General features: G+C 34.9%; 1 protein-coding gene across 1 annotated transcript; it reads left to right on the forward strand.

Moving 5' to 3' along the window:
- Positions 1 to 494: 494 nt before the first annotated feature.
- LOC145686429 (phenazine biosynthesis-like domain-containing protein) lies at positions 495 to 51,283 on the forward strand. The gene is made up of 7 exons (XM_081759726.1): positions 495 to 773; positions 29,943 to 30,030; positions 36,103 to 36,301; positions 37,436 to 37,673; positions 40,126 to 40,292; positions 44,087 to 44,149; positions 51,139 to 51,283. Exons 2-7 carry the CDS (start codon positions 29,947 to 29,949, stop codon positions 51,252 to 51,254), a joined length of 867 nt encoding a protein of 288 aa, XP_081615852.1. The 5' UTR covers positions 495 to 773; positions 29,943 to 29,946; the 3' UTR covers positions 51,255 to 51,283.
- Positions 51,284 to 66,516: the final 15,233 nt, after the last annotated feature.

Consider the following 66,516-nt stretch of genomic DNA (forward strand, 5'->3'; position numbering starts at 1 on the left):
TGCATTTGTCACATAAACTTAGAAATACTAGAAATCAAAATAATGTCTCCGTAAACACAGTGTGACAGATATTTGTGTTCTATATAAATAACTGAACTGTCTGCACAATAATTATAATACCGGGAACAATTTTCGTTTCTACTCCGAAAATATTGTAGAATTCAGTAGTTTGCTGATAGTAGCGTACGTAAAAAGATTCCCCTTGGCGATTTTTTAAAAATGATAAATTATTTTTTTTTAATGCCTGGAAAAGAGTTAATGTCCGACCAAATCCAGACATCCGCTTTAATCATTCTAGTCTTGGTCAAGGTTTTCCACCAGTGATACTTTTTTGGGAGGGGAGAAAGAGTGTAGAATCTTTAGTCATAGTGCCATCAAAAACACTTGTCAATTAAATAAATCTGATAACAATATTAGCATATTTACAAGCAACATGACAGCTATGTATGTAACCTTTAATCTTCTCAAGGTCATATATATATATATAACGTGACTTGTATTATCGTCTATAAAGAAGACGCTCGACTGTTCAACTCAGTGAAGTGCTTTAGCTGTTCTCAAGTATCTTTGACCGACCTTCATTTATTGCCAAGAATTCCATCAGATGAATGCTGTATGACGAATATCTCACTAATTCAAATCCTATAAATATTTAACGCCGCTAAACATTATTTGTATAGTGTGTAAACAGTGCTTTGCGTGTGAAGATACATTTGTTTTTAATTATTGTATGTGTTGTTGAAGTCTTAAGTCGATTCTTAGTTTGGCATACTGTAAGTACATATATTTATTGAAATACTATAAACATACACATATATTTAACATTTATTTTGTCACTTTAAAATAAGCTTTCTTGCGATCCCGGCAATTCAAATTATTGTGCATATATATATACATACATATACATACATACATATACATACATACATATATATATATATATATATATATATATATATATATATATATATATATATATATATATATATATCGGGTGCAGTGGCGTGTGGTGCTGTTGCCGATCAGGGAAACGGTCATGAATAGTTTTCGACATTGTCACACACAAGGTAATATCACCATGCGTTTAACATTGAAAATACCAAAATACCATGTTCATAGGTTTTATCGAGGTTTTCTCCTTTCCTCCCATATTATCATTCCACGTACGTTTTCACAATCATCCATTTTCATTGGTTTAAATGACATAATCGTGGAACATTAAAGACCTCATTTTATTTTTACACACACTCAACTAATACTGTGGCTGATCGATTTCCAGAAACATCTGTGAATCACGGAAATCATATTTCCACCCGTGACAGTGTTCAAAGTTGCTACCTATGTTATTTTGTGAGGTAATATTGCAACAAAGGGAGAGCTGAAAATTTCATGCCTCATTTTGTTAAACATATTTCTTGCTACAGAACTGCTTAGGTAAATTTGAATTCTATTCGAAATTCTAGCAGAGATAATTGCACTAAACAAATAGTTTTCATATCTTACAATTGAGGAGCGGTTTTTAATACTCGTTACAGCACAAATTTTGAGAAACGGAGGTATATATGGGATAGGTATGATTTTTATGTTACCAATCGAGCTGTGAAATCGAATTGGCAAATTTCGATATGTGATGTGTGTATAGCATACTAAATCATAAGCGTTTTCTCGTAACTCGATAGAGGTTATGTACAATAATAACAAAAATGCAATTCCTGTAAAAAGAATGCTTTTTGCTCTATCGAGTTTTGAAAAAACGCTTCTCAATTAAGTTCAGCAGTTCGATGTAGTTCTTTTTCTCTTTGATTTGCTACCTTTCCTATACCTTTTATAGTCCAATCCCTGCTTTGCTAAAGAAAAAACCTCTGGCATTAATCGGACACACTCTTTATCTGTTTGTTTTTACACTTTTATTAGTTTTAATTATCTCATAGCGAATTGATAATCTGCTTGACCGTCAATCTTTGCCTAAACAAATGTCTTTACGCAGTACTTAGTTGGAGATGGTTTTGGGACTGTTCACGACATCTATGTCCAGAGTTGGCGTGGGTCAATGAAAACTTGACCCACGACCCACTGACCCACCACCCACCGTGACCCACGACCCACTGACTCACGACCCACCGTGACCCACGACCCACTGACTCACGACCCACCGTGACCCACCACCCACGATGACCCACTGTGACCCACCATGACCCACCACCACGGTGACCCACTCTGACCCACCACCCACCGTGACCCACTCTGACCCACCACCCACCGTGACCCACCACCCACGGTGACCCACTCTGACCCACCACCCACCATGAACCACTCTTATCCACTTTGACCTACTCTCACCAAAATCCATCGTCATCAACTCTGAACACGATCCACGGCCTCTTCTGAACTGACTAAAGAGTTTACACTTGTAATAAAACAAGACTGTGAAATTGTCACTAATCGGAGTTTGAATTTCTAGTCAATCTCTCAAGCATCACTCTGTTAGAATAACGGTGGATCTGACCTTTACGATATAAAATGGTAAAGTATTTATCAGTGAGGAAATTGAAACAGTTCGAGGTGGGGGGAGGGGAAATTAGTGTGTGCCTAAAATATACTTGTACTAAGAGAGTATTCTTGCAAGTGTTAATTTCTGAACGCATTCCACTAGAAACTTTTATTCGCAGGAAAATACCCCTGTACAATATGGAAAAGGTTATGGTTTCTCAGTTCACAGTATTTTTCTCACAAAAGACTTGAAAAATCAGTTGTTCATAGGGTATAAAGGTGCTCGGATACCCAATGTGAAAGCATCTCCATAAAGCATGCTTATAATTGTAATTTGTGTAATCACTAAAACACCACGTTAAATTTAAGTTACAAATATGCATAATTGCAATTATTATGAATATTTATTCAAAAGTAGTTTACCTAAAGCAAAGAAGAGACTTACTAAAAAGTAGGTACAAAGTTGAATAACACAAATAAGCCATTAGTACTACAAGTGTACATTTTCCGTAACTCGTAATTTTCCACCTTAAAACAAATCTGAAATCGGATTTATTTCCTGTTGGTAACTTTTTGGCGGTAAATCATCCGCAGTGGAATGATGTCCATCCTTCAGCCAAAAAATAACTAGCTCGTCTACTTTGAGCTTGTCTAGCGGTGGGCCATTAACATTGATGAACAACAAGTTAGACAATGTTTGAGCACTTAATCTATTTCTAATATCAGTCATCTGTAAATTCATAAGGGGAAATCCCCGTTCGTACTCTGTCGTGGAAATTGATAATACTTCTACCCGATTTCTGCAACTTCTCATCGACAATCTACTTGTTAGACTTAAGATTGATAACGATTTTTCTCGGTCAGTTTTGAAATACTCAGCAAGAAGTATCATATCTCTATCACCATACAACATCTTTTCCATATCTACCATGTCAGTTGGCAATGTTGACCCATGTAGAACAGAAACTTCATCTACCACGCCTTTGATAGGGAATCTTTTGAATAAATTATCAATTAAAGCCTGATAAACTGATGATTTTTTATTTGTTTATAAATTTAATTTTTGCAATTATACATGAAGGTTTGATACCATTACCAAGTTCCCTCCCCCGTCTAGAAAGCGAAAGAGAACGAGGTTTCTGGAAAGTATTCAGAGGTGAATGGGAATTTCCCTCCTTCTTCAACTTCAATTACCACACTGCTGTTTGCCATGTGCCAAATTACGATGAATTTCAATTAAATTATCATAGTATAATTATTTCCTTGTTGAATTATCAATACTTTTCAGTGGAAAAAAGGATGAAGTTTCAAAGTTCCAAATAGTGATGAGCGCAAGAGTCTTGGTCTTGCAGTTTTTACAAGAGTCTTGCATGCAAGACCAAGACCAAGACCAAGACCAAGACCAGGAATCTCGATGCAAGACCAAGACCAAGACCAAGGGGTGCAAGACCAAGACCATACCTGCAAGACCAAGACCAAGACCAAGACTCTTGCGCAAGAGTCTTGCACAAGTACCGGCTCGGTGGTAGAGCAGTCACGTGTGGTTATACGGGTCCCTGGTTGGATTCTAGCTTGCACCATGGAAACTTTTTGGTGGGCAAGTACCGTGTGCATGTTTTTTTTTAGGGTTTTGATGTTTCCTCCTACTTTCTTCATTCCACCATTTCATTCATTTCTCATCATTACCGTCTCCCTTAGCCTCGATGCATAAACGTAGGACGTTAAACTAGATATTTCGTTTCGTTTCAAAACATATTAGTGGTGTTTTTCTTCCAAAACTAAAGAGAAATGTAGTATTGAACATTGATAATACCGTACACCATGGGTGTCGACTACATCGGTATGGCATTGGCTCCGAGACTCCAGCATCCGTTGGAAATTTTTAATGTGTACTCATAAAATTAATATCGAAATAACATTTTCATGACAAAAATGTTATGAAAACTTAATACATGTGACCTCAAGTTTTTGATTTCATGGGCGGATGATTATACGTTGAATAATTGTTTATCAATATAACTTTTAGCCTCCTTAGGTATACGACACATCGAGGATTGAGCGATATAACATTATACTACAAGGAGGAGGGATAGATGTACAAAAATCAATATGAATAAAAATAAAAGTAACTAAGTTTGTGACTCAATAACTCTTGAACCGATCTCAATCAAATTTTTAACATGTATGAGGTTCTTTCCTGGAAAGTTTTTTTTAGAGTTTGTTTCACTTTGATGGTAGAACCTAGGGGAGGAGGAGGGGAAAGGGTTTCATATATATATACTGTATATATATATATATATATATATATATATATATATATATATATATATATATATATATATATATAAAACTTAATAACTCTTGAACCACTCGACCGAACTCGATCTCATTTTCAACATAGATGAGGATCTGACCTGAGATGATTTCTGTCATATCACTTTGACGTGAAGGAAGGGGGAGGGGAAATATATTTAAACATGATAGAAAATGACCGATATTAAAATGGAATATATAGTTTTGGGGGGTCGCTGAGATATACAGTGACGCTTCCGATGCTGATTAAATCAAAATTCAGTCCCGTAGCTTGGCGGAGGGGAGGGGAGATATATAAAAATGATTGAAAATGATGAATATTAGTGTCGAATCCATAGTTTTCGAGGTCGCTAAGTTCAATACTGAGACTTCCTATACCGTTTACGACCAAATTCAGCCTCGTAACTTGGGGGAGAGGGAGATACATAATAATGATCAAAAGTGATCAAATATTAGTGCCGAATCCATAGTTTTCGGGGTCTCTGACACGAACAGTGACACTTGTGATGCCGTTTAAATCCAAATTCAGCCCCTCAATTTGGAAAGGAGGAGGAGAGAGAAACACAAAAATAATCGAAAATGACCGATATTAGAGAGCGCTTTACTAATAGTAAAAAAGTGATTGACTAACGAAATATATTATTATTATTATTATTATTATTATTATTTTAGTTTAACCCAACGAAGTGGGTACTTAATGCTAGTAATCCATATTCACAAGTGAGACTTCAAATAACTTGGAGTTTGATGCCGTTATTTTGTATTTCTAATACAGGTCAACAATATTTATATAAATTGAGTTTACACAAAAGACATAGACAGTTGAGTCGTTCTCAGTGTTCACTCAAATTATTCTAAAATATTAAGAGGTTTGATTATAATAATAATTATTGTAATTTTCTCTCCCTCTTTTTTTTTGGTCAATATTGCTAAACATATCATCATCATCATAATAGCTATTCTGTCATTATTGGCAGGTTATTCGCTTCAACAGACAAGGTTCGACGTTCGGTGGTCCTCAGATAGTCTCTTTGTCTTGACGTAGCAATTTTCTGTTTTAATACCTTCCTTCAACTAGTCTGCTTCGCTCCCATCTTCTCTTTCCTTCCACAATACTCTCTAGCACGTCCCTCATAATACAGTTCCTTCTAAGCCAATATCCTAACCAGTTCCTCTTCCTCCTCTTAACAATATCTAAAATTCTTCTTTTTTGCTCGTACTGCTAATATTTCTAACACCTTCTCATTCGTTTTCGTTCAACACAGCTAATTCTCTCCTTTTTCTCCATGCCCATGTTTCGAAAGTCTGCAATTTTTTTAATCGCTTTTGCGTAATGGGCCCCATAGAGTACATATTGGAATCAGTAAAACAAAGTTTCAATATTTAATTGGAAGTTTGTTTAATACAAGGACTAGCTAATCGTGGTTCAAAAGAAAAATCTGACGCCTTTAGAGTGTAAAAATTAATTTGCAATTTATGGTATTTCAATAATCTGTGCCATCTGATTTTCTTTCATGAGCCTCAGGGGTAGCCTCCCCAGTTTGGGAACCAGTGGAGTGTTGAATCTGTTAAAAAATATAAACAGATTACTAAACGTTGTGATTTAGGCATATCTTATAAGTAGTGAAGCGTGGGCACCCACAAAAAAATAAAGGCAATCAGCTATGTTGTACACTATCATCATACTTACACGACGTTAAATTATATTACATTTAGAAACATACATTGTATTTCCGTTACTACTGGTGCATTGTAGTTTATTATCCCTTATATCAATAGTAAAATTTACCTATGAAAAGCTTGAGATTTCTTAAATGCAAGACTTGCAAGACTCTTGCATGCAAGACCAAGACCAAGACCAAGACTGGGTATGCAAGACCAAGACCAAGACCAAGACCAAGTGTTCCAGTGCAAGACCAAGACCAAGACTGGATGTGCAAGACCAAGACCAAGACCAAGACCACCCCGGTCTTGGTCTTGGTCTTGCATTTGCTCATCACTAGTTCCAAATCAAAGTAAGTAGACCAACGTAAAGGGAAAAAAGTGTAAAATTTTCCATACAATTATGCGTACAATCCAAACTTCAAATTTCCGTGTAATTAAGCTTACAGTACAAATTTTATACCTATTTTTCTCACAACTTTATGGGTTGATTGCCCTGTGCTGTGAGCCCTCCATATAATAAACATAAGCTTCAGCAATTATTATAGCAGAAAGCAATGGATATATGAAACCAGGCACTGTATTCTTTGTTTCTGATTTTTTTTCTGAAATAACATCGATCGTTTTCGATCATTTTTACAAACCAACTCACTTCCAATTTTCCATATATAGAAAGTGCCCCCTCCCCCACATAAAGGAGAATTTTTAAAAAAATGCTAGAACACATTCTGTTTATTTTCAATAAAGAGTTAATACACTGAATTTCAGCTCCTTAAGTTTAACGGCTTGCGAGATACTAATTTTTTTTCGCAAAAATTTGGATCCTCACTACCTCCTTAGGATATTATGCATTATAATAAAAGCAATATAACATCCCAATTTGACTTTGCAATTTGACCGTGATGATCAGGCATACATAGTTACATTCAATTTTTTATAAATTTATTTATATATTACAGTGATTCAAACATGTATTTTTTCCAGTAGTTAGCTCTAAAAGCCCACAGGTCTCGAAAGCCAAGTTGTAGTGTAAGTCCTATTGTTATTATTACTATTAAAAGTACCAATATCCAAAAGTGCCCGAAGTTCTTTTTTCACTTGGTTAGATATACTCACCTCAGGTAAGTAGACAGAAACAAGTGGAAAAGAAAGGGAAATGAAGGTCTTGGAAGTAAAACGGAGACAAATTTACCAGTCTTCAGAAGATACTGTCTACAATGCAGTGAGCAGAGAGGGTCGGTAGATCACACTGAGTCGGTGGGTAGCAGTGGGTTACGGTGGGTCGCAGTGGATCATGGTGGGTGGTGGGTCACAGTGGGTCACGGTGGGTGGTGGGTCATAGTGGGTCACACGCTGTTGACCCACGACCCACTGACCCACTCAGAAAACTTGACCCACAGACCCACTCCATCTCTGCCTATGTCTACTATTTACACACACACACACACACACACACACACACACACACACACACACACACACACACACACACACACACCAATAGTCACTGAATTCTGAAATGTTCCAAACTCCTTTTTAGTATCGAAATAAACATGATTGATATAGCAAGTTATCATTTGATAAACACCCAGTTAACCGTTTCGTAGAATTACAATGACTACTTAGAAAGTGCTTAGTATAAGATTTTATTTTCATTTTACATTCCGTAAAGTGAGGAGTGGAACTACCGTTTAAAATAGGCCCCCCCAAATGACCAACTTTTAAAACATCATAGTAAAATTATCTCGCATCATTCATTTAAAAGTAACAAAGTTTACTGACAATTAATAATTTACCGTAAAATAGTATGGAAAAATATTGTTTTTCCATACCGATCGAAAAATAGGATACTTTTTTGTGACAGCAGATTACACAATTTACTGCGATTTATATTTGACAGTGTGAAGACAAACTTTTTAACAAGGTACTATAAATACAGCCATAAAACAAAGGTACTAAACTGATTTGTAAGTACAGTATATTTTTATATACTTTAACAAGTATTTTAAAAGACATAGAGGATGGAAAATTTGGTGAGAAACAATGTTTTTATTCAGTTTGGATTTCATTCGCTCTCTCTTTTTTTCTACTCAGTGTAATAAAATAATTGTTTTTTTCTTTTTTTTAGTCACGAATAATAAATAAAAATTTTTGTCAGGAAACCGTAAATATATTAAATTAAGTGAAATTTCAAAGAAAATCAATTCTACCTCAATCTTGTGTAGATAGGTTCTGTATACAAGGTCTTAAATTTAAATACAAAGGTAACCAAGAAAAATTTTGTTGCTTTTTCACCCACCACCTTCGAACATTGATATGTCACCTTTGAAGGTCGAAAATAGTCCCCATCAGCATCGACGACCTCCCAACATTCTGAAAGGCCATGGATTCCATCGCGGTAGAACATGTTGGGCCGTGAAACGAAGAAGGTATTAGGTGCATTTTGCACTAGTACCGTCAAATGGGGTGAATAGAAACACATTTTTGGCTATATGAGTATATAAGTCTGGTGATATTAAAGATTTCGCGTATCAGATTATTCCAAACAAAAGGTCTTAATATGATAATGAAGTTCAGTAAACGTCACATTAATTTATCAATTCCACTTTTCTTCACCTTGATTTTTCTTAATGTTTCTATTCACCCCAGGGGTAGGGGTGAATAGAAACAATGGCTTTATTTTCATTGTTGTTTCTTTTATACTATTGGAAAGGTAAAAAGAAACAGTGTATTTGTTGAAACAAACTATTTATTTAATACCTGCAAGATATAAGTTTAATAAGACCAGTATTACATAAGTTACAAACTTATAAAACAATACAATGCACAATATAGGTACAAACGACCATACAGTTTTGATGATGTTTGAATAAGATTTAAACCACTGAAATTACCAGGGAAACTTATCATGAGTTGAGTTGATTTTGAGGTTATCGTCCCGTTCAGCAGCGAGGCTATATGAGACGTGGACCTTCTGATTAACGTGGAATCAGAACCACATGAGCTCCCGCCGGGAATCGAACCCGGGTCTCCCACGCCAAAGGCGCGTGCGCTAACCGCTTAGCCACGAAGAAGCCCGAAACTAATCATATACTTAAAGCGTGTTGACGAACTCCTAATAAAACCCAACAGTTTCGTAACAATATCCTCATGTAGTAAAAACGATTCTTCAGAAGTTTCTGAAAATTTCATTGTTTATGTGCTTTCTTATAAAACACTCCTACATATCCATCATCAGGGCCGCCCACAGGGGGGATGTATGGCGCAAGTTGCGCCATTGAGAAAAATTTTGGGGGGGATTTTACTCTACTTTCGAACTAGCAATTTTACTAGCATTAAAACACAATTTTGAGAAGCTAATTTTCAAAAATTTTCCGGGGTGAATCCCCGTACCCCTGCTTCGATACTCGATGAATGAAGTACCGCGCGAAAGTATAGATGGTACTCTAAGCCCGGTTCTTCTCAGTGATTTGTGTGAGTATGACATAGAGTGTGAAGAACTTTGTGAAGAAGTTAATGTGTTTAGTAAATTGTACAAAGTAAGCTACCTGAACATTGATTTAGCCGATGTACTTTGCTCGAGTGACGGGAGTCAGAGTGAAAATAATGAAGACGACTCCCAAGATTCTTGTGAGGACAAATCTGATGGTGTAAGTAATGACGATAAAATGGCCAAACAAAGATAACTGAATCAATGGTGGAGAAAGGATTCATTAGGCCTTACAGGTGTTTGTTGAATATGTCTGGTTTTCCATACCTAACAATATTATACCAGATACTTCTGTCATTACCAGCAACGAGTTGCTCAGCAGAGAGGATTATGTGTAAAGTAAAGATTGTAAAAAATAGACTAAGAAGCAGCATGGGAGATGTATGGCTCTCCGACATGCTTGTCCTTTCTTCCGAAAAAGACATTTTAGAATGCATTTCCAACAGCGATATTATAGACAAATTTGCTTTGTCGAGTGAGCAAAGAAAAAAATTATTACTCTATAAAGGACATCAAGGGTAGGTTAATGTCACCACCACGACCAGTAATAATTTAATCCAACAAAATCATTCCTGTAAAAAAAGTATGAGCGGCCTTAAAAAGAAGTGAAATCACAAAAATGAGCGCCAAGTTCTGGTGAACAACAGTTACAAACACTCAAGGAATCGCTTTCAAATTTAGATTTGAAATTTGCCTATGTTGTCTGTTGAAAATTATAAAGTAGTTTGACATAATTGTGAGCTAGTGGCAACCATACAGACAACGGCCAAATTTCAAATCTAAATTTGAAGTGAGCCAGTGAGTGTTTGTGACTGTTGTCCACCAGAACTTGGCGCCTATTTTTGTGATTTCATTTCTTTTTAAGGCCACTCGTACTTGGCTCTTTTACAGGAATGTTTTTTGTTGGATATCACTTCTTTTTGTAGGCTAATTTCGAGGATAACATTTTCTTTTGGTATCAAACTCAATAACTTGTAACTTGCGTCTTACTTTTCATGTACAAGGGAATTATATCAATATTTTGTAAAGAAAAAATAATACTACTAATTGTAAAAAAAGAATGCCTGTGCCATACACAGTGTGTAGAAGTTTTTATACCCTTCAATATCCTTATAGAACATATTTAGTATTGTACACTACCAAGACTACTAATAAAAGTAATGCCATTTTTATAATTACTACTGGCTCTACTACTACTACTACAAGCATTCAATAATAATACTACAGGAAATAAAAACAACAAAAATAACAATTACTAGTACTATAAAAAAACTACTGCTACACTGGGCAATTGTTTTTAGAGGACTTGAGTTTTGAGGAGGGAAGAGATTATTAGTTTTGGGGGGGAGTGCGCCATCAGCTTTGGGGGGGATGGGCACCCCTGTCCATCATGTTCACATTTTCGCACTTGGGTAGTGAATAGTCTCATCGAGTTTTAGCTTCTCATAAACCTTACCACAGCAAAATCACCAGCTTAAAAAACCATCATCTAGTTCGTGATCGTCTGGAATGTTGTCTTCTGGAGTATTGTCTTTCTCCTCTTCCGACAATACAAGGAGGTTGAGTTTCGTTGTGATTTGATGAAAATGTATCATTTTCAGAAAACAAACCAAAACTCTTACCAGAAACATCTATTCGTACTCTCTTCTTCCCTTGTTTAATTTTTTCATCTTCTCTCATGCTCTTGAGAAGATCCATAAGGGAACGGTTTACAGTCTGAGATGTCTTTTGCTGTTCTGTTTCTTCTCTTTCATTGTTTCTTTTTGGCAGCATCCTCAATATTTGGTCTCAACAAAGGGGAAAAATTCCACACTTTTCAAATCCAGCCCTGATATTTTCCTCCTTCAATTTGTCACACTTTTTTTTTTTTCTTCAGAAGGCTTGGAAATTTGTTCTTAGAGATGGTTGATTCATTCCTATCAGGTCCTTTTTTCCGCTTCTGAAGAATTTTCCACTCCTCAAGAAGTGTTTCTATTCACCCCTCTAATTAAAAATCATAACAATAACCCAGTAAGTTAAGTTTTGATTAGAAATAATTTACAAAAGGAAAACTTTTACTATGAACGTCAGTAAATGAAACAACAAACTACAAAATAGGCATATGAAAATGCCATACTTACCAACAAAGTTTGAGTAACGCTAAAATATCGTGTAAGATTTCAGTAACACATTAATGCTACTGTCGTCTACCTCAGTGTTCCCAACTCAGGAAAACATTTTGTCTCTGCCCTGAACACTTTAGCCGTATAAGACTATGTTTAAAAAATTCAGTTTTCTTGATTAATTTATCGTCCGGATGAATCCAAAACTAATCTGGGAGTTTTGTTTCTATTCACCTCCATGTTTCTATTCACCCCATTTCAGTGTTGGGTAAGTTACTTGTAAAATTGTAACGCGTTACAAGTTACTTTACTTTCTCTTAAAATGTAACGCGTTACTAACGCGTTACTTGCCCCAAAAAGTAACTGTTACTTTACTTGGAAAGTAACGCGTTACTAACGCGTTACTTTTAGGTCCGAAAGTTTGAATATGTCAAAAAAATCTTATTACTTCAAGTTTCCGTACTACTATTACTACCGCTATTATTATTATTATTATTATTATTATTATTATTATTATTATTATTATTATTATTATTATTATTATTATTATTATTATTATTATTGCACTTTCCGAATCGCTTTGTGTAAATGCAAGGACAAATTTTTACTTGACAGCTATATGAACATTTTCATATAATGCAACAATGACTAAAATGCCATACTGCATTACTCTTAGCGATGGGCACGACCGAGTTCGAGCGAGTTTTCTTTGAAACTCGATTCGACAAGATATCTTTGAGCTCCACCCGAGAACTCGGCTCGAAAAATATCCTCCAAGTCGACTCGAATTCGGGTCGAGTTTCGAGTCGATTTGAGCCAAATCCGGTGTGTAGTTTCGAGTACTCTCTTCAAGTATTTTACATATGCAATATAATTATTATCAATGATACTACTACTACTACAACTTATATTATTATTATTATTATTATTATTATTATTATTATTATTATTATTATTATTATTATTATTATTATTATTATTATTATTATTATAACAACACTGTGTATAAACATGAAAAATAGGCGGTTTGTATTTAAATACTAAAAAAAGTAGTTGATTGCCAACCACGGTAGTCGTGAAGTCTATGATTCAAGGACATTGTTCACGAGCTTCTGAATTTGGATTTAGGGTTTAGGTTGAGTATTCGGGTCGAGCCAAACATTGTTAAAAGTTATAGGGCACTGGCCAAATATCTTCAAAACTGCTCGGACCGGATTTAGAATTGTCAACGACTCGAGCAGCTCGGCTCACAGCGCATTCACTATCGACCCGAACCGAGAAGCAGTGTTGGGTAAGTTACTTGTAAAAATGTAACGCGTTACAAGTTACTTTACTTTCTCTTAAAATGTAACGCGTTAGTAACGCGTTACTTGCTCCCAAAAAGTAACTGTTACTTTACTTCCAAAGTAACGCGTTACTAACGCGTTACTTTTAAGTCCGAAACTTTAAAAATGTGAAAAAAAAAATTGACTTCAATTTTCCATAATACTATTACTACCGCTATTATTATTATTATTATTATTATTATTATTATTATTATTATTGCACTTTCTGAATCGCTTTATGTAAATGCAAGGACAAATTTTTACTTGATATATGAACATTTTCATATAATGTAACATTGATAAAAAGCAATACTGCGTTACTCGTTCGTAGGGATGGACGCGAGCGAGTTTTCTTTGACACTCGATTCGACTAGAAAGAGACATCTTTGAGCTCGACCCGAGAACTCGACTCGAAAAATTTCCTCCAACTCGACTCGAATTGGAGTCGAGTTTCGAGTCGACTAGAGCCAAATCCGGTGTGTAGTTTCGAGTACATTCTTCAAGTGTATTACATAAACAGTATAATTATTATTAATGACACTACTACAACTTGTTATTATTATTATTATTATTATTATTATTAATAATAATAATAATAATAATAATAATAATAATTATTATTATTATTATTATTATTATTATTATTATTATTATTATTATTATAACAACACTGTATATAAAAAGAAAGATAGGAGGTTTGTATTTGAATACTAAAAAGCTAGTTGATTGCCAACATCGGTAGTCGTGAAGTCTTGGAGTCAAGGACATTGTTTACGAGCTTCTGAATTTGGGTTGAGGGTCTAGGTTGAGTATTCGGGCTCGAGCCGAACACTGTTAAAAGTTACAGGGCACTGGCCAAATATCTTCAAAACTGCTCGGCCCGGGTTTATAATTGTCAACGACACGAGCAGCTCGGCTCACAGCTCATTCACTATCGACCAGAACCGAGAAGTGAGCCGAGCCAACAGCTCAGTTGAGCCGAACCGAGCAAATGGCTCATCCCTACCAAGCCAGCTCGAGCCATCTTCTCAGTTGAGCCGAGCCGAGCTGAGCTTGTTATAAAAAATCTCTTGTGGTCTCGCTATCGAGACGAGACGAGATGCAAGCAGTGTCCCATCTCGTGAGCAACACTAAACGTATTCCATATTACTGTTTAGCTTACATTGCTCATGGCTTTCGTTTTCCAGTGCAATCAGGCCATGATTTCAAGACGACTTAAAACGAATGAGCCATTTATCAAACTCGATTGGACTCGAAACTCGACGCGAAAAACTGAATCGGCTCGGAACTCGACTCGAGGATATTACCCTTGACTTGACTCGAAACTCGACTTGACTCGTGCTCATCCCTATGCGTTAAAAAATTGTTGCTTATAATTATTCTGCTAAACTAATTATATAATAATAACAATGTTGTTATGTAAAATTAAAAATAAAGAATATAGAGAAACATTACACTACTCTATAATCAACGGGACTCTAGTATAAGCAAACTGATCTGAAAGAACTCCAATATTACATACCATCAGCAAACTATTGTCTAGTAATAAAGTAGGCCTGCTCATCAAAACAGTTTATTCATATTAACCCCTTACTGTAAATCGTTAATTATGGCACCCTAGTTGTTGATAAATATTTTCCGCCGGGCACTTCAGACACTTTACTTTTAAATTCTGTCCACCATCATCCTCAGCTCTTAAGAAAAAAGTATTCTTTCAAATGTTCGAACAGTAAAATATTTTCGTTCTCTATCTTTATAAAAACAACACCAATCAAAGTAAAATAGACTACCGGTATCATTGCACTCCTAGTTCATTCACTAAATGTATTGATTTGGAGCTGTCAAAATCTACGACAAAATGTTCCAGGTGCTTGCAATCAGTACACATGATTCGACTGAGGCTGTCCACATCTTCCAAAAACAACAAGTTGCACTATGATCTTATCTGTTTCTTTGTATGCCGGTGACTGACTGTCGGTCACCTACATCGTTCATGCTCCATTGCTCCATTCTGAGAAATTCGCTTACAGAAAAGAAACATTTGTTTCCGAAAAAAATATACATATATTGTAGTTACTCATCCGAAATGTAACGCGAGAAAAGTAACGCAAACCAGGTACGTTACTTAAATATTTGTAACGCGTTACCGTTACAGTTACTTTGGAAAAAATGTAACGCGTTACTAGGAAACGTTACTTAAAAAGTAACGCGTTACAAGTAACGCGTTACTTGCGTTACGTTACTTCCCAACACTGCCGAGAAGTGAGCCGAGCCACGGAGCCAACAGCTCACCCAACCGAGTCGGCTAGAGCCCTTGGCTCAGTTGAGCCGAACCGAGCAGATGGCTCATCCCAACCAAGCCAGCTCGAGCCGATGATTCACTCCAAGCAAGCCGGCTTGAGCCATCGGCTCAGTTAAGCCGAGCCGAGCTGAACTTGTTATAAAAAATCTCTTGGAATCCCACTATCGAGACGTGACGAGATGCGAGCAGTGTGCCCTCTCGTGAGCAACACTAAAAGTATTCCATGTTACTGCTTAGCTTACATTTCTCATGGCTTTCGCTTTCCAGTTTAATCAGGCCGTTATTTCAAAACGAGTTAAAACGAGCGAGCCATTAAAACTCGACTCGACTCGAAACTCGACGCCAAAAACAGTGAATCGGCTCGGAACTCGACTCGAGAATATTACCTTTGACTCGACTCGAAACTCAACTTGAATTCGAGTCGAGTTTTAGCTTGACTTGTGCCCATAACTATGCGTTAGAAAAAATGGTTGCTTATTATTATTCTGCTAAACTAATTATATAATAATAACAATGTTGTTGTGTAAAATTAAAAATACAAAACAGTGGCGTAGGGAAGGGGGGCGGAGGGGCCGGCCCCCCCCAAAGAGGTCCGACAATGTACTTTGGTACTTTGATGTTTGCAATGTTTTATATATTTTTATGTTTATATATTTTTTGTTTGTAATTTTTCTATATGTACCTATAACAGCACTTGCCCCCCCCAAACACACATCCTGGCTACGCTACTGATACAGAATATAGAGAAACATTACACTACAACTAATAAAATGAGAACACATGAACTGGGGATGAATCAAAACTTGCCAGTAACTCTAAAATCGATACATGCTTTTTAAATCTAATTGTTCCAAACTCTATATAAACGGGACTCTTAGATACGCAAAGTGATCTGAAAGAACTCCAATATTACATACCATCAACAAACTATTTTCTAGTAATGAAGTAGCCTGCTCATCAGAACACAGTTTATTCGTATTAACCCGTTATTGTATGTCGTTAATTATGACACCCTAGTTGTTGATAAATATTTCCCGCCGGGGCACCACTTTACTTTTAAATCCTGTCGACCATCATCTTCAGCTTTTAAGAAAATAATTCTTTCAAATGTTCGAACGATAAAATATTTTCGTTCTCCATTTTTATAAATACAACACCAATCAAAGTAAAATAGACTAACGGTACCATTGTACTCGTAATTCACTCACTGAATGTATGGATTTGGAGCTGTCAAAATCTACGACAAAATGTTCCAGGTGCTTGCAATCAGTACACATGATTCGACTGAGGCTGTCCACATCTTCCAAAAACAACAAGTTGCACTATGATCTTATCTGTTTCTTTGTATGCCGGTGACTGACTGTCGGTCACCTACATCGTTCATGCTCCATTGCTCCATTCTGAGAAATTCGCTTACAGAAAAGAAACATTTGTTTCCGAAAAAAATATACATATATTGTAGTTACTCATCCGAAATGTAACGCGAGAAAAGTAACGCAAACCAGGTACGTTACTTAAATATTTGTAACGCGTTACCGTTACAGTTACTTTGGAAAAAATGTAACGCGTTACTAGGAAACGTTACTTAAAAAGTAACGCGTTACAAGTAACGCGTTACAAGTAACGCGTTACTTGCGTTACGTTACTTCCCAAGACTGCCCCATTTGACGGTATTGCACTGCACATACATGCGCTTATGACGCTCTGTGGATGTCCCATGTTCCCTCTATCCTTACGCAAGTTCACGGTGTATCTGAATTGCCAAAAGCAGGTAGTATGTTGGATATACCAACACCAACAACTGACCTTCGCCTTATTTCCACTCTCATTCAAGTCACAGTGTGAGGACCAATTTAACACAGACCTCCACGAAAAGTGACAGAACTTTCTTGGTTACCTTTATAGTTATGCACAAAAGTGGGTCCCGTTTGGTCCCAGGCAGTAGTTCTTGATTAAGCATAATAAAAACTACCTTGAATGTAATTTATGGAGAAATAATAATAATAATAATAATAATAATAATAATAATAATAATAATAATAATAATAATAATAATAATAATAATAATAATAATAATAATAATAAGCTAAAATAGTGTTTTTAGTTTTCCAGAAGGAAACCAAAACTTTCCTTTTTTCAGGCCTCAAAAACACTAGCAGCAACACATTTTTTTCTTTGTTCATTGTAGCTGTCCCCCTAAAAAACGACGCCCCCCTACATAAACCTGCTGGCTACACCCCTGACATCCCTGCAACTCATTTACGAATAGTAATAATTATAAAAATTCCCTAACGTTACAGCCCCGAGTTGTGGTCTACCAAATGTTTTTTAACTGAGAGATGTGTGATCATCAACATGTCGATACCAACGCGATTTTTACTAGATTACTAGAGCTATCAGAATTGGTTTAGAGTTGATTTCAGATTTGCCTCGGGATAAGATTCTTCACTACATATGAGTTCCACGTTTTTTCCTAGTATATTAGTAGACAATCGATTAAAATATATTTAATTCTCAAACTCAGGTGACCAATTGTCCCCCTTGCTTTCCCAATGACGCCCTTGTGTGTTTGGGTTATAAAGGATGAGAACAGTCACCACTGAGCAATAGCGTACGCACGAATTTATTTCGGAGGATACAGACTTAATATAAGGGTATTTTATATTAAAATTCCTAAAATTGCCCCTAAAATTAGGCTAAATTTACACAAAAGTCGAAATTTCGGGGGGTCCGGACCCCCAGGACCCACCCCCTGCATACGTCCCTGGCACTGGGGTTTCCAGAACCAAGCCACTCAGAAGAGTGTGTACAGAGCCCTCGAAAGAAAATCTTAAATACCAGTAGCGACCGGTGGATTGTGGTTTTGGGTGTTGCAGTACGAACGATAAGAGACAGAAGATATAAAGTTGAATCATTGACTAATCAGCATAACTTTAGATGCAAATGCTATGTGACATGTTAAATTAAATTAAATTCTGTTTTTAAAAAATAAAAAAATACAGAACATTTTATCTGATTAATCACCTTATTTAATTAGTAAGTTCATTATCCTCTCTTTGATGGGAGCAAATCTGTCTAATACATGCTGGTTGAACTCTGTTATTCTTATTGTCAGGTCTTTTTCGATGGAAAGCATAACCAATGGTGATAACCTTTCTTGGGACATTCAATTCCTTGAAAGTGTCAATTCTTTCTCATGTGGGAAAAAAAAAACTACTCGTCTTTTGCTGACGCCATAGGTACAGTTAATATTAATTTTAAAAGCTTTGTAGATTCACTAAACATTTTTCTAGATTATTGCGAACGATTCATTCTAGCAAACTCAGTCCCTGACAGTGATCCGAATTCCTCTTCAGCGTAGGGGTGTTCGATAAGGCTGAGGATCTATCGAACTTCGGGACTGAAAATTTATCGAGTTGTCATCGGTTACTCGAAACCTTTCGAGTATTTGAAATTATCGAAGTTTCGGGTATTATCGAAATTTCGAGTATTATCGAAGTTTCGGGTATTATCGAAATTTCGAGTATTATCGAAGTTTCGGGTATTATCAACATTTCGAGTATTATCGAAGTTTCGGGTATTATCGAAATTTCGAGTATTATCGAAGTTTCGGGTAATATCGGAATTTCGAGTATTATCGAAGTTTCGGGTATTATCGAAATTTCGAGTATTATCGAAGTTTCGGGTATTATCGAAATTTCGAGTATTATTGAAATTTCGGGTATTATCAAAAGTAGTGATGGACAGTTCGGTTCCTTCACCTCTCCAATGATTCTTCTTGCAGGCAAACTAATCAAACAACATTTTTTATCTGATAAGTTATTGCAAAGTTGTATTTGTGAGGAGAAAGAAAAGCGTGCAGAAAGGGATTGCTTTTTCGTCCCCTCCCCCCACACAGAAAGCGTTCATTTTTTCCCCTCAATTTTATCTCTTGTTTGTTATTTGCTAACAGCTAGTGTATTAGTGTTGCCAGAGATATGGTCTTAAACGTACAAATACGGTAATTTGCTCTTCATACGATATAGTATACGCCTAACGCCTCAACCATATTAATCACGCACGGTGTTGCTAAAATGTTATAGCAAAATTTTATTTTTAAGCCAAATGTGTTATCTTCTGTCGTGTTTGCTTTCTCTTAATGGCCACTAGTTCACACATTGCCGCAATCAGATATAATGATGCTTTGGGCGCAAACTCCCCCTTTAACCTTTCAGTAAAATAAATGTTAGTCAAATCAGTGGTGATTTCAGGGGTTGTTCAGGAGGAATATTTCCCCACAAACATATCTCTGATCATGTTCACCGTGGTTTACCAGTATTTTTGCTACTTTCACCCTCCGTGTATTCAAAATCTCCCGGGGTAGGATTACCATAATTTCTGGATATTTTTAAGAATGATGTGTGTGTTTATTGAGAAGTTAAGAAAAGTCTAATCTTAACTTCCTAAAATGCTTATGTTCATTTTCTATACTTAAAATATATTTTTTATATTATTGTCTTGATTATTTTCCTGAGTAAAGTATTCTTGCGAAGAACACCTTATCGTTATTGATTTTTTCATAAATATCAGCACAAGACAGAATTGCAAGCCAAGCACTTGACCAAAGACAGCGAAATTTCCCAGTCTTCCATTTTCCCTAAAATTTCGGGCATTAGTTAATCCCAGACAATTTACCGGATCGGGCTTGAATTTAGGACGTATGATAAGACTACGCGGGGAAAACCTTGAAATCATCACTAAGTTTAATGAAGGTGAAAAACGGAAATAAATCTATTTCCTCGACAGTGAATATACAGTGTAGCATATGTTCTATACAGTTGGTTTGTATATACATTATGATGAATCCACATACTAGCGGATCCAGAAGCGTCGTTTGGTGGAGGCAGATTGCTTCCTGGACGAATAATGTAGGTTTTAAAAACGTAAGAGTTTTGCATCAATTTAGAATAACTAGGTGCATTATTTTATATAGAGTGTTTCAAAACAACACCGCCAACGTTTGGGTTGCCACATTACCTAATTTTAGCGGATACCACCAGATTTTCAGGTCTTATATTCGTCCCCCGCTTAATCATCTCTTAATCACGAAAAACCACCCGCTTTTTTGGATTGGAGAAAAATCTAAGACGACTTTGTTGATAAAGTGTTGTTATATTCAACGTAAACCGCTACATTTCTGTGTCAATCTCAGTCGCTAATAGACAGATGACAGAAACAAGATGAACGCAAAAACTGTCAAATTATTACTACTGGTTTTGTACAATATGAAAGACGTATCATGCGTAGAATTTTATGATAAGATTTTATGCCATCGAGATTTTTTAAAGGAAGTTAAAGGGAATGAAAAATGTAAAAAAATTGGCATAACCATACACATTTTGGTTCAACCCATGAATACTAATGATCTCATGGGTGCGTATTTCTTTGATAACATTCTGTCCAGTTCAACTGAACACGTCTATGTTGTTACGTAATCTATATGTTCAACTAGTCTTTATATATTCAGAAATGATTGCAAATTGAACCTACGGATTCTTAGCATATTGTTTAGATTAGATTCATTATTAGTATTGTTTCTTTTAAAAATGTTTATACTGTATTTCATATATTGTGAAACTATGGTATTTTCGTATGTTAGTATGACTTCAAGTAGAAATCTTTGAAAATGATAAGAAATTTTATAAGAGATGGACCAAGACTCCTAAATATGTTTTAGCTTTCTTACGATAAAAGTTTAGAAATTATTTTGTATTCCTTAGAGAGAAAACCGTATGAACAACATCTGCCATATATCGCTTGCTTTTTTTTTTTTTTAAACTTGTCTTACAAAAATCCTTATTAGAGATATTTTACTGTAATACTTATTTAATACTTACTTTACAATTTGAGACTCACATTTGTTGAACTTAATAAAACATTAAAGGCAAAAACCAAATTTTCTTTACTTTAGTTTTGTTAGAATAGTACATTGGAAGTGTCACTTAACAAAGAAAACACTAAAAAATGGTCAGAAGGATCGTCAGTATTTCTAATACACAAATTCACATCAGTACTTACGGTTTAGAATTCCCCGCTTTTCTAATTTCAAAATATGGCATCCCTATCCTGAGACCAAGATAAAACAAAAAGTATAGACCAACCTGGGTGCACAAATGCTTCCTTTTGGAGTTATAGGCTGCCGAAAACATGAATAAATGAACTTTATATGTTCATAGCTCCAATACTATAGGATCTACCGTAGTCCGGTCAAGATTTTATTTAGGAACTAGTATGTGCCCTATCCAAATATCCAAGTTTCAGAATGATCCAAATATCCCACATGATCTTTTTGCTGACATTTTCACTATAGTAACTTAAACACACTTTCCAGCACCGTTTCAGCTTGAATTAGCAGTATAACCTTGTTTCCCATAGAAAAATATGATTACAACGAAGTGCAATGTGATCGCAATCGATTTCAAAGACATTGGTTTCTTGTTTCGGAAAAGAAAGAAACAGTGATAAGTAGTCTATTGTATGCAGGACACGACAGGAGAGATAGGGTCTAATATTTCTTTCAACAACTGCAAAGCAAGTAACTGCACGACCATCTTTCTTTCAAAGTCTGTTTGCAATAATATACGAAGCAGCTGAAAGAACTCTTGAGGAAATAATGTTTTCTATTTTTTCCTTAAGAAGTGATCGGAAGTTATTTTAGTTTGATATGGAAATTGAATTAGAGCCATCGAAATGTAAGTCAGAGGATGTGTGTTTTTCTCCCCTTTCCCATTCATCCCTATTGTCCCTCCCTGGTTCGATCGCCGACCAAGTAAGTTTGTGGTGGACAACATCGTGTCCGTGTGTTTTCTCGGCGTACTCCCGTTTCCTTCCACATTCCCATTCCACCAATTATTCCATCATCATTCACTTGCCTTAATCATACTTCTCCCTTAGCCTAACAGACATAATAGTAGGTCATTAAACTGGAAGATTTCACTTCATTTCATTTTCCTTTAGTCTTCGTTCTGTCATATGCAAAGTTCTCCCTTGTGCATAGCACCATGCCATGAGGGCATGTAGGGAGTGTGCCCTCAGTCGTAGATGAGTGTGGTGTTGTCGGCACCACGCTTCGACCGCATCCCCCTCCCAGGTACGCATTGAATCTGAGGTTGGTAATGCCCAGAGCCGCACGGCATCTTATGCACAAAATCAAATATCGTAAAGTAACCAAGAGCAACAGATACCTGACATATGCATTTAGACCAATCCTCTTTAAAATCGGACAATTCATTCGAAAGTTATCGTAGCTTTCACACGCCTACGCCCAAAGTAAGAACAAATACTTCAATTCGGGAAAAATCCCCTTGTAGTATGGCAACCAAAACAATAGGGGTCTGGTGAAAGCAAATGAGAGCATTTTAAAATGAGTTCCATCAAAATCGGACATCCGTTCGAAAGTTATCGTCGGATGCCATATGCAAACAGACAGATAGCATGGCCTGTAATAGGGAGCTTCGCACCCAAAATTCTCATGGTTTGTTTCACGACAATCTCAAATATTCGAAGGCATTCGAGCGCCGGAGAGTAAATTTTCGAAACGGAAGTTTGATAAGTCTTCAGCCTTATTGACTTTCCTTACCTCTACCTGTATCAGTAGCTATCTCTATACAGAACTTTAAATTAAACCCTCGAAATCATATTAAAATTATTTTTCTGCCTGCCCCGTTATTTGCGCAATCGGCAAAGTTACTATTAGTAGACTAATGGTGTCTTGGATTCCAATTTCATTCAGGTGATGCATATTTTCTCTACCTCTTTCCCTCTTCTGACAGACTGCTTAAACCTTATACAGATCTGTGGGGAAAAAACTTTTCCTTCACTTCATTGCTAAGGAGAGAAGTTTTAAAATAAACACTCTGCATATATGTAATACATATTATATACAACTATGATAACCTCGAATTCATTGTTTCTTCCGAACACTCCGATAATCCCGAACTTTTCAAAATATTCAAGCGACTCGACAAATGCGATCATATTGATATATTTCTGTATTTGCTGCTTTCAAACAATTCGAGACTCTCGAAGAGTTTGAGTGTCTCGAAGTTGTCTAATGTTTTTTACATTTCGAGTGCCTCGAACACTTCGAGAGTCCCGAACATTTCAGGAGTGTCGAACATTTCGGGAGTCTCGATCATTTCGGGAGTCTCGATCATTTCGGGAGTCTCGAACATTTCGGGAGTCCCGAACATTTCGAGAGTCTCGATCATTTCGAGAGTCTCGAAAGTTCGATAAAATTAAAATTCTTTATCGATGAAACGGTTTTGAAATTTTATCGAATTGTTATCGATTACTCGATTATCGGAACAGCCCTACTTCAGCGTTGACTGAAGAGAGTTCGTAGCAGAGATTAGTGTTATAAAAAATGTACACTGAACACACTTTATTCACAGTTTATCCAGGAAAATTTAAAATAAACTGAGAAAATGTATCTGGTGCAAATAACACTACTGCCATAAGATATCCTGTAAATTTAAACTGGATTTTTTTTTTCGAACACTCTCCTGAATTGCCCTTTGCTTGTTTTGTCTAAGCCTTAATTGCAAATTTTTCCTCAGTTGAAATCTGGTCAATGTTTTTTGTAAGTTACCTACAGAGTTAATGGTATACAAGTCATTCAGAATTTGTAGGTTATTTACAGAATTAAAGCACACACAATAAAATTAAACCTAATAATTAAAAACCAAACCATAGCTGATACAAAAGAGGTACTGGTATATGAATTCCGAATGTCACATATTCATACATCAACACACACACATGTGCGTAAAAGAAAAAAACTACATTCCAAATCATCCGTCGTGGTTGTTACGCAATGCACGATGAACACAATATACTTCCACATGAGGCGAAACAACGCTTACCAAAGTGATATGTTCTGGAAAGGAAACCTCGAAACCCGCCAGATGAAGGATCTGCATGTAACAGAAGCCAAAAAACAAAGAACTTAAAAACAAACAGCACTGCCAGTTCTACACCCAGAAATGTTAACTGGGAGGGATCCAAAGTATTTGATGGAGGTCCAATACGTCTACATAATATGGAACCTGTCTTATACTGCACCCGAAAATACGATAAGTAATTCTTACTTACTGTCACCTATATTTTTAGAAAAAATGATAGAACGATTATTTTTATAAGAAAAGAAAGAGTACATGATGAGGCGTAAAATAAAATATTTAGCCTACATCAATCGTTTCTCTGTTAAACAAGTATAATTCGTTAAGAAAGTCTACAAATGTTAGTCAAGTTTCGAAATTTTGTGGAGGTCCGGACCCCGTGGACCCTCCCTTGTGGCTACGCCCCTGAGCATTGCTAACTAGTCACAAATTCAATGTGGAGTTCCCCATCATACAGTTTTATGTGGAAATTATCAAGAGTATAAAATATACTTATTTTATAAAAGAAATATGTTTATACTAAAATACTATCCACAGAGGGGGGGAGGGGAGCGATTCTACATACTGACTTATTAATATTTGATTCACAAATTACTGTAGAAGAAGCCCTCATTATCAATATAAGCTAAGAATTTACTTGTAAATGCGGCTCTACTTTCATTTGTTTTCTCCTCTACTAAATATTTTCTTTCTTATTTTGTAATTCTGCAATCACTTTTTTAAATTGTCATTATATTGATTTGCTTTAGTATGGTTCCGTAATTTAAAAATATGAATGCATAAAAACAAATTCCATTTGTTTTTTGTTAGTGAAAGAAAATTCAGAAATCTTATTTAGCGCGAAAAACCTTCTCGTTCACTGGAAACCGTACTGTGTTGCAGAAGCACTGCAACGACAAGTCTCTTTAACTTCTGAGATAGGGGAAAGGAGACTTAACATTTGCTCCAATTGCCGCGCTGAAGGAATCTGGTCGTTGTATGCTCGCTGCAACACAATATAAATTAGATACTCTGTGACGGCTTATTTTTCGCTTTTAAAAACGGATTAATGGAACGGACAGTTACAGAAGTAAAAAAAAAAAAAAAAAAAAGTTATTTAAAGTGTATATATGCGAGTATTAAAAAGTATTTTTTTCTGTTCTTCACTGCTATTGATAATTTTTTTTTAATACTTTGGTCGTTGCGCAACGCTGCAACACTAATATTAGCCGCCACTGTTAAATACGCCACTGACCATAGCACTCATTATTCCGAACATAAGGAATCGCACAGCCAGCAGTTTCGAAGACTTCCGACCTCTTGCCAACTCATTTCGTATATCTGTGTATATTAGTGTATATCTGGGAATTCTGGGACCATCTTTAGTCCATGCACTTCTTCTCCATAGGTCCATATGGACTTTTTTCTTATTTTGATGTGAGGAATTCTCTCTAAGGTTTTTCCGTATAGTTCATGAACACTGTACTTAAGAAGACATAAATTATTTTATTTACCGATTTCAGAAAAAGGAGGAGATTTTCAATTCGACTCGTTTAGATATATATCAACGGTTGAATTAAAAATCCTTCTTTTTCTGAAATGGGTTAATAAAATAATTTATTTTTATTACCTAATGTTACATTACCTTGATACAGGAAGTTCAGACACTGTGGACTCGGTAGAGTAAAGTGGACCTTGACTTTTTTCTCTGGTGGATTTTATTGCAGTGAGTTGGCAACTCTATCTGACGGTATCTACGAATCGGATGTGCAACCACAAGTAAAAATTTTCAGTGAGGAGGTTATTAAGTGCAAGTCAGGTCATGTCAATTCATGTCTCTAGGGCTGATAACTGTCCAGTATTTTACCGGACAGTTCGTTCTTAAACTCCTTGTCCGATATCCGGTACCTCACAATCGGATGTTAAATGTCCGGTAACTTTTCCTCTTACTAGTCCTATCTCTGTTCTATTCAGACTATCTTAAGAGTTTCGAAAGGAATCGTGTATCGATGAACATGGTTAAAGCAGAGCTTATAATTCACTTTGATACCGGCCTGTCGTGCGTGGAAGTTGCTGAAGAGTTGAAGACAGGAAAATTTACTAAGCTTATCAAAACTTCTAACGGTCAACAAAAATACTTTTTCAAGAGCGCAGCTAGCATTGTTTCATCCCCGGCTACATCTTCCAATTAAATAGTGCATCCAGATTCAGTAAAAGTATGTAGGCTTTATGCAGGATTGCCAACCGTCCCGATTCTGTCGGGACTGTACCGATTTCTGACTGATTTGTCCCACGTCCCGACTGAACACTCGTCGGGACGCATGTTGACCCGATTTATCGATTTTCTAAGTTATTATTTAACTGGGCTATTTTTACAAAGGAATTACTTATTCTTTTACACGCACAGTTTTATGTATCGAGTCAATTTAACAAATTTATGTTTTAATTCGATTCATGAAAAAAAATAGCAGCTAGTTTTTAATTTAGGGTCTATAACTATTCCCAAAGGGAATAGCCAAGGAAAAGACTTGTTTAGTTAATAGCCTGTTTCAGTCATTCTTTAAAGGAACTAATTTGTTTGTGATAAAAACCAAACATTCTATATACTGTAGATTTCTTTTTAAACTTCGTTTGTGTTAAATAAATCACAATTGCTTTGATTTGAATTTGTTGTATGATGATAGCGAAAGAATAAGACTTGATTTTAGTAATACTTCTTGTCAGTAAATTCTTAACAATGTTATGCACTGATTTATGGTTTAAAAAAAAAACTATATAATTTTCCCTTCTAAACTTTGTTTATATTCAATAAATGCAGTTTTGGTTTGAATTTGTTCATAGGTCTATATTGCTTATACCTAGTGATGAGCAGTAGGTGGGAAAATTAAAAAAAAAAAAAATGAGGTACCGCATTCATTTAGTATGGTCGTCTCCTGGGGGAATGGGGGCTCCAACACCGATTGTCCCGTCCCGATTTTTCCTTAAGGAAAGGTGACAACCCTGGCTTTATGGGACATTACCAGCCACGACAAAGTTGGTAGGACCTATTTTTCAAGTATATCTTGTACACTCCATATATATTGCCAATTATATTTGCTCTTCTGCTTTAAATACGATGTGTTGTTAATGGTGGAGGGTACAGAAATTACATATGCCGACTCACCCAAAACTGGAATAAGTAAACTTAACACATACTTCAAAAATAACTAAAATCATGAAATTCGAACTCCGAGTCGCTCAATTTTGTGTGAAGCAACCTCTTTCGGGTTGTTCACATTTTTGACGAGCGATTATGTTACAATCTTACGAGTATATGGGGCGTGTTGAAAAAAAAAAAAAAAAAAAACGGTGAATAATTTTATTAGAAACAAAGTAATAATCTTATATGGAATTTGTTTTAATCTCCTTTAAAGTACTGTCCTTGGCTAACAATGCACTTAATCCCAACGTTGAATCCATGATTGGAAGTATTTCTGGAAGGACGTTCAGCTGCTCAGTCGTGACTCTCTCAATGTCAGGAATGGTGTCAAAACGTTTTCTTTTAAGCATGATTTTAATTTTTGGAAAGAGCCGGAAGTCGCATAGTGTTATATCTGGAGAGCACAGCGAATATGAACGGACCGAAATATTTTTTCGGCCAAAAACTCATGCATCAAAAGCAAGGTGCGACACGGGGCGTTTTCGTGGTGCAGAAGAAAGACATTTGCCTATTTAATCTGGCGTTAAAATGCTTTTCATGAACCCATACGAGATGTATAGTTCTTCGGAAAGCTATCGAATAGTCATTCGCCTTTATGAACAAATCATTTGTGCCACTTTTTGCACGTTTTCATCTGCTTTTGATGTCGAAGAACGTCTCCATCGTTTCTTGTTTCCAACCGACTCCTTGCCGCTTTTGAATCGCTCATACCACTTGTAAACAGTCTTCAATGCCACCGCTTCCTCGACATGCACTGATTTTTGACATTTTGTGAGCTTCTTTGGCATTTTTTTTTTTTCAGCTTAGAACAAAACTTAATGTTGGAACGGATCAGACACTCTTAATACGTCCTCACTCTTTTGTCTTTGGAAGCCAATTAACATATCATAACCCGTTCAAACTCAACATTGTGTGCACCAAAGGTTTAAGCTACCGGACTTACTAGTTGAAGTGGATACAACAACGATAGATACTGTGCAACTACATACACAGTACTTTTTGATCACGTCTTGTACGTACTCCAGAAGGGTGTCCGGTATTTGTATTTTCAATAGTTGGCAACCTTACGTCTCTGGAAGATTTTGGAATTTTCCAGAGGTTGACAGTTTTTATCCTTTACTTGGTTCGTGTAGATGTATACAGTATATCAAGAAGAATGTATTGATGTATGTTAAATTGATTTGATGTGACGTTACAGTGAATATCATACAAAGTATCCAACAAAAATGTGCAATCATCGATGGTAGCTAAAGTGAATTATTATATGTTCGCTAGAATGCAGCAGGGTCCTTTCTGACCGATCCCTCAGCAGTGCTTCCTTACCAGCATTTTAGTGAATTTGTGACTGTCAGAATTTAGAATTTAAACCTTGGATACACACATGTAGTGGTGAACTTGCCACTTGCTAGCTACAACCCGCAGCTATTTGGACAAGACATTCATTATAGTTGTGAAACATTACTGCAGTGAAGAAGTCACAACTATTGGGCCATGGATTTAAATGTGAAGGACGTTTTAAATGTATTTAATAGTAACCAACAAGCTACAGAATATTTATATAGAATACAAAAAGAAACGTATAATATGCTTGCAGTCAATTTTGTTGTCAAGGCGCTACTTCATTTCAAAAACAAGTGACAACCAAAACAGCGAATTCACAGTATATATATTTCAAGTCTGTAAACTTTCAAGATCGGTCATCACAAAGCCACAGTATACAGTCATCACAGAACAATATTTGCTTTCCGTAACAAGAATAATCTCAGAGCTAAGAACAATCGTCCTATTACTCATTGTAGTTTGACTCAACTCTTTGACAAGCGTACTTAAAATCACAGAAGAAATTGCAGTCACAGACAGAAGTAACCCAAGGGTCCATTTTGCCGTACCGTTTTCAATATCAGCACTTTCCGATATAATAGAGAATAAATTAAAAATGAATGTTACGTAAGTGAAATTACTGTGTTGAAACACGGTACAAACAAACAAAAATAGTTTTATTACAGAAATGTTCAATAGAGTTGAGTAGGTAGTAATTTGTATTGAAAAATAAGAATGTGGTCTATAGGGTCACATTACTCTTGCTTTCTCTGATTTAAAAGGCAATCGTTTTATTTAATATGTTTTTATTTAATTTACAGGAACATGGCTTTAACTATTTACACAGTAGATGCTTTCTCCAAAGCTCCATTTGCTGGAAACCAAGCTGCTGTCTGTTTGCTTGAAGAAGTAAGTAAAAGGCATTTATTATTCATTTATTTCCTTGTTTTCCTAAGTATCAATAAAAGTAACATTAACATTAAAAGTATCAATAAAAAAACAGGTATTCATTTATTTTTTAGCCGCACAGGTTTTGTTGTAGCGGCCATTTTGTATAGGCACCTGAGCGTATTTTGCACTTTTCAGAACATTCCGTTAAACGCTGTAACTTCTTAGGTTTTAAATATAATGAGTTCAAACCAAAACCATATTAAAGATAATGAAATGAACAACATCTTGTGTTCTCTGCACATTGAGGCGTACTTTAGAACGTCGAAAAAAGAAGCTCTGAACATTTAGTTTGGAAACCTAGAAATGGCCATTTTGGAATGTACATTTTGAAACGAAATAAATAAGAATCACCTTCAATTTTTTTGTCTACATAGAGATTAGATAGTAAACAATGTCCCAAACAAGTTTCTGATCTGAGAACCATATACTTGATTTTTTGTAAATTTATAAACATTGCGAATTTTCGAAAATCGAGTATTTTCACCATCAAATATCTCAGGGAGGATAGAAGTGAAAGTCCCAAATTTGCACAATACGACGATAGTTGTGCAGTAACAAGTGAGTAAAATTGCATCTCTCAGTAGACAAAAATTCGAAAGTCAGTCTAATTTATTTCGTTTCAAAATGTACATTTCAAAATTGCAGTTTCTAGGTTTCCAACCTCAATGTTCAAAACTTCTTTTCTCGACGTTCTGAAACATGTCTCAATGTGCACAGAACATAGAATATCGTTCATTTTTATCTTTCATATGGTTTTGGTTTGAACTCATTATCTTTAAAAACCAAAAAGTTACAGCATTTAACGGAATGCACTAAAAAGTTCAAAATACGCTCAGGTGCCTATACAAAATGGCCGCTACGACAAAACCTGCGCGGCTAAAAAATAAATGAATACCTGTTTTCAACTTCCTGAATGTGGTACAAACTTAGGTAAAAAATTAATAAAAAACTAAATTTTGTCAGCAACTATCATTGGTCGATTTCATTTGGATTGCCCTTATAACGAATTATGCCATACTGTAATATAATTAATGGTATTCTTTAGTTGCAATTAGGGCATTAAATTTGCCACAGTAGGCAAACCATCATATATTGTTAGAACCTAGATGGTCGCAACTTAGAACAAAGTGAAGGAATTTAAAAACAGAAAGAATCCATTTTAAATGTACAAAATCCTTGGCTAAGAAGAGCGATTGTGAGAATAAATAAGACTCCCTTTTCTCAAGGGTAAGCATGTGTGGGCAGTCCTCATCTTAATAATAGATTCCTACTGTTCATTCTACCTTCATACCGAAATTATATTTATTCACCAAATGTCATGGATCTGTCTCCCCTTACAGCAGGGTCCATGGGTTCGTGAATGGATGATCACTGGCACTAAAGGAGACCCCTTAACTTCAAAGAAATAGATTTCCCATCTATAAATAAGAAAAGAAATTACACTGCAAACTGTTCCTTTTGTAGAATATTTTAAAAACACAAAACTAATTCATCACGTCCTCCCTCCTGGTGGTCTGGTAATCTCTCTGCCGGATGGAATTCGATAGATCTGATAGTGTTATCGAGATCTTTATTAATTTTTATTCAAATATTTTAAAATGATTTTAAGGATACCATGGCGTCTCCTCGTGGCTCTCATGAGATCACATATCGAAAAGTGAGAGAAATTATGCATATTTAATACCCAATATAAACGTTGTATGACATTGTTGACTTTTATGATACAATAAGATTTTAATTGAATGTAAGACTATTACGAATCGTTTTTATCATTGTCACTGATAAATCTTTCTCGGAACTTATCTTCTACTCATACAAACACGTAAAAGAAAGAGAAAGTAATGCGAATCAGTAAGCGTTTTTATAAGTATATAGATAATTTAATTATTATGACCAAAAGACGTATTTTTTAGAAGTGACTAGCCCACTAGAATTGACTACAAACTTAACTGCTATATAAATGAAATACACAATTTGTAACTTACATTCTAAGAAAAGCGGAAAACTTGGAATTGCGTTATGTTATAAGGTTCCAAGCAATTCAATCATTTTTATATCAAAAAATCAAACAAAAACACTTGATTTCCTTTTGTCCGATTCAGAAAAAAAGTCTGGTAATTTACCCTTTAATCAAGTTTGAAACTATTGTACTACAAAGACATTTAATAACAAGTAGCATTCACTACACTAAAAAAAAAAAAAAAAAAAAAAAAAAAAAAAAAAAAAAAAAAAAAAAAGCTAATTTCAACAAAATTTTATAAAGAGCTACTGACATTACACGTTAAGGCGTTATGCAACAAAGTAAATTAAATTGTAGGTGACATGCTATGTAACAAAATTATAAAGAGTGAAGACAACAACGGCAAATAAACCAAATATTGATAATTGTCCATTTATAAGCAAAGAGATATAAATAAATAAAAGAAAGTGAAAGCAAGTAGTACGGCCTATATGAGAAAAAAAACGAACAAAAGTGGTGTGATATATTCTCTGAATACAGAGAAAGAATGAATGATGACATGTTATACTCCAAAACAACTTGTATTATTCAATTATTTTTTTTTTTTTTAAAAAAAAGGTTTATATAGTGATTTACAGTACTTCTGGTCTGAATTTAAGTATGAGTTCTAATAATGTTGATAAATAACTACCCTAAATGGCAACTTATAATGTTTTGACAAGTAAAACATATCAGATACATTTATGATCATTTTAAAATACTTTTTCAAGTAATGTAGATATAGGCCGTCTATTTGACATATATTATAAAGTTATGATGTACTCCACATACTCCACTCTTCCACTTCAGTTGTCAAAAAAGTTACATATAATCTTAAATATCGCAGTGCATTTGGTCCCAATGGTATATAAAATTATGTGATAAATTAAAAGTCATGCTCATATCACCTATGTAAGCACATATGTGACTGAAAAAAACCCAGACATTTTAAATATTTTTCTACAAGTATGGAAGGAACCATTTTATAATAACAATACTTAACGGGAACGAAACGAATGAGAAGCGAAAAGAATTAAAAATACAATTTTAAACTAGTTACTAAAATTTTTGAGGCAAAACTTCATGAATACTTAATATCTCAACTGAAACTGAAGATAGCAAATGCTCAACATGGATTAGTTAAACAAACATCAATCATGACAACTTACGTTGAATTTACTCAATATATCATCTATGCTTTACAGAATAATCGTCAAGTAGATGCAATATACTTCTACATATATTGATTAATAGATTACTCATTGCTATTAAATAAACCATTATACGATGATTTGCCTTCTAAATTCATCCAACTGGCATGTGTTTAATGTAAAAGTAAATCATATTCTATGAAAGAAAGCTTTCATAGTAAAAAGTAATCCACAAGAATCAGTAATGGGTTCATTACTATTTACAATCTTCGTCAATGGTCCAGTTCATTGTTTAAATAACATAGAAATGCTCTTGTATGCTGATGATATAATGGTATTCAAAGAAGTAAAAGTATCAAAGAAGTTTGACAGAGTTGGACAAAATGCATTATTGGTTTCTTAATAGTGGTATAAATATATATAATAAATTAAGTAAATGTAAACACATGTACTTCACACGAAGACTCGATACTTTATTACAAATTATAATTTAAAGAACACTATAGCTGACAAAGTCGAACAAGCTGGTATTATATTCTATAATAAACTAAGTTTTGGAATACAAACTCTTAAATGTAGAACATCTGTAGGGCATATAGTACAAGTTTTTGTCGTGGTGGTTTACATTCTAAGATGTTCGATTCAAAAAAATTTAGTTACCTATATATAGATATAGATATAGATAGATAGATAGATACAGATAAATAGGTATAACAAGTATTCAATCCAAATTACAAACAATTCTTCAGTTTGTTGTAAGTTATATAAAACAATAAACTAAATTATTAAAACTATAGAAAAAAAACTTATTAGATATTTATGCTATCATGTTAAACTATACTATTTACATTATGATTATTTTATATTAAAATCTCTTACAAGAACACATACAATAATGCAATGTTCACCGAAAATTTAATTGGTAACAAAATGCACTATTGGAAAGCAAAACAATAAATTTATTTTTCTTAAAAAAAGGACAAGACAACTATTATGTGTTGAGAAATTGCTAATAAAAAATTAGAACCTGTATTCCACAAATAAAATACAAAAACAGATTAAACTCCGTAAAGAATATAGAGAAATCGCTTTTCTCTATATAAAGAGTATATGAAATAGCCTGTAAATGTAATAAGTAGGGCAACCCTAAGGGTCCAGAAGAAATTAATTTTAAAAGCATAATTTTAGAAAATAAAGCATAAAACATAATTTAAAATATATAGCACAATTCTTGGAAAATCTTGTTTAACTGCAAGTTTAACATACTGTATTAATATTTTTTAAAAACAATATTTACAAAGCAAAATCATTGAGAACATTACAATACAACAATGAAAAGGTTATTTTTATTTCTGTAAACTTTTCGATGTAGTCCTTGGATGTGGAGGAAAGAAAAAAAAGGGAAAGAAGAAGAAAACTTTCCGCCAACAATGAATAGCACACAAGAACTCCACACCATGTTGCTATGTGTACCTCTTGAACTTGAGCACTTTCTGTACTTTTTGGTGGCATCTTTTACTTTCCCTTTCTGTATATAAGCACCTGTGATAAAAAACTGACTCGAGTAAAGCATATATCTTTACAGTGCATTAAGTAGAAAGTTCATTAAATATGAAAGAAACTGGTTGCATAAACTATTAATAAATAGATCAAGATATTTAGAATATTTAATGTATAGTAAATATTATATATTATACACGATTAATGTAAAACAATGATTGGAATTAACCATAAAGCATAATAAAGCATAATTTGGAAAAAATAAAGTATAATTAAACAAAAAATAAAGCATAATGTGGGTTGCTCTAGTAATAAGTCATATAATGGCATGACAAAACGAAAACTTAATACAGGATCATTAGGTAAGTTAGGGATGCCATTGAACAAGCTAGGATCCTACATTCTCCAAAATATAATACAGAAACAGAAGTTTTAGAATGAATTTTCATTAAAACAAAACATTAAAAATTAAATTTTGATCAAAGAAATTTAAATAAAATATGGGTACCATTGTTAGGTAATTATAACTCAATGTACGCAATAAAAATAAACACAATAGTTGGAATGGCTAACTTTATCAAATAGGAATAATCCGGATTAAAACTGTACGGATTATTACCATACAACTAAAAAAATTCAATTTAAAAATTAACATATATTGCAGCACAGTACATTGTTTACTTTTCTTCCCCAAATCTTTAAAACGACTTTTCTGTTTCTCTAAACAATGATGGTGATTTTCACGAAAAAAAAAAAAAAAAAAAACTCATACTTGTTAAAAAGGATATAGTGATGGAAAATTGGTTCATTAATTGGAAGAATTAAACGGAAACGTGAGCGGTAAGGTTATTTGCCTTCGTCACGAAAAAAGCCCAATGACTGACATAATGCCGCTATTTTGAACATTTATATATGTGTTTAAAATCATCTGTAATTCAAATCTCACTTAACTGTATGATAATCTTCAAATTTTACATGGAAGATTTGCTGCTCTTGTAAATAATGATAGAACTTTGATATATGATGATGAAAATGAAATTATCACATAATAACTTTGCTTTGGAAGATGACTCGACTCTTAATCCATAGATGGCTACACTATTGGATCAAATTGTAATTAATATTACTTTATGTACAATCTTATATTAATTAAAAGCAGACGTTTAGACCATGAAATCCAAAGAATTATGATTTATAATTTTGTTAATTGTTTATCGATACTTAGCAACGAACTCAGTATTAATACCAATTGCAAGTATAACACTAGAAAATACGACATAGTTTCAAATTAATGCAAATACACTTACATTATTCTGTACATTAAGTGAAGTGTGTTATACCTAGGTACTATTAAATTAAAATGGATGTATAATCTTTCAGGACATATCTGACGAATTGAAACAGAAAATAGCAGCAGAAATGAATATATCTGAAACTTCTTTTGTCACAAAGAACAGACCTCTGGATAATTTTCAGTTAGCACATAAATTCGGGCTACGATGGTTCACGCCCACTAATGAAGTGCCTTTATGCGGACATGCAACTTTAGCTACTGCGGCTGTATTATTTCAGTGCATAGGTAGGTCAATACACAGTATAAATAATTACTTAATAACATTTTGTGATTAAAATTGCAGGACATATCAGATGATTTGAAGCAAAAAGTGGCAGCTGAATTAAATGCTAGTGCAACAGCGTTTGCTGTTAAGAATAGATCTTTGGACAACTTTCAATTTTCAAACAAATTCTCTTTACAATGGTTTACACCAGCCACTCAATTGCGTCTTTGTGGACATGGGACTTTGGCAACAGCTTTCGTTTTGTTTCAGGGCTTGGGTGAGCATACCGTATAAATATTCACTTTGTTATCTTACAGTTTATCTTACAGTTTAAAAGAATTGCCAAACTATGAAGATCTATTGGAATAATATCAGACTATATTTCTCAATAGGAAACATAGGCTCCAGAAGTCAGATTACTAGTTCAGAAAATAGTCTGAGTTTTTCATTTTCTGTAACAAGATTTTCATGTCTAGTTGCCAGTAAGATATCTACAGACTTCCAGAATTTTTTATAACGTAAATCTGCTATTTCTGAAGAAACCAACATTTAGTTAAATGTAATGCGTATGCAAATATAGGAATTATTAAACAGATTCAACAGTTCTTTCTGAGTGAAAATAATTTAGAGTCTGAAATCTCTTGCTACATGTCTTGTGGACTTGAAATGCAGGGAAATAATGGAATTGAAATCTGCAAATCAAATATATGGAAAGAAACGAATGGAACCGACCAGGATATATAAAATACTATTATAAGAATTTATTTATTAGCATAATATTTTCTTTTTCTTTCTAGTTCCTGAAAGTAGAAAAATGTTACAACATATTTCACGTAATAAGTACATTTTACTAGTTACAGTTGTAGAATTTTGTTTCGAAGAAAAGAATTAAATAGATTTAAATCCAATATTACGGTTATGTTTACATCGAGTGTCTCAAGGAACACTACTCTCGTGTGATTTATATTTTATTTTATTTATTGTTCCAAGAATTTTGGTTGTAAATTTGAATACAAAAGTAGTAATGTAGCCTATGGTTTGATATGTAACTGTTCTGTATGAATATTGATACTTTTACTGTATAATTTGTATAATAATAGAAATAGATAAGTATAAGTAACACAAGTTGCTCATTTTTAATATTTTTCTCCTAGGAAATACTAACTCTCAGTTGGAGTTCAACACATTAAGTGGAACGTTAACAGCAGGCAGAGATGAAGCAGGACGAGTAGTTCTTTCGCTGCCATGTTACACGCCTCAAAGCCTTGGAGCTGAAGAGTACAAAGTTAGTGAAGTAGTTCGAGCTACTGTTGGGGATCTCCCAGTCCACGAAGTGCTATATGCTAAAGAGATTGGTTATCTTCTTGTAAGACTTGAGGATTCATGTTCAAGGTATTTACCTTGGATTAAATTGTATATGTATTTTACATTTAGGTCTGTGTCAAAAATAAAAGTAGGAGGGGAGAAAATAGAACAAGTGAATAGTTTTCGATATCTGGGTAGTATTCTTAGTAATAACATGAAGTGCGAACGTGAAATAAAAGCAAGAATAGGAATGGCGAAAGAAGCCTTTAGGAGGAAGAAAAGTGTGTTTTGTGGGACCTTGAATAAAGAGTTGAGAAAAAGACTCATAAAATGCTTCGTGTGGAGTGTTGTACTGTATGGAGCGGAAACGTGGACATTACGTAAAGGTGATGAAAATCGACTGGAAGCCTTTGAAATGTGGGTGTGGAGAAGAATGGAAAGAATTAGTTGGGTCGAGCGGAAAACGAATGAGAGAGTGTTAGAAATGGTGGGTGAGAAAAGAACACTTTTAGATATTATTAGGAAGAGGAAGAGAAACTGGTTGGGGCATTGCCTAAGAAGAGATTGTATCATGAGGGACGTCCTAGAGGGTATGGTGGCGGAAAAGAGAGGGAGGGGGCGAAGGAGATTACAATTAATGGATGATATAAAAACAGAAAGATCATACGCGAAGACGAAGAAGTTAGCAGAGGACCATGGAGCATGGAAGCTTCTCAGCTGCGGCAAGTGACCTGCCAATAAAGGCAGAATACCTATGATGATGATGATGATATTTTACATGTTTATGTTAAGTAATTAAGGTTTTTCAGTTTCACATTGCCTTCTTTATAGAACCACCTTCATACTTGAGTGTTTAACAATGACGTTGTAAATGTCATTGTTACTACACGGCTAAAAGCAAAAACGAATCAATTTTTGGTCAAACCAAATATTGCATGAGCCTGAATCCACTTGAAGTTCAGACAAAAGCATTATAGTAGAATTAATCTTACATATCAAAGTAGGTAATTCTTTTTAATAATATGTTTAAGTGTCCTGCCAAGAACAAGTTCTCGCATATTTTTCTAGCAGCAGGAATCATGAAAACAATATGAGTTAATACTAACTTGTTACTGCTTCTGCAATTCATCGTTGCTTTTATTAGGCCATAATGAAGTACATGATAAGGACAAAATTGGAACATATTTTCAAAAATGAAAAAAGATTATGTCTGTTACCTATCAGCTTCCTTCTTTCGTTGTTCAGAAAATTCTAGTTTGAATTAGGTAGAAATTGTAAGCAGCGTTCACTTTCCCACAGTTCAACTTTTGTTTCCATCTAGCATCAGTTACCGGTATATCTATAACCTACCCGAAATATACACTATTTTGTAAATTAACTCTTCTTTTTGTGCTATCGTATCTTATTTACTCTCTCCATCTTTTCTTATATTTCTATTATCTCTAAGAATCTATTTAATAGACAGGCCTAGTTTTAGGAAGAAGATTGTGGGGTTTCAGCCCTGAGCCTCGACTAAGAATGAGAAATCACTTTGAAAGGATGATTACGTCACTGATAGTTATCTTTAAACTATTGACTTGATTTGAAAACACATACATACATGTTTAAGATACGCTTGTTTTGTTTAGTTAATTCACACTTTCCTTTAATCTATGTGACTTTTTATTATAAAGTAACATTGAAAAATCTTGCTTCAGGAGTCGTGCCCGTAATGTTTCCAGAATTACACGATTCAGCCATATTTCTTCTTCGTTGTAAAACAATTTTATTATTATTATTATTATTATTTGAAACTTATCAATACATACTGTATATCTCATCCACCCTTTTCTGCCTTATTCATATATTGATATTGTAAATTTTAGTCAGTAGGTTCACGCAGCATTGTTGACCTCGGGCCTCAAAGTACATACAATTGACCCTATCCGTAGATCGGAATAATGTTGTCTAGTTCAATTCGTCAACGTTTTTTTCTCTTATTTCATTATCCATTGTGCCTCCTTCCATTTTGTGTTTTTTTCCTTTCCCAAACTTTCATTTCCTCCCAATTTATTTCATATCCTGTTTCTTTACAATTTTGTACGTTGTACCTACTTTCAGTTTTGAAAATACGTTTAAGTTGTGTCCTTGGAACATACCTCCATAATGTGTCTGATGAAGAAAATAAATTTCAGAAACTGCAAGACACTTACACAGTTAATTCTTCCATCAGATTTTACTTTTCTCACTGAAATGACGCAAAGTAAAGAAAATACGTTTCTTGGACATTATTCACATAAATTACATTAGTTCACAGGCAGCGAACACATCTGTAGTTTTTATCCTACTATTAGTTTGTTTTTGAAAACAAATAACATCCGCATTGCTGTATTCTATTCGCAGTAAGTTACAATAATTTGAAACGTACATGGGAATAACGAATACTGTCTTACTTTCAAAAGAACAAATTATTATTATTATTATTATTATTTCGCAATTTTGATTGATTTGACAAACAACCTACTTCTGTTTACTTCATTGTTGGTTCTCCATTTCGCAGACAAAAATTTATGAACTTCAGACCAGCCTTTGACAACATGTTGAAGTTGAATCAGTTGGACACACTACGTGGCGTTATCGCTACATGTCGCGATAGCGAAGAACTTTATGATTTCATCTCTAGATATTTTGGACCTTGGGATGGAATACAAGAAGATCCAGTCACTGGTAAGTACTTGTTCTTATGATGTAGTTTTATTATCGGATGTTAATACTCGTAAACTCACTACTTAGGAAAAAGGAGAACACAAAGCAAAGAAAAAACGTTTTTTGAACATTATTCATACGATTTACATTAGTTCACAGATAGCAAACACATGTGTAGTTTCTATTTTATTATTACCTTGCTTCGAAAACAATTAACATAAGCATTATTGTATTCCATTTGCAGTGAGATGCAATAATTTAGAACGTAAATTATATTATAAGCGGAGCGTATATTAAAGATCATGCGGTCACTGATATGTAGGAGAGTATTTTATGACGTTTTGAAATCCACTGAATGTGATATACTTTTGAAAAATGCAATGTGATCTTAGTTTGATTTCCTGTACCTAGGTGTTGAAGGTTAGGGAATTAATGATAAGTGCAAGTGAATTATAATAGAAGTAAAGAGATCAGAATAAGTGCAAATAAATTATAATTTAAAAAATCATGAAATGAAAAGAGCGGAGAAAATGGGAGTCCAGAAAAACTACAACGAACATAATGTCCACTACAAACTTAATGGTTTGGAATTCAATCAAGGATCTTTGTACGAGATACCAGTACTCTACTGCTGAGCCACTATGTCCTATTATACCGTTTTAACGTTAGAGTAGAGCTTGCTAGCATCGTATCAGTGATACGTATCAAATTATACTGTATCGATTATAAATTCGAACAGAATAAAGAAAATTATTTACAGATAAAGAAAAAGTTGCGATGTAATGACTTTCTACTTAAAAATTATGATCGTTCAACAATTTAAGCAAACATTTTAAAAGTAATTAGAAAGCAAATTATATATTGAATATATTTACCCTTACTGCTTGTGAGTAATCATACTAGACCATGAAAGACAAATTTAGGGCATATGAAAATAACATTATTCATAACGTTTTGTATTTGAACGGAAAATAGAACTTTTGTGTAGTTGGTAAGATGATCAAATGAAACAGAGTGAGAGTCTAATCGGTTCATCTGTGTCAAATCTTAATAGTAGTACTGAACAAGCTAATCCGAATTTCAGAGATAGTTCCACACAATATCAGGATTATGTAAATTTATGTTCATGCGAAAATATAGCTACTCTAGCGAACCTTGAAACAGATTAACGTTAGTATCACTTATCATATAATATAATATAATAGAAATCAAGATTAAAATTGAGGATGATGAGAAAATTATTTTTTGGTTTCTTACATAATAAAATTTAGCTCATAATTATATACTGATATATATTATGAGAAGTAAACACATATATACTGAAACAATAGAAATTATTTAAGTTTGGTGCTATACACTTTGTCGGCTTAAGAAAATAGGAATCAAATAAGTAAGAATAATAAAAAGGAAATCATAAATTGATTTATATACCAATAAGTATCATAGAAGATCGATCAATAAGTTAGCTTTGATAACAATCTTATGGACAATAGCGTCTTCTTCTTACATTTCTTCCATATCTTTCGGTACGTGTATACTTATTTAAGCGTTTACCACATGTATTTTCCTTTTACCATTTCTCTTGTTCTTCATTTTATTACGCCTTTTCTAACGACCATTTTCCTCAGGTACTTTACCCATTATCTTCCTTATAATTTGTTACTATCACTTGTCTACTTTAAGTTATCCTACTTTTTCTTGCTTCCGATGCCTCAGTTTTATTATCTATTTGGCCATGGAAATCATATATTGAAATACCACAAGAGAATATAGTGGTCTCTTTTTAAAATTCAAGAACCCATGATGTCAATACTAAAAATTGATAAGTGTTGTAGCGCTCAACTGTGATACGATCAACACCAGGTTCGATTCCAGGTCGTGTGAGGTTCTGATGGATATCTTGGTTTAGATTTTCTCGGATTTCTACTTTCTTGTTTTACTAATTATTCCATCACAGATCACTTGTACATTTCACAAGAGCTTAAAGGACATTAAACTTAGTAACACTAAACTCAGTTGTGTTTCAAATAATTGGTTTTGTTAGGAAAAAGATAATATACATCTGCAGTACTCTTCATTTTAAGAGGAAAATAAGCCAACTAAATGCAGACTCAGACTGTTTCATTGGCTTACTGAAAACTTTCAGACTCAAAGGAGGGGGAAATCCTGGGAGTTGAGCATACGCCAAAAATAAAAATACTGAACAACTATAATTTGGCATTCTACAATATTTATAACATTACTATGAAATATGATCGAAACCAATATTCAATTTTAGGAGAAATTTATCATTATATTCACCGTACACAGCAAATTTAGGGATTAAGATCTTAGGTATTTCGAAAAAAAAAAAAAAAAAAAAAACTTTTAGCATTCTAGAATTTTATTTAGTAATTTTTCGCTATATTTATCTGCTAAAACACAAATTAATTTAATATTTTTGAGCAAGTAGAAATGAAAACATATTTTAACATATATAATTATTTTATATTTTACTATTTAAAAAGATTACGTCATAACTCTGACTGCGACGAAATATCTAATGGCTTTTGTTTCTCCAACTTTAGTAACATCTATATATTAATAGCGGTGTCTGTGAACAAAAAACTTCAGATCCCAATTGAAAGTGACTATGTTTCTGACTCTTAATCTTTTGAATCACCCGACCGATCTCGATCAAATTTTTGACGTAGATGCAGTTCTGACCTGGGAAAGTTTTTAACTATTTACTTTGACAGTAGAACTTAAAGAAGGGGGAGGAGGGGGAATTACAAATAAATAAATAAATAAATAAATAAAACTTTATAACTCTTGAACCAAACGACCAATTTCGATCAAATTTTCAACATAGATGACATTCGTGCCTGGGATGGATTTTAAAATTTCACTTTGACGGAACAAAGTACGGGATGGTGAGGAGGGGGAGATATACAAAAATCAATAAATATAAAAATAAAAGTGACTATGTTCGTGAGTTAATAACTCTTGAACCATCTGATCGATCTCAATCAAATTTTCAACATAGATAAAGTTCGAACTTGGGAAGTTTTTTATTATTTAATTTTGATGGTGGAACTTAGGAGAGGGGAGGAGGGTAAATATATGAAAATGAATAAAACTTAATAACTCTTGAACCACCGGACTGATCTCGATCAAACTTTCAACATGGATACGGTTCGCACCTGGGATGTTTTCATCATTTTACTTTGACGGCACAATGTAGGGGAGAGGAAGGGGGACATACATGTAAAAAAAAAAAAAAAAAAAAAAAAAAATATAAGTGACTGTCTTTTTGATTTCATCACGCTTAAACAACCGAATCGATCTTAATAAAATTATCAACATAGACGAGGTTCGGACCTGGGGTGGTTTTTATCATATCCCTCTGACGGTAGAACTTAGGGTAGGAGGAGGGAAGAGAGGGGAGGGGAGGAAGGGATATATATATATATATATATATAAAACCTAATAACTCAACTTGAACCAGCTGACCGATCTCGATCAAATTTTCAACATAGATGACGTTCAAGCCTGGAATTTTTTTTGATACTTTCACTTTGACGGTAGAACCTAGGGGAGGGGAAGGGGAGATTATTATATAAAAATTTTATATCATATTCAATCATTCAGACAACAATAGTGTCCTGCGCTTGCGCAGGACGTGCGGGTTTGCTAGTTAATCTTAATTCTTTATTCCAAAAGTAGAAAACACGTTATTATTATTATTATTATTATTATTATTATTATTATTATTATTATTATTATTATTATTATTATTATTATTATTAATGTTACCTAATTGGAAACTGTTTCAGGTTCAGCTCATTCAGTACTTACGCCATACTGGTCTAAGGAACTTCAAAAGAACATAATGCTGGGTAAGTACGAATAAGTTCCAATGCACATTGGAACTATGTTGGGCAGGAGTGCGCTCACACGGTTGTCCTAAGAAGCAAACTTTTAGATACATGAAATCTGCTGAAAAGTTTTGAGTTTTATTGAAAAATTCATGAACAATTTTGAATGATGAACATGAAAAATCATAAATTATTTAAAAAAAAAAAAAAAAAAAAAAAAAAAAAAAAAGCAAGCAAGCTTCATAAAACCATGTTTAATGTAAAATTTTGTTATTTTTAACTTTAGGCATTTATTTAATTGTGTGAACTTAAAGAAGTTTTTCTAAAACATTAAAGGAAGGAGAGAGCAAGTACAAATTGAAAAAAAAAACTTAATTATATTTTAATATATTTGCAAAAGAAATAGTTAACAATTTTACACTTAAGGTTTTTGAACTTTATATAAACACAGAAAATAATAAATTTGGAAAATTTTATAGCCTAAAGAGATTTCAATGAGGTGTGTAATCTACACAGAAATTTTGCAAATATTCAGAAGAAATATTTACTTGTTTTCTTTTGATGCAAAGCGTTAAGTAATTCCTTAGAAAACAAGCGTAACAACTTATCGTGGAACGTGTCAGTTCTAAAAATAACTTTATCACTGAATATTTCTCTTTTTTAATTAGAGGTGTTGTAATTTCATCCCCATATTTAAAGGTTAATGTGAAAGTTTGACTATGAGCTTAACAAAATACCCAGTGTTAGTTGAGTTTGCCTTAAAAGTGACTTTTCTTAATCCTCCACCATTTAATAAATAATGCTTTTAAGAACACGAGATTTTCAAATTAAAATGTTAGAAAATTAAGACATTGAAACAGTTTTTATATTATCAGCTAATGACAATACAAACTTTTTTCATTTTTTAAAAAAAAATTATGTCTCTTCTGAAAGAATGAAAAGAAATACCGAGAAAATAAACCCAAATATAAACGCCGAGTTTCTAAAACGTTTAGTGAATGCTTCAAAATTAACGAATTCGCATAGAAACCAAATAAGGTAAAAATATTACTATACTCATCCCCCGATTTTACGGACCCCCAGCTAACGGGTATCAGAAGCAATGGACAATACCATCAGCAGTCGATTCAGTTTCTGAAACTCCTAATTTTGAACTAAAAGTATCGAAATTGCTCTATATTATAGTGTATATTCACAGTGTACAATCATTTCACACTATGAGATTGGATAGTGTATTTGATTAAAAGTAAGTGCTATATTATTCTTTTTCCATTTGTAATGTAATTGTAGATATTAACCACTGGAGACTTAGTATCGGAAATTATGGACAATCGGCAACATTGGATCGTTATTACCTTCGTTCAGTCCATTAAAACAAGGAATGATGTATTTTCGGATCTTTATTTGAATGCTGTGCTACATGATTATGTATGTTACTGTAACGATATACAGATTGAATTTGTCCTAATTGTACATTTTTTTAATAACCAGTACGAAATTCTACTACGATGAATTGAGAATTAGTAATGGAAACTTATGTTTAATCATATTCAAAAAGAAAAAAGCTCTCAACTCACATTGCCAGAGCGAATTGTGGTACATAGGTATGAAAGGAAAGGTTACTGTGGATAAATATAATATGCGTTTATTTCTCGCAACATCCTAAACTTCTTATTCCTAGGCTCCAAAATTGTGTGTTATGTGAGAGAATTGGAGGAAGAAACAGATTGTTTATTACATAACATTTTCTATAGGTGCAAATTTAACGAAATTCGAAAAATAAAAATCGGACAGGAATCGAATCTAGCTGGGTCTCTGGCTACCATGTCGGTGGGCAATTATTACACTACCTACTCCGTTCAGAAGCCAGCCAATCTAAATATAAGTTCAAAAATTGTTTCGGAAATACTGATTAGATTTAGATTTGAAAAGAACTGTGAAAAATTTAATTGAAATATACGTAATAGAATTATTTTTAATACCGAAACCTAATTTATTATCCCATTTTCAAAATTAGCCACGAATTACTGTAGTACGATACTTATACTGTTGCAAAAGTTGCTTCTTCGTATGAAGAATGAGGTGCATATAGTTCGCTGCACAATATATAATAATCTCTCTCATATTCCCGATAGACAAACTGCTCCTTTTGTCTGTATCATCTTAGGTGCTGAAACTGAACTTTCAACACGCATAGTAATATTTTTTATAGTAAGCGGATCTTACAAAAGTTGGTACATCATTTGGATTGCTTACCAATACTGAGCGTAATACAAAACTGTCGACAGGCATGTATCCCCAACTGGTAACAACGGACTGTCGTGGAAAATGTATATTTGGATATTTTTATCTTAAAATAAGATATTCCAGAAAACACTTCGCAAAAAGTTTTCTTCATAATGGACACTTAAGATACACAATATAAGAAATTAAGTTCTCAGTGTCTCATATAGTCTATGTAAAGCATGGGCCAAAAATGTGGTTCGAAGTTTTTAGAACATACGTCGCTACAATTCTGGAGGAGGACTTACCAAAGAATTTTCGAATCTTACACAGCATTACGGTAAAGAAGTTGCAGCCTTTTGCTCACGAAATATGAAATAGTTTGTTCAGTAATGTTTTCAAGCTGCTTTGAACATAGAAGGTATAGAGAAACATCTAAGCTAAATATCCCAACATTGAGGTACCTATTGCATCAGCAGTTCCATCAGAGACATGGTTGAGGCTCATTGAGGCTCTGGTGCAGACTATTCGTTTGAACTTGCTGTTGCTGCTGTTAATAGTTGTATCCATGATTAACAAAGTGTATCTGTTGTAAAAAATGCGGTAGTAAACATAATTCTCTTTATTAGGACAAGGTCTCTCTATTTATTGACCATACCATTTATTAATAATAATGAGAAAGTGTACAAAATAGTTAATAAAACAGATACCATCAATTACAATATATTCCGTACTCATAATAATTAATAATTGAAGAATGTATTAATTACATTGCTAAAATACAGGGTGCGGCACGTAAAACCGGCCCGTAACGTGAACACATAAAATGAAATGTAATGTATTGAATATGATTAACTAAAACACATAAATGAAATGTAATGTATTGAATATGACTACTCACCTTCACAGCAGGTGCTGAAAGTGTCCTCCGCCCACTTCAACACACATGTGAGCACGATTGAGGAGATTCATATATACCCTTGTCAGTTCTTGTGTTGTAATGCTATTGGTGACATCCTGGATCCTGGTCTTGAGTTCTTCAATTGTGTGTGGATTTGTTTCGTATACTCTTCCCTTTAACAGTCCCCATAAGTAAAAGTCACACGTGTACAAGTCTGGTGACCGAGGAGGCCACAAGGCTTTGCTGATTATCCTCTCTGGTGTAAACATCTCATGCACAAGGGACAATGATGCAGCTGATGTGTGGCATGTTGCACCGTCCTGCTGAAAGTAACATAACTGACGCTCCTCTTCGGTCAAGTGTGTATAAAACTCCTCCAGGATTCCCATATACACGTCACTGTTCACTGTCGTCTCAAAGAATATGGGCCCAATAACGCGTGTGGCGGAAATGGCACACCAAACACCAATCTTCTCATCATGGAAGGGTACCTGGTGGATTGCATGTGAATTTTCTGTCGACCAATACCGGTTGTTTTGGGAATTTACGTACCCAGACAGGTGGAACCACGCCTCGTCACTCTTGATGAGCATTAGTGGATCCAAGAAACCACTGGCAACATTGCTCAACAGCCATGAACAGAAATGCACCCTCTTCTGCAGGTCAGGCTCCTTCAGTTCTTGCACAACACTTATCCGGTACGGTTTTAACTTCAGTCCCCTTAAAACACGTCTGCAACTTCTCTCACTCGCATGAACGTGTTGACTCAATCTCCTGGTTGACTTTCGAGGACTTCTTGTCATTATCTCCTCCACCTGCATCTTTAATTCAGGTGTGCAGACAGATGGTCGTCTGTTCCTGGGAGCATTTTGAATCGATCCTGTACGCCGCCATTTTTCAATCAATTCCTGAATGGTGCTTTTTGCTGGCACAGAACGTCCTGGAAATTTCTCCCGAAACAAATTCTTTGTTTTCACAAAAGATCCAGTGAGAATGAACCCTTCAACAATGGCAACACGCTCGGGTATCGAATACGGCATTATCACACACTGACACTCACCCGGCTTAACACAACGAGGCCTTTTTCTCAACTGGTTTCGACAAGTTTCACTGGCTGCGGCTGCACGTGACTGCTGCAGGTCACGTAAGTCGACCCGACCTCGACACGCCATCTTTTGGTAGGAAGGTAGATTATTTAAGTGTTGCCAAAAACACAATATACCAGAATATTACGACGGGACGGTTTTACGTGCCGCACCCTGTATTACACTATTTATTAATTGATTATCATTAACAATGTTGGACTTGATTGCAAAATCGATTACTTTTTTTTAAAATGAGTTTTGTTGTTGCCATTTTTAATTGAAAGTAAAGCCAGACCACTCAGGCATTCCAGACTCCACATTGCACAAACATATTCTTTCTTATCATAATCAATTCAGAAAACGATATCTATAACTTTGCTCCTAAGTACAATAGAACAGTAACGTAATAAAACAAATTGTGCGCATATCAGGATAACTAAAAGTCAATGAGCTATGTTGTTTCATTAAGAGGTCATCAAGAAGTTTTACGTCATTCATGCTGTTGTCTTATGTTTGAAAGAACTTCTAACTGATAATATCTGTGACTCAGATAAAGGTGATACATCTGAGTAAGAAAGACTTTTGAAAATTTTCAGCTTTGTTACAAAACTCAAAATCTATGCAGCTTGACTGAAAGAAAACATTATCATACTTTATATTTGTCTACAATAACTGCTTTGGTGCATTATGGCTTGAAATGATTGTCTAGCTGTAGTTCATTGTATCCATCAGCGGGTATATTATTAATACTTGGAACTAGCTCTCTAGTTGGTTTGGAAATTATTTGCATCTTTAAACAAAGTTTATCCATAATTGAAGTTTAATAATCTTAAATAAGATTATGTAAATCACTGATCAGCTGTTTCATATTTTGCTATGCTACACGTACAGTAGAGTAAACCCTCAATTTAGCAGATATAACTGGCTAATGTAGCAAATGTACTTGGGAGAAAGAATTATTTCTTTTTATATGATCTCAGTCTTTCGATTAATTACGAAAGAATATTCAACGGAAAAAGAAATGAAGCTTAAGTCTTCTTTCATCCTTCTAACAAGCAGTTATAAGGAGTTACTCCATATAAGTGTTTGTATATATATATATATATATATATATATATATATATATATATATATATATATATACTAATTTGGCATTATTAGACATTTTACATTTACGTTATACATAATAATTTCGTGATCTCTGTTAGACTGGATCATACAGCACAATTCGTGATTTAACAGATTACCGACTTCACGGAGACTTTTTTTTAACCCTATTAGTCCATTAACTGGAAAATTTACTGTGTTAATGTTTTCAAGTCATAGATAACTAACGAATATAACGAAATCGTCATAAATACTGATATATATATATATATATATATATATATATATATATATATATATATATATATATATATACTTCCAATACTAAGCACAACATGGACACCCATATGAGTTGAGTTAGATTAGTTTTGCATTTTTTCTTTTTTTTTCATATATTCATGGGGATGAAATTATTTTATCATTTACCAATATACGTAAAACTATTAGAAGAAAAAGATATCGGTTTTTAAGAAAGAGTTAAAATAAAATTTTGACAGTAGTTTTTACTGTATTCACGAATCTTTAAATTGTAAGTTTTTGGATAAACATAATCAAGCATAAAAATTTTTATTAGATCAAATTTAGAATTGTACATGTACTATGTATGTGACGATTCCGATGTACATTGACAACTGTTAGTTACGTACATTATGGATGACAATAAATAAATAAATAAATGAATGACTTCGAATATATCATTTCTAAGAAATCATTCCCTAAGAGACCCAATGCAGCCATAAGATTTAATTGATTCTGCTTGTGATGATACAGAAGGTGCTCCAACACTTTATAGTGATAAGTCAATAACAAATTTTAACGCTCAAAAGATTCAATATTTCTTTAACGCCATAGCCTCATTATTTCATCTGCCATTCTCTTGTTAATATCATGTAAAACAAAGCATTCAATACATTATAAAAGCTCTCTTTAGAAGCACACACACGTTTATCCTGTCTGTCGTAATGAATTAAACGTTTTGAAAGTTGAGTTTTAAAGGTATACGAATCAACAGTCTTAGGCCTCATACTTCACAATAATCTTTCTGGAGTGGGCCAGTCTAATAGAGATCATTCTGAAGGCTGTAGGACATTACCTCTCGCTTGCCTTAGCCCTGAGTGTTACAAATACCCAATTAAATACATGAGCCTCTTATATTTTATTGGATTGATATAACATGGCAACACTGACGCCAGACAATTTATTTGTTTGGAGCTTGAGGAAAGCCTAAAGGCTTGGAGTCACAATAATGGCTAAATAAGGTGATCATTGGACTATTGTGCTACCAACTAATAAAGTTCCTCTGTATTTTGTACACATTCTGTAAAAAAAACCCACCAAGATTCAAAAAAGGTTTGATGTAAACTTATAAATCAAAGAATAGGTACTAATGAGCCAAATAGGTTATTTCAGTTACTACAAAACTTCATAAATTTCTTTCTTTTATTCTTGTGTTAAGTAAAGTGTTGTCGTAATTTGTTACTACTTTAAAGCAAACAAAACTGGCTTTTAGCTTAATTTTTGAGGTCTAAACACTACCTAGAGGTACGAGTTAAGATCATCTCTAAGAGAGGAGCAATTCAACTGTACACAGTGGAAGGTAAAATACTAAAGCAATTTCAAAATTACGAGTAAAACTAATTTTATGTAAGTTTTATGTTCAATTAGAGTATCTGAATTGCTTATCATTTTTACAGCTCGACAGTGTTCAAAACGAGGTGGAGAGCTCCTAGTAAAAATGGCAGAGAATGGAAGAGTAGAAATTGCTGGACATGCCACGATTGTACTGAAAGGAAACATTAATGTGCAATAAAGAGTACGAAATTTACAAAATGAATAAAATACGTCTAGTTTATTATATAACCTATATTATGTTACTGTATAATAATAATAATAATAAAAGTTTTCATAAGTATTTTATAACACTTAACGAAGATAGATTACTCTCTCCATTCATTAAACATTTACACAACCAATGTTTCATTTAATTTACTTTTATGCTATTAATTCAAAACGTATTTTACACTCATCTACTTTTTACACTTCCAAAGTTTGTTATGAATAAGTATGGAACATCTTATAGGCGACTGTTTCCGTCCGTCCGTCCGCTATCGCCCGTATCAGAGAGAGAGAGAGAGAGAGAGAGAGAGAAAACGTCGGGGATAGCAAGAATTTTTCTTTTAATTCAGCGTTCGAGGAATAGATTCCATCATCTCCCATATCCCACAGAAAAGTCTGATAGATCTTCTATTTTTAACATTAGATCCCTCTTCTGGTTTCAAGAAAAAATATTAGTATTATTTTATATTATTATGTATTATAAGTGGATTTAGTGTTGCATGAAATTGTTCAATTTTTGCTCTTATACATTTATTGACACTGGAACTGGAAAAACCTTTGATTTCAATATTAGATTTCACTTCCGGTATCAATATTACTTCCCAATAGTTTGGAAGTCTATTCTAGTTGCACTATGTGACACGGAACTCACTTCTTTTTTATTTATTTTTTAAAATAACATGTCTGTACGTTTCGTCGTTCATGTAAATATAATTATCAATCACCCTAATAAACTACAACATGAGAATCCCTTGGCGTGGAAAATTATATGTCCGCCAACGACGTGGTTATCACTACAGCCTGGAATTAATGGCAAAATAAAAAGCCCAAAATGATAAAATGGGGATTAATGGCTGATAAAATTGCAAAATAAAACCCCCCAAAATGGCAGGTAAAATGGCAAAGTACATAAAACAAACAAGGGGTTTTGAGAAAATACGCACTAAAATTTTAAAACTACAATAGCCTATAATTGGTTTATTAATCTAATATATATATATATATATATATATCGATTCTAAGAAATAAAGTGTTTCATTTTTCAATTAGCACTTACAATTTAAAATTTCTGGAACTTCTAAATTGCTCAGCCCGTAAGAGACCACCTCTAACGATGCACTCATCATTCTTCAGTAGTAACAATGACACAAAATGATAAAAGGAAAAACTCTATCACACTTTATTCACGAGGAGTTTCGTTAGCAGTTAGAAAACATTCAAAGCATAAGAAATAATAAAATGAAGTTGTTTAACACTAACATTAGCAGTTTATTTTCATTTAAGAAAGTAATTCCATATTTTTATTCTCTGAAATTATCAACAACTTCTTAAGATTTTCAGATGAAAGACTACGTCTCGTGTCAGAAAGAATTAGCTTTAGACGTGAAAATGATCTTTCCATATCTACAGATGTCACTGGGGCATACTGGAATCAAGTAATTTGGGAATAAGTCATGACAATTTTTCCAAACCTTGACTAGCACTTAAAACACTATCACAATTTCGTCGGATGTGAGCGGTCTTATCACCAGGTATAACACTCAGATTACTGACAGCACCATTGAAGGTTTTCACAGAACTATATAGTCCCTTTTTTTTTTTTTTTTTTTTTAATAAAGAAATGCTTGGTAATAGCGTTCGGCAACTTTGTGAAATGTATTGCAATGAAAGGTAGATTCCTTTTTCAAGGAATTCTCCTTAAGCAGTCTTAATTAAAGACGCATCATCCTCATCAAAAGTATCAATGATTCCTTTGATAGATTCGAAAGTCTTAGCATAATAGAGAACAGCTGTAATCCATGCACTCCATTCCGTCAAGATGGGTTGTGGTAGAGTATAAGTTCTGGGACTAATTCACAAAAGGGATTGGCTCATGATGGAGCTTTCACAAATACTGTACCTTTTTTCACATTTGACACGAGATCAATATTGGGAAAATGAGAACGTACTTCCTCTGCAATTCTATGTATTGCGTGTGTCAGCCAAGCTCTCGAGAAACACACAAAACAAGATGTTCCAAGTAAATTGTCTTTAAGAAAGATTTAAGTTGATAGCGCGTACAACGTAACTATTGACGATATGTCTAAAAGTGACAACCAATGAATTTTAATTAATGAAACATTCGATATTCTAGGTCGTCCCATTGCTAATTTTGTATTTGGAACTTTGGAAGGGATAGAAGGCACAAAAGCGTATTTAATTGCATCAGAACTTCTGAGAAAGTAACTGGTATGGCAATTGCACAACTTTTTACAAAATCGCAGACTATTCTCTACCCAGAATGGGTAGGGTTCTTCTTTATACCACAGACGGAGCTTCATATTCTGCATTAATCAACAGTTGATGAGAGTACTCATCAATAACAGAACTAATTAACATTGGAAGAATCACTACTTTTAGTCCACTATCACTTTTACCTTCAGTTTTCTTCAAAAGGATATTTTGTTCAAGTTTGTATTAACCTCTTTTTTTCTAATTTGACAATTATCTCCTAAAGTTTAGAATCTTTATGCTGTTGCTTTGCTAATGGTATATTGAAATCAGGATATTTCCAAAAATTGCAAATGAGACATTTACGTTTATATCTCTATCTTTAACTAACAACTTGACCACATTTTCATCTTTGGTGAAAAATACTAGACCACATTTTCATCTTTGGTGAAAAATACTAGGTAATTTTCAATCATGGATTAAAAAAAAAAAAAAAAAAAAAAAAAAAAAAAAAAAAAAAAAAAAAAATCCGCAACTAAGTTTACAAAAATTCGGATGTGGACAATTTGAAATTTAAAGTGAGCAACTTCCTCAAGTAATGTTCCATAATGTCTGTGACACTTATGGTTAGTCAAAAGCCAAGTTAGATTTTTTGAGTCAGAATAAACCACAAAGGGATTATGTGAGTGGTAGTCATTTTTTACAAATAAAGACAAAAAGGTTTCATTTCAAGCTCGTATATATTTTTGCTCCAATAAGTTGGAAAAATAACTTTGGAGAACATTGAAACAGAGCGTAAATCCCTTTTTTCATCATATTGAAATAAGACCTCAGAAAAAGACAAAGTTCAGAATTGTAGTGTATTACAAAACTAGAATTCATACCTGGTACTTTTAGAATTACATGATGGCAAAAGGCTCGTTTTAACTCCGAGAGATTAGTCATGAACTTTAGTCCATTTAAATGTTTTGTAAACCTAAGTTCTTGTAAATGTGCAATTAATTCTGAATAACTATGAATAAACTTAGAGGAAAAATTGGAGGAACAAATTTTATTAATCCGTTTCCTGTTCTTGGAATATTTTGTATTGACTTAATTCTCTCAGGATCTATACTCCTATTTTCATTTTCAATACAAAAACCCAAGTATTTAATGCTAGTTTGAAATAAATGCGTTTTTTTAGAGGGAAATAGTGATCATCCATTTTCTTTAACGAGTTAATACCTCTTCTAATAGTGCTTTATGGCTCTCTTTATCATGACTGAACAATAAAATGTCGCCAAATTATACTTCAAAATTTTTACCAACGAACACAAAGTGAGATACAGTCAAACCCACAGGTCAAGAGGTAAAACGATATACCTTATTCTTGGTTACAAAGTTTCATAGTTTCTACACTCTTCAGATAAAGATAACTGATAGAAACTATTTCGGATGATTTAAAGAGAAAAGATTGAGTAATTAGAAAAACGTAAAATAACATTTTCCATATTCGAAGATAGAAACTTTGTGCTTCTTTGTTGATTTCTCCATATGCAACAACTACTCTTTTACTCTTTTTTGAATTTGTAACCAAGAAACAGGGAGAAATAAATGAGGAATCGTCCACTTCTTCTACTATACTCTCCGTTACCAATTTTTCGATACACTCTACAAGTTCCCGTTGCTTATTGATGGGCAGGTGGAAAGGTTGCTGGCGAATAGAAGTTTTTTCCTGCCAATTTTATCCCGTATTGAAAATTTTAACTCTACCAATTTTCGTGGATATAACATCTGAATAAATCTCTACTAACACGTTAACATAATCCTATAATTCAGGATACTTCTGTAAAAATTTATTAGGAACTTCACAATTGCCTATTTCATTCTTTTCCTGCTTCTCAAGATGAAGAACAAATTATCGAACTGCATTTCGATTCCTGGATTAAAGGAGATTCCAACTGCCATATCTCGCCAGACTGGAGATGGATTCGAAGCAGACGGCCAAGGCTGAGGTTGAAGGAATATTTAGAGAAGTTATAACGTATGAGGGATTTCTAGGGCGAGGTGAAGTATCCGGCCAACCAAGAGAGCGGGCTGATATCTTTCCACAAGTCTCTTTCCTAGAAGTAAATACGGAAGAGCGAGCGGACAGGCACAGCTAATTTTCGAGCTTGTACCTTATACACTCCATTTGAAATATCAATTACAGTTATATTTTGAATAGAAACTACTGCTTGGTGAAATGTCAAAATCCTCTGCTTCTATTATGTAAAAACTTCGGAAAATTGTTACCTTTTCATTGTGTGATAATATATCCGGATACGTTCCTTCACAGGAATTTCAGTGTTGCCCAACCCAGTAGTTTGAATATCTATTTGTTCAACTTTAATATTATACTGTTTTTGAAGGTCATCATAATAGAATTGACTGACATAATTAAATGTACTCCCTGTATCTATCAAACAGTCCATACATTTTCCTTTGGTAGACACAGGAACTGTTATTAAGTTTCGGGAATGAAAAGTATTTTTCTACTGGTTTCTACGTTCACTTGACAATGTGCAAGTTTGGTTACCCTTTACATTAAATTGCAATCGATACTAACATTATCAACAATGTGACACAGTGATTGTGATGCATTATAGTAGCACCTTTGAGCAGGCTTTTTGGTCTGAGCTATTACTTGACCCCTTGCATTCTTAACACTTACCATGACAGACGGTTTCCAGGATGGTACCGTATTCCGAATTCCACCAACATGTGTTCTTAGTCTACAATAATTTACCTTATACCGATATAATGAGTCGTAACATACTCCTAATGACATTAATTATTAAAAGGTTGTTGCCATACCACGTTCCACTAGAAACATGTGAGTAGAAGGACAGACCATGTTATATATGAGATTACAAATTATGGAGCAGGATTCTTTATTATGTGGCTGCAGTGGTGCTATTCAGCCGGTTCGATAAAACCGATTGTTAAAATATTTCGAGTTCGCAGAACCGTATGTTATACGCAGACATAACAGTAAATTTTACCCAGTTACACCCAGTAACAGTAGATTTTAGTTTAACTATCTTTGTTTTCAGAAATTCTTACACCTTCAGGGTTAAACATATGATCTCTCAGAACACGCTATAAGCGTTTATTTCTTAATCTCAAATACTCAGATATCAAAAATAAGAACTGAATAACATGGCGGTAGTGGTTAGAGTTATTTATATTTGAAACGCATACATGTCATATGATTGCTGGATTAAGATCTCAATACATTTGACAACCATTTATCTTGGCCAAGATATTCGCAGTACTACCTAATTTCGTCAGACCATCTTGTATTAGGATGATGTGCAGGTCTCTACTTGTCACTTGTAGTGTTCAGTAACAACTTTGCTTTTGTTTATCTTTTACGGTTTGTTTCTAATAGAGTTATATCTACTTATCTATCCACATATATATATATATATATATATATATATATATATATATATATATATATATATATATATATATATATATCGGGCATTGCAAAATAAGTGTTACAACTCCTGCCACTGAGACAAGAAAAAAAAGTTCTCTTGAACTTTCGTTTATCGGACATAGTTTCGGATCTACAAGGTGCCGAAAGCGTGGGAAAATGACTTTCGGACGCCAATAGTTCGGAAACTATCCAACGTAAAGAGGGCGGGTAAAAAATTCACTCAAGAAGTCATGCCTGCTCTATTGAATTTTGCATGTTTCACAATCCTACCATGCACGCGCAAGGGATTCCCCAAAGGAATGTAGCGAGTCCCGGATAATCTGCCAAATGAAACTTGGTCTAAATGGATATGAATTGATAGGGCTTCTACCAGGTAACAATAATTCGTATGTATTAAGTCGATATCTGGAACAAATACAAAATGGCGGACACCATGCCCGTTGTGTGTGGTTGCATAACCGCCAGATACGGATGCTCGCCAACAGTGACGTTCTGAGTATTAAGTGTAGCGAATTTGTACTCGAATGCTCTAGAAAGATATCTGGAGTGTCGGTAGAGCACAACAAATGAAGCATGGTGATTCACATGTGTGAAAACACTTAACGAAAAATGCCCAGAAATGCACTCATACTCAGTAAACGTGAGTTCAAAGCGTAGGAAATGTAAGGATTAGCGTCAAGAACATGAAAGCCATTGCCAATTTACCAATAATATTGCCTCAAACCGATGTAATATGATGTGCACGGTTGCATACCAATAAGGATGCAACAACTGAGGCCAAGTTGAAATTGTGCAAGGGGACTCACTAAGAAACTGGGTAAACTAAAGAAATGTCACTAGTGGGATTACATGATCGATATTAAAATGTGGACAATGTGTGTGTTGATATCAACATGTAGCTAATGGACAAATGTCAACATGTCGCACTACTGCTGGGACACCGTCTCAGGTGCGAAAACCCTGAAAATAACGTTGTACATTCTGCTATTACATCTGGTGCACCTTTTGGTAGAACGTAACTAGAACACGATTGTATCAATGTCCCTCTTTGTTTGGGACATTGTCCCACAGTCGACACATATGAAAAGAAATCTCTTAATACATGGTTCAAGTTCTAATAGAGCGTGAAAATAACAAACTTGTATCATGTCCCATGTCTTCCGGGACATATGACGTACTCGAAATATAGGAAAATACCTCCAGAAATTCGTACCTTACACACAGTGCACATGGCAAGACAAAGACGAAAATGAACCCACTTGGCACATGTAACACTACAGCTGGAACACCATACATTGGAAAACAAAACGACATGAGAAATAGCGACAAAATGAAACACACAAGCATATCGGGAGGCTGTACAAGAGCACATGCCAAACAAACTGGGTACTCCTCAAAGACATGAATACAGAGAAAGTGAGGCTCCCTCGAACCGCAGGGCTAGAGCGCTTGCTTTTGCTCGCAGTTTCCAATCCTACTGGGAGCCCACGGCCTCAGATTCAAGACCCGAGTAGTTATTTTCCTATTTTTCGCACGTGGAACGGTGTCCCAGCAGTAGTGGGATATGTTGACATTTGTCCATTAGCTACATGTCGATATCAACACACAAACTGGCCACATTTTAATATCGATCATGTGATCCCACTAGTAACATTTCTTTAGTTTACCCAATTTCTTAGTGAGTCCCCTTGCACAATTTCAACTTGGCCTCAGTTGTTGCATCCTTATTGGTATGCAACCGTACACATCATATTGCATCGGTTTGAGGCAATATTATTGGTGAATTGGCAATGGCTTTCATGTTCTTGACGCTACTCCTTACATTTCCGACGCTTTGAACTCACGTTTACTGAGTATGAGTGCATTTCTGGGCATTTTTTGTTAAGTGTTTCCACACATGTGAATCACCATGCTTCATCTGTTGTGCTCTACCGACACTCCAGATGTTTTTCTAGAGCATACACTTAATACTCAGAATGTCACTGTTGGCGAGCATCCGTATCTGGCGGTTATGCAACCACACACAACGGGCATGGTGTCCGCCATTTTGTATTTGTTCCAGATATCGACTTAATACATACGAATTATTGTTACCTGGTAGAAAGCCTATCAATTCATATCCATTTAGACCAAGTTTCATTTGGCAGATTATCCGGGACTCCTTACGTTCTTTTGGGGAATCCCCTGAGCGTGCATGGTAGGATTGTGAAACATGCAAAATTCAATAGAGCAGGCATGACTTCTTGAGTGAATTTTTTACCCGCCCTCTTTACGTTGGATAGTTTCCGAACTATTGGCGTCCGAAAGTCATTTTCCCACGCTTTCGGCACCTTGTAGATCCGATGTCCGATAAACGAAAGTTCAAGAGAACTTTTTTTTTCTTGTCTCAGTGGCAGGAGTTGTAACACTTATTTTGCAATGCCCGATATATATATATATATATATATATATATATATATATATATATATATATATATATATATATATATATATATATAGAGAGAGAGAGAGAGAGGGGTTTAAAACAACATCAACAACATTTGGGAGGTGCTTCCTGATACCAAGATAAGACAAAAAATATAGACCAACCTGGGTGCACAAATGCTTCTTTTGGGAGTTATAGACTGTCGAAAACATTAAAAACTGAACTTTAAAGACCCATAGCTCCAAAACTATGGGAATTACCGTAGTCGGGTCAACACTTCACTTAGGAACTAGTATGTGTCCTATCCAAATATCCAAGTTTCAGCATTCTGTGGTACTTCCGCAACAATTTTTGTAGAGTACTTCAAATTAAATACCCGTCGTCAAACTGCCTCTATAAAAATTGTTGCGTGAATACCTTAAGATTCTGAAACGTGTATTTTTGGATAGCGCACATATTAGTTCCTAAGTGGTCTTGACCCGACTATGGTAGGTCTCATAGTTTTGGAGCTATGGGCCTTTAAAGTTCAGTTTTTCATGTTTTCGGCATAATGTAACTCCCAAAGGAAGCATTTTGCACCCAGGTTGGTCTATACTTTTTGTCTTATTTTGGTGTCAGGAATCACCTCCCAAACGTTGTCGGTGTTGTTTTGAAATACCCTGTGCATATATATACAGAACCGGTTGCTAAATAATTAGAAAACAGCACAGCGTGACTGTATATCATAACGAAGTTCACCAGCTCGTCCAAATCAACCTTGCAAACGACTTAAATTTGGTTCACATGAACACGTTAATTTTTAGAAGTTAAACAAACTCACTTCAAGTATTTATTATTGTTATTTACATATGTGTATCCATCTTTGGATAAGTATTTCTAAATTTTAGATTTTCAGTAAATTCTTAGTTTTAGCTTTATGAAAGTCTATACATGACTCACAAGTGTGGGCACAGAGGTACCTATTGAAGATATGGAAGAAATTTTAAGGCTTTCCCACCGGAAATCGAACCCGGGACCCTGTGCACCAAACATGTGCGCGCTACCAACTAGACCAGCAGGTAGTAAGAGGGATGGTAGGTTCGAAAACATCGTATCATCCTTGTTCCCGTGAAAATGAATATCAGGAGCAGTGTAATTCTCACATAAGAGATACCAACGTAAGTTATCTACTTGTTAAGTATAAATAACAAAAATACAATATCTAAAGGAGGAACTACCTGTTCCCGGTCTTAATCTTCCGATTGTGCGCATGGAAATGTATGTAGACTTGTTTCAGGAGAACAGGTAAGTTTGCAATTCTTCAGGTGGTGTGGGAAGCGCTGGATAGTAGCTGCGTCAATGGAAGTGGCGACTCAAGTAAGCGCGAGCAACACGTCATGCATCCTTCATTCACGGAATCGAGCTGCTAGTAATGTTTTTAATTGGTGTCTATACATCTCAGTATGCATTAAGGGGAGTGACTATATGTTCACTGGCAAAGCGGAAGTAATTACTTTTTCTCGCTTCTGGTTTGGGTCTACGTAAGGCTGCGGGTAATTTCATCACCTCAATGCAGAGCTGCTATTGCCAGCGCATATCTTCATTGGGAAATTATTGACGTGCTCCAAAGTGACAGTATCTTGGACTGGCTCTGCTCTAACAAACCATGATTTGTAACCGGAAATTACGTACGTATTGGCATCCTGTTTAAAGTTGCTTGTAGTCCAATGCGATCGATAAGAAAGGTGACCCAAAATAGTGGTGTTAGTCGAATGTTTACCCGAAGAATTGTCGTACACATAATTCTCCTCCATTTAAGGTCCTCTCGCACATACAAAGGCACCAACAGAAACGCAACCTTCAGGAAGACACTCAATCTATTTGGTCTAGGAATTAATTCGTGCGGTTGGTACGCACACATTGAAGCTGTAGTACAAACACAAAATACATAAATACCTTAAGAAAAATATTGTGCATCGCTAGCCACCACTTTCGCCCATCTGTCAGGCAATGTACGGATTCCGTGGCGAAAGAAGTCCTCATCCTTGGAAGCGATCCAGTCAGAGACCCATGTTTCGATATCTTCTGAAGAAGTAAACCGCTGTCCAATCAAATCGTTGTTCATGCAATCGAACAAGTAGTAGTCCGAAGGAGCAACGTCTGGTGAGTACGGCGGGTGGGGTAAAACTTCCCATCCGACATTTTCTAAATAGGTTTTGACCGGTTTTGCGACATGTGGGCGAGCGTTATCATGTTGAACAATAAGTTTATCATGTCTGTTCTCCCATTCTGGTCGTGTTCTGGCCAGAGCTTGCTTCAAACGCATTAATTGTCGTCGATAACGTTCTCCATTCATAGTTTCACCCGGTTGCAGCAGCTCATAGTACACCACACCTTTCATATCCCACCATATGAACAACAAAACCTTTGCACAGTGAATATCTCGTTTTGGTTGTGATGGACCTGGTTCACCTGGTTTCACCCAGGCCTTTTTTCGTTTAGGGTTCTCGTAATGGATCCACTTCTCATCACCCGTAATAATTCGATGCAGAAACCCCTTTCTGCTCTGTCGTTGAAGCAGCAATTCGCAAATGGTTTTTCGTCTTTCAACGTCTCTGTCTTTCAATTCATGTGGAACCCAATGTGACATCTTTTGAATCATTCCCATGGCTTTCAAGCGTTTGGAGACTGTTGTTTGATCAACGCCTAATGCTGCTGCAAGTTGTTCCTGCGTTTGACACGAATCCTGCTCGAGCAATGCTGTCAATTCTTCGTCTTGAAATTTTTTTGGCTGTCCAGCTCGCTCTTGGTCTGCCAAGCCGAAATCACCACTTCTAAACCGTGCAAACCACTTCTGACACGTTCGCTCAGCTAGAGCATGGTCACCATACACTTCCACCAAAATACGATGACTTTCAGTCGCACTTTTCTGCATGTTAAAGTAATGCAGCAGGACACCCCGCAAAAACACTTTATCAGGCACAAATTGCGCCATGTTCACTTAACTACAAACTGGTGTTGTTGACGCTTTAATCCACTGCCCTATACTACGAACGATACGCGATGACAGGGGTTTGCAACACATGTGTGGATACACGGAACTGTGGGACGCTCCGTTCGTTGCGCCATCTCTTGTCCACCAGCACGAATTAATTCCTAGACCAAATATATGCTTACGTGACTTTTTTTCACATCATGACTGCTTTCTACTTATCCTACACATGGTGTCAAAGTTTAGAAATCCCATCGGAGCGAGTGAGTTCAGCGGGCAGTTACGTATTAGCTAACAGACTCGTAAGCCAACACGTGGGTCGCTTTATTGTAGCAGGAAGACAAATGCTTCCTCTTGGCGGAGGGAGGGTAAAGTTTGCTATTCCAAAGGCTAAGAAAGAAAACAAGACTCCGTTTATACTTTTAGTTTAGAAGATCTCTAAATGTTTGAAAAAGAAATTTCGCCTTGTCTCTGATATATACGGTTCAGTCAAATGTAAAGGTCCAATTGCAAATATCCGGACAATGTGTTGAAACAGATGTTAGTCCTGTTTACTGTTTATATCCACATATGTGTAGGCCATAATAAATGTTACATTTGTTGCGCACGGGCGTAATGTGGCACGTTAGTAAAGGTTGGTTACTTATCAATGTTCCTTTCTCTCCCCCAGGTAAGACGTGGCGCCATGTGACACACGAATGGAGATGCCAGTGACCAACATTACTAAGAAAGAACAGTGGGCTGTGATAAAGCTTTTTTTTTTTTTTTTTTTTTTCATGGAAGGTGTCCATCCAGCGGACATACACAGGAGAACACAGGGTGTGTGCATGGTGTGAAGTGTGTTTCAGACAAAACAGTGCGAAAGTGATGTCGGCGTTTTCGTGGTGGCAGAAAGACACTGACTGATGATGCGCCACCCAGGCAGGTGACGAATCGTATTCCTGATAAGACAGTTGCTGCTATTGACAATTGCATTCAAACTGATAGACGGGTCTCCTTGGACGCTATTTCTGCTCAAGTACAGGTGTCCCATGGCAGTGTGCATGACATTGTAGCAATAGACTTGGTTACCGGAAGGTTTGTGTTCAATGGGTCGCCAACTGTTAGTCCGAGGAACAGCGACACAACAGAATGGGAATATCACTGAACCATTTGACGTGATATCAGAACAAAGGAGACGATTTCCTTAGAAATATCATTGCCGGAGATGAATCCACTTTTTCAACCGGAATACAAAGTGAGAATATGCAGTGGAAGCATGCAGGGTCGCATAAACTAAACAAAATCCGTTCCACAACATCAGCTGCTAAGGTCATGGTGACTGTGTTCTTCGATTGCACGATAAGACCCGGTCTCATGTTGCCAAACGAACACAGGATGTTTTGGTGTCTTGGAAGTGGGAAGTGCTAGACCACCCCGCGTACAGTCCTGAGTCTCTGTGATTTCCACGTTTTGGGGTCACTCAAGAAACACCTCCAAGGCCACAACAATGGATCGGAGGAAGAAGTGTAGCAAGTTGTAACAGTAGTTACATACTCAATCCTAGCAGTTCTTATTCCAAGGCATTCATAATCTCATGTCAAGGTGGGATAAGTGTCTCAACAGCAATGGTCATTCTATATAGCTCTAGCCAGTAATAGAGTATATGAAAATGGATCTTTCCATTTGACTGCATCTTATATTGTTATTATGTAAAGAATACTAAATACTACAGTGTCAACTGAGAATTGAACCCTTGAATGTGGGTTCTCAGTCTATCTAAATCTTGGCTGATTTCTCACATGCAAGAAATACAAAAATGAATTGAAAAGAATAGGAAACTGATAATTAGTGATAAAGAGGTTTTAATTTCATTAGTTGTTCCCATAACGTGTATACAGGCTGTACTTAAGATACAAACAAGGAACCTGAGGCTGTCAGAAAAGGCATTCACATTGTGTTCCTATGGTAGTTGAAGTCGAGTTACGATTCTTCAAGACTTGCATAACTTATAAATGAATGACAAGTCTAGAACTAAAGTGTAGACTTGAAGTGTGGTCGACAATGTAGAGGGTTCTTTTATATGAACTGCGGAAAGCAATCCGCATGTTCATCATATCATATTTGTCTAGACGCTCCACGTGCATGTCTGATAGAATAAAGTAAGTTTTGGGTTCGTCTTAACTGGTATTTGTACTCAACCCAGCCTTAAATTTACATGAATTTAGAAAATTTAAATATTTACAATAAGATCGAGAAACGTGGAAGAAACATTTCAGGTCCGAACCTACGAAAAAAAAATCATTAGTCCCAAGACCTGCCAATAGGCAGGATACTTATAAAAAATAATAAATAGTTTAAAATATTTTTACATATGCATTTTCTACCAACTAGCACTATACTGTAAAATATTTCCAGTATGTAAAATATATCTTTGTAAATTTTCCTGACTACTTTCATTCTTCTCTGACTTTCCAGGTCTACAGAAACCCTGAATTCCTAATACGTTCCATTTCTCGATTTTTTAAAATATAGATGTTCTGGCGGAATGATTTAAAGCCTTGTCCATATGGATCCTCATCTGGTATGGGTCCGCATGGTACAACGTGGATTCGAAAAACAAGAGTTATAATGGATTTTATGAACCTTTTGTATCAGCAATTTCCCTGCATAAATAACCATACACTTACGTGGAAAGCTATTTTGACAGTGGAGAAATTGTTGGCTGCGGTGACCCTTGCCGTCACCGTCATGATATGTCAGCGCCTGAATGTGACCATTAACAGTGAGAACATATGAAGGGTAAGCGGAAAAAAGAAGGAATGTCACAAAACTGCATTATCGAGAAAACTGCGATTTAATATTGAAAACCGCGTAGGAAGAATAGGGTTAGTTACATCTTTTGCCCCTTTTTACATGGACATTTTTACATCTACGTATGCATGGCATATACAGTCAAATAGTACCAAGAGTCATCAACAGATAGGACAAAGCACCCGAAAAAGCACATACATGGACATTCCTTGTTTTTTCCCCTTACCCTTCATATATGCTTCATCCATGGTTACGACTCTGCCGTTTGGTGCTTTCCTGCATCTCGTTTTACGTTCTGCAATGTGGTGCCGAAGTAGGTGATACAGGAACCTTACTGAAACAACTCATCCGAAGACACTTAGAAATGACCATGTTCACAGTTGAATGTACCAAACTGAATAGCTAGCGAATCGTATTTAAGTCAGTGGAATTCCGTGAACCTCCAATTGTAGAATCTCCTACAGCACTGCGGATGTCGTTTTCCTTGAAGCCCTGTTCTTCGTCTTTTGTGTTCTACTATTTCTACTAGTTCGTTAACAGGACATAATAGTTTTCGCAGTAGTCATCCCAAGTGTAAACATATCCTCCCGACATTTCTTCACTATGCATATTGTAGAAAAAATAAGCATGGACAAAAGTTGACATATTCTAAGAAACGGTTTAACTTAGGTGCAATTTGGCAACACTCATCAACCTACAACTTCACGTACACTACCGATCATGACAGCAAACGTGTCGTTGTAGCATAATTCTCCAGATGGTTTCCTAATTCGGTCCGACATAAACCGAATAACCTTCTGTGTAGGTAAAAGTTCAATTAAGTGAAGTGAAAATGTGCGGCAAAACCGTTGAATACGCTAACTACTACATTTCACAATTCATACCTTGAGCAACCATACATTTTCAATCTTGAAAGTTGTTACTCACCCTATTCAGACCGCATAGATTATACAATTTTTGTGTGCTTAGCAACTTAGTAATGAATACCTATGATTAGACTAGATAGAAGATTCGAAATGAAGAACAATTGTCATAGCTAGCATATTGTGGCAAAGAAAGAAAAAAAACTCATAAGACACGATGTACTCATCTATGTTATGAGTTTCGTAACCTCCTACTTATTTCTATAGCACTATCCGTTGCTTTGGGTGTCGTTTTGCATCTATTATCTTGATCTGAGAATAAGTCATGAACTTTTATATTATATTACAGAAGGTCACCTTTTAAGTTATTATTTGAAAGAAAAATACTACTCTCTGATAAACTGAAATTATTCGCTGTAATTTCGTGCTCCAAATGTATTGTTTTGCCATGGTTGTTGCTTTCCATTATACAATTTTTGTATTGTCAGAATGTGATTTGTTTGAATT

Source organism: Thermobia domestica, chromosome 5 (genome assembly GCF_964235325.1).
Source record: "Thermobia domestica chromosome 5, izTheDome1.hap1.1, whole genome shotgun sequence".
Classification (NCBI taxonomy): Eukaryota; Metazoa; Arthropoda; class Insecta; order Zygentoma; family Lepismatidae; genus Thermobia; species Thermobia domestica.

Excerpts from the sequence above, each read along its gene's own strand:
- LOC145686429 (XM_081759726.1), top strand. The coding sequence starts at position 29,947 with ATGGCTTTAACTATTTACACAGTAGATGCTTTCTCCAAAGCTCCATTT. Across the intron at positions 30,031-36,102 it reads CTGTCTGTTTGCTTGAAGAA|GACATATCTGACGAATTGAA; the intron begins GTAAGTAAAAGG and ends ATAATCTTTCAG. Across the intron at positions 40,293-44,086 it reads ACAAGAAGATCCAGTCACTG|GTTCAGCTCATTCAGTACTT; the intron begins GTAAGTACTTGT and ends AAACTGTTTCAG.